This window comes from Diabrotica virgifera, chromosome 6 (assembly GCF_917563875.1).
Source record: "Diabrotica virgifera virgifera chromosome 6, PGI_DIABVI_V3a".
Lineage (NCBI taxonomy): Eukaryota > Metazoa > Arthropoda > Insecta > Coleoptera > Chrysomelidae > Diabrotica > Diabrotica virgifera.
The window spans coordinates 45,294,143-45,366,231 of record NC_065448.1 but is presented as its reverse complement, the minus strand read 5'-3'; positions in this window follow the sequence as shown (position 1 = coordinate 45,366,231).

The following is a 72,089-nucleotide window of genomic DNA, read 5'->3' as shown; positions in this document are numbered from 1 at the left end:
TTGCTGATCCTAGGAGATATTTTGGGTTTTTTAATCTTTTTAAATTTAAGTAATACTTTAGCTGCTAGTAAGTTGTGGTTGGAGGGTACATCCGCTCCTGGATATGTTTTGGAGGACAAGATAGCATTTCTATATCTTTTTGATATACAGATATAATCAATTTGATTTCTTACTATTCTTCCGTAAGTGTCCATAGGAGATTTCCAGGTGTAAAGTCGTCGCTTAGGCAAGTCAAAAAAAGTGTTGGAAATTACTAATTGTTTTTCTACACAAAACACTACATATCGTTTAATAATTTATGAGCTTGCAAAATATACGTATCTCAATTATTGAATTGCCATTTTCTTTCTATAGTGCAGTCACTGAAGGTAAAAATCAACTGTGACCTTCGATTTCGGTAAATCTCCATTCATTTTCACGAATTAACAATAACAACTTGGGGTTTTAACCTGGGGTATATGTCACCCCTTCTCGGGAGTGAAAATTACTTTATTAAAAATAACCCCACAAATCGAGAGAGGGACAAATTGTAAGCAAAATTTGTTATATAATGTGATTAAAATAAATCAATACTTTTTGAGTTATTAAAGATCAAATATTTTAATTTTTGTGAAAGAAAATACATGCTTTAAAGCGATTTTTCATAAATACCTCAAAAACTGTAAGTTTTTACAAAAAAGTGTTCATCACTAAAATTGAAGCTAATAAAAAATATAATAAATTGATTACTTGAAAAACCCGTTAATGTTAATTTAAAGTAAGTTATTGGTAATTAAATGTATAATTTTTTCTGCGACTTTTCAAATCTAAGGATTCAAGCTTAAATAACGGGAATGATATGCATTTTATAACACTTAGGTACTAAATACTTGTCAAAGTACTTAGAAATACCTATCAAAAATGAGCAATTTCGTTCAATTTTTTTATTCAAATTTTCGTGAAAATGAATGCAGATTTACCGAAATCGAAGGTCATAGTTGATTTTTACCTTCAGTGACTGCACTATAGAAAAAAAAGGCAATTCAATAATTGAGATGCGTATATTTTGCGAGCTCATAAATTATTAAACGATATCTAGTCGACAAATAATTAATTTAAATTATTTTAAGTACAACTCTCTCTTAAGCCGGGAATATGGTATGGTTTTCTTGCGAAGGGGTTGTAACTCAATAATCGAAAGGCGCGTGATTTAAGAGTTTATTCTTAGAATATAAGCTATACGAATAAAACTACTAATAACTTTTTTGTAAAAACTTACAGTTTTTCAGTGATTTACGAAAAACCGCTTCAAAACATGCATTTTTTTCACGAATAATTAAAATTTTTGATCTTTAATAACTTAATAAGTATTGACTTATTTTAATAACTTTATATAATAAATTTTGCTTATAATTTGTTCTTTTATAGATTTGTGCAGTTATTTTTTATAAAATAGTTTTTCACCCCCAGGGTATCCACCCCCAGTATCCACCCTCAAGGTAAAGGCGCAAGGTGGTACCATGTCACCTTTGTTTCTTGAGGTATCCTCTAACCACTGACCAATTTTCGTAAAAATCGATGAAGGTTCACCGAAATTGAAGATAATCGTTGATTTTTACTTTCAGTGACTGCACTATATAAAATAAATTGCAATTTACTGATTTAAATGCGCGTAATTTGAAAGCTTATAAATTATTAAATGAATGTAGTCGCCAAATAATTAATTTAATGCATTTTAAGTACAACTTTCTCTTAAGCCGGGAAGATAGGGTGGTTTTCTTGCGAAGGGGTTGTAGCTCAATAATCGAAATGCACGTGATTTAATAGTTTATTCTTAGAGTATATACGCTATAGGAATTAAATCCGTAATACGATATATTTTAAGTTTTCTCAGCATTTTTCTCTTAAGTTAAATCAATTAAAGGGTTATTTGGGGGTGAACGGGATGAGCTCAAAAATCGAAACTATATAATTTCAAGAGCTCATAAATAGCTCGTAATTCTATCGCAAAAACCGATTCAATATTCCTATTTTTAAGTAGTGGGGGGGGGGCTAACTCAGCCCCCCCACTAAAGTATTAAATTCCTGCTCAGTGGAACGAGCTCAAAATTTTTAGTTTGCGGAATATGAGAGCTCATCATTAGCTCATAAATCAGGACTATTAGTTTTTTAATTTTTGCAAGTGGGGGGGGGGGCAGCTCAACACGGGTAAAGAGAGACATTCGTAAAGAACCGTGGGTTTAAAATGACGGAACTACTCGTAGCCAGATGGATCATTGATGGAAGGCACTCTAGTAATATCATCAGAGCACATGGCACGAAAGAAGAATAAAGTGACTCGGATCATTTATTAATAAGAACAAATATGAAAATTAAACTAAGCACGAAATGGAAAAGTAGAACTCACAAGGCAATGACTGGATTATACAAAATCTCGAATTACATGGTAAATAACAAGAATGCCAATGGTGAATACAAAATAGGTTTCATACGCTGAAAGAAGAGATACCAAATGCAGAGCTGAAATTAAACCAGACATGGCAAAATATAAGAGACATCATAGGAAAGGCAGCAACAGAAATAAGGTAACAAAAAAAAAAACAAGGAAAAAAGTGGTGCGATCTGTTGGAATTCAACTTTATTATTTTTGTTAAGTGTTAGAAGAAACATGTGGAGTCCTTTCTTAATGGGTGGCCGATTCTACGAAACTATTTAGGTCGTATACACTCTTACGTAAAATTGCATAAAGTATCGTGTTACAAGACATATGGATGTGAGAACGATGTTAGTAGTTTTGTGTTTGATATTTTTATTTTAGTCTAGAAGTGTATTTTGTACAAGACACATCTTAATTTCTTTCGTTGTATATTATTATAATACGACTCGGTTATAAAATAAATGGTTTGTTTACGTTTATTTGTACCTTTTATTATCTGCCATTTCTAATAGGTTCTGGGCTCAGTTACGTTTTTAGCTCACCTGTATTAAGATAATAATTAAAAGTGTACAGTCGCGAAGTTTTCGTGTTACATAACCGATATACATAATATGGCGGAAAGTGCGAAATATAACGTCGAAAAGTTGAACGGCAAGAACTATCAGTCGTGGAGTTATTTAGTGAAAATGTTACTCATCAATGCTGATCTATGGGAATTAGTTTCGAACGAGTTACCATTAGAAGCAGACCGAAGCAGTTCTTGGAAAAAACAAAATGATAAGGCTTTGTCAACGATAGCCTTACTTGTTGACGTTAATCAATTAGTGCATTACCGGAACAAGGAATTCGCGCGCGATGCGTGGGTAGCGCTAAGGGAGTATCATCAGAAATCAAGCTTGTCTAGTATGGTGTTTTTGTTAAAGGAAATCTGTAGGCTATCGCTAGAGGAGAATGGTGATATGGAAGCACACATTAGTTTATTCCTAGAATCGTTGGATAAACTGGCCGCCTTAGGGGAGGAAATTAAGGACAGGTTCTCAGCAGGAATTTTGCTGGGAAGTCTTCCAGACTCATACAGTTTTTGGATTACAGCGCTGGAAAGTAGGCCATCGAGTGAATTTACTCTAGAATTTGTTACTAGTAAATTAATAGATGAGTACAGGAGACGTCAGGGAGCTTTGGGAAGAAATCAGGAGGAGCCGGTGATGAAATCAGTATACGAGGGTAACAAAAATAATGGTACTGCAAGGGCAGAAGCAAGGCAGTGTTATTTTTGTAACCGTAAGGGCCATTTTAAACAAGATTGCTTTAAGTACAAAGCGTTTAAAAAGGAAAAGGCCAATAAAGTCACTGAAGGTACTGATGATGCATGTTTTATGGTCAATTATAATTATTATAGCTCAAGGGACGGAAAAAGGGATTCTGCTTCGTGGTATGTGGACTCAGGAGCTTCGAGTCACATGGTTAATTACAAAGGATTCTATACCCAATTTGACGGTAGCAGAAAGGGCGTTGTAAGTTTGGCAGAGAAAGGGCAATACTCCGAGGTTCAGGGTACAGGGACAGGACTTATTGAGTGCGTGACTGGATCGGGAGTGGAAAATTTAAAAATCGACAATGTGTTGTATGTGCCGGGATTAGACTCAAATCTGCTTTCGGTGAAAAAGCTAACAAGTGCGGGGCATAATGTGTAGTTCGATAAAAACTAGTGTAAAATCGTTTTACACGGAAAAGTCGTCGCGAGTTCAGTGCCTTCACCGGACTTATATGGATTGAGTGCTTTGGAGCACTCCAGCAACTGTCAACATACATAGCATAGACGGTTAGGACACAGGGACATGGATGAAGTCAAACACTTAATGGAAAAGAAAATGGCAGTAGGGATTGATATGACAGACTGTAGGATTAGGGAAACTTGTGAATGCTGTATGAAAGGTAAAATTTTATGTAAGAGTTTTCCAAAATTTTCTCATAGCAATACATTTAATATTCTTGACTTATTACATTCGGATATTTGCGGGCCCATGAAGACTGTTACTCCAGGGGGTAAACGTTATATTTTAACTTTAATTGATGTTTTTTCTAGATATACAACTATATATTTATTAAATCATAAAAATGAAACGGTAAAATGTATAAAAGAGTTTATAGAATTTACGAGTAATCAGTTAGGTAGGGTTCCAAAAGTAATTAGGTCAGATAGGGGTGGCGAGTACGTAAATAATAATTTATGGGAATTTTTAAAGGGTAAAGGTATAAAAATTCAATATACAGCAGGGTACTCACCAGAACAGAACGGGGTTGCAGAGAGAAAGAATCGATATCTAGTTGAAATGGCTAGGTGCATGCTAATCGATGCGGGTTTAGCAAAGAAATTTTGGGGGGAAGCGATAGTGACAGCCAACTATTTGTAAAATCGATTACCTACTAAGTCGAAAGAAAAAACGCCCTATGAATTGTGGCATAAAGTAACACCGAATGTGTCGAATTTGCAAATATTTGGGTCTATGGTTTATAGTCACATTCCAAAAGAAAAAATGAAGGATAAATTTGATCCAAGAGGTGAGTCACTGGTATTTGTAGGTTATTCTGATGAATCAAAAGCATATAGATTGTTAAATGTAGATACAGAATGTATTACAATTAGTCGTAGTGTGGTTTTTTCCAAGAGAAATATATTCGTCGAGAAAAAGGAGGCAAAAAGTGAGGAAATATCCATTGGGTCCATGATGGAACGGAAGAAAATAGAGCCAAACGATGTAGAAGAGAGAGAGGTTGCAAATTTTGAAAACACGGAGGAAATAGAAAATTCTACGGATACATCTAACACGTATGAGAGTTTAAGTTGGGAAGAATCCCATGACGATGACGGTGATTCTAACTATCATAGATACAGATCTCGATACATAGAATCCAGCTGATCGTAGATCTAGCAGAGTAAATAAAGGTGTTCCACCTGAGCGCTACATAGCAAAGTTGACAGAACTCGAAGAAGTAGAACCAAGAAACTTTAAAGAAGCGCTTAAAAGAAGTGATAGTGAAAAATGGAAGCAAGCTATGGAAGAGGAAATCACGTCATTAAGGAAAAATAAAACTTGGGATTTAATACAAGCACCAAAGGGACAGAATATAGTCTCATGTAAATGGGTATTCAAGTTAAAAACAGGCGAAGATCAAAGCTCGAAGAAGTACAAAGCACGGCTGGTAGCAAGGGGTTTTAGCCAAAAATTCGGCGTAGACTACGATGGAGTGTTCGCTCTGGTTGCGCGGCAAGCTACTCTTCGAATTTTATTAACAGAGGCATGGAGTAAAAAACTCATAATAAGGCATACAGAGGCAAAAACAGCCTTTCTAAATGGAGAACTGTCAGAAGAAATTTTTATGAAACAGCCTGAGGGATTTGAAGAAAAGGATACAAGTTTTGTTTGCAAGTTAAATAAAAGTTTATATGGTTTGAAACAATCTGCCAGAACTTTGAACAAAAAGCTTGATGAAGTTTTATCTAAAGAAAATTTTTGTAAAAGCAATATTGATACATGTTTATATATCAAGGTAATAAATAATGAAAGGGTTTACGTACTTATATACGTGGATGACATTTTAATAGCAGCAAAGGATACACAGGTAATTGATACATTTGAAGAGAATCTAAAATGTAATTTTGAAATAACGAGTTTGGGATTATTACAAAATTATCTAGGTATGAAGATTGAAAGGTGCGATCAAGGGATATATAGTTTAAATCAACCCAGTTATATTGACAAATTGCTGAACAAGTTTAAGATGAAAGATGCAAAAGAGTCCAATATACCGCTGGATGTTGGATACTATAAGCTTAGCAGAGAGAAGCCGATGAAAAACAGTGAAATATACCAACAACTGATTGATGGTTTATTATAAACTGCGCGTCATAGAAAACGGGCACCCTAAAAAAGTGGGTAATTTTTGAAGTTGCGTATCTCCTAAACCTGTTGTCCGATTTAAGTGATTTTTTAAATATCTTATAGCCTTGTTCTTTATCAATATCTCTATAATAATATTTTTGCTAAACAGGTAAATTTTCATTGTATACCGGGTGTATGAATCAAACTGGGTTTTTTTCTCAAAGTTCGCAACACCCTGTGGAATATCCTAGCATTTATAAAATACTGAAATTAAAACCCAACTATAGCCTCAAGTTTTCTCAACATTCTGTTTTTTATTCATTCGCTTACGTTGGATAATACAAAAGTTAGGTACTTTAACAATTAGCTATGTTCTTTTTCAGGACAGGGTGTTTCTAAACAAGTGCGACAAACTTTAAGGGGTAATTCGGCATTAAAAAATAATGACAGTTTGCTTTATAATCGTATGTCCGCAAATGCTTCGTTTGCGACATACGGGATGTTGATTTTTTTTACAAACTGACGATTTATTTATTGCTTTAAAACCGGTTGAGATATGCAAATGAACTTTGGTGGGTTTTAAGACGTAATTATTGCACATTTTTTGGCATACAATTAAGAATTTTATATTCACCATTGGCGTGCATACGGGTAATATGATCGGTCATATTAGCCGTATGCACGCCAATAGTGAATATAAAATTCTTGATTGAAAGTCAAAAAATTCGCAATAACTATCTCTTAAAACCTACCAAATTTTATTTACATATCTCAACCAGTTTTAGGGAAATAAAATAAATCGTCAGTTTAAAAAAAAATTCAACATCCCGTATCTCGTAAACGAAGCATTTGCGGACGTAAGTTTATAAAACAAATGGTCATTATTTTTTCATGCAGTATTGCCCCTTAAAGTTTGTCGCACTTATTTACAAACAACCTATACTGATGAAGAACATGACTAGTTGTTAAAGTACATAACTTTTGTATTATCCAACATAAGAGAATGAACAGAATGTTCAGAAATCCTGAGGCTATAGTCGGGATTTAATTTCAGTATTTTATAAAGGCTAGAATATTCCACAGGGTGTTGCAAACTTAGAGGAAAAAGCACAGTTTGATTCGTACACCCGGTATACAATAAAAATTTACCTGTCTAGCAAAAATATTATTACAGGGATATTGACAAAGAATAAGGCTATAACATATTCAAATAATCACTTAAATCGAACAACAGGTTAAGGAGATACGCGACATCAAAAATGACCCATTTTTTAGGGTGCCCGTTTTCTATGACGCGCAGTGTATATTGCGGTAAATACTAGACCGGATATATTGGCAAGCGTCACCATACTCAGTCAACAGAATAAAAATCCAAAAGAAATAGATTGGAACGAAGCAAAGAGAGTGTTGAGATATTTAAAGAAAACTAAATATAAAAAGTTTATTTTAGGACAACAAGGAACAGAAAATCAAATAGCGGGTATATATTTTTATTACGGGGTTCGCCTATAAATTGGGGATGTAGAACACAGAATTGCGTGTCTCTATCATCAACTGAAGCAGAGTACATAGCATTGGCTGAAGGATGTCAGGAAGCTATTTGGTTAAAACAGGTTATAAAGGAATTTGTGGGTTTAGAGCCGGAATTAGTTATATACGAAGACAATCAAAGCTGTCTAAAACTTTTAGCAAATCACAAATTCAGTAATCGGACAAAACATATCGATACAAAGTACCATTTCGTAAAGGAATTGCATGAAAAAGGGGTTGTTAACTTTAAGTATTGTCCTACCGAGGATATGATAGCTGATATGTTGACTAAGCCGCTGAATAGGATTAATTTAGAGTACTTAAGTAGTAAAGGGGGTCTGTTTGACTAATTCAAAAATAATTTTAGTTGCGAGGGGATGTTGGAATTCAACTTTATTATTTTTGTTAAGTGTCAGAAGAAACATGTGAAGTCCTTTCTTAATGGGTGGCCGATTCTACGAAACTATTTAGGTCGTATACACTCTTACGTAAAATTGCATAAAAGTATCGTGTTACAAGACATATGAATGTGGGAACGATGTTACTAGTTTTGTGTTTGATATTTTTATTTTTAGTCTAGAAGTGTATTTTGTACAAGACATATCTTAATTTCTTTCGTTGTATATTATTATAATACGGCTCGGTTATAAAATAAATAGTTTGTTTACGTTTATTTGTACCTTTTATTATCTGCTATTTCTAATACGATCAGGAATGTGAATCAAGTTTAAAGCTAAAAACCAACAAAAGGATGGACCTATTAGTAAGACCAACAAATGAGAATAAAGAAGATTACCACATAATTAGAACAGAAACTAGAAATTGTTGAGAGGGAAGAAAGAACAATACCTAGAAAATTGGATAAAGCAACTTCAGAGCAATTATAGAACCGATCAGTACAGGCAGTTTAAAAGGAAATAAAAACACTAAAGGGCACTAACATAACTAGTCTGGGATTTATAAAAGATGATAGATGACAAATTCTTATGGAGAATACGGACATAAGCCGACAATGGAGAGAGTATTCCAAACAATTGATAAATACTGACGAGTTCACAACATACGAACAAATACAGCACAACTCATCAGCACCAGAAATAGCGTTACCAGCGCTTAAGGAACTAAAGGCGGTACTAAGAAATAACAAAGCTGAAATGTAGTCTCCGTGTAACTGATTAAAAAAGGGGCAGAACAACTTCATGTACAAATACATCACCTTTTAAATGAAATATAATATAACAAAGCGAAAAAGCCGCGGAATGGCTTGAAAGCCACATAGTTCCTGTTCACATAAAGGGAAATAAACCTGTACGTAAGAACTAAGGAGAAATATCATTAAATCATACAACCTACAAAGTTATGCCGATTAATCTTTCGAGAAAATTAATTCCATACGCAGAAGAAATAAAAGGTGACTACCAATGTGTCTTCCGGCCGGGGAGCTCAACATTTGGACACTTTTAAGCCAAATTTTAGAAAAGAGTTGTAAATAGAACAAAAATTGCACATTAATTTTTTGTAGATTTTAAGCGTATGACTGGGTAAACATGGATACACTGTGAAAGGTAAATGGCAGTACCCAAAAAGCTGGTAGTAAAGTTTTTAACCTTTTTAAAAGCGGTGTCAAGGAAATTGGCATTAAGGTAAACGAAGATAAGACTAAGTGCATGGTAGTTACCAAAAATCCAAGACTAATGTGTGTGTTTTGTGTTTTATTTACACTGGTTTTCACAACCAACTGGCCAGTCAATTTCATAATGATTTGTTAGACTATATAACTTATTACTAACTCAGGGGAGTAATGTGTAGTGTGTGTGTTGAGTAAGTGTCTTGTTACTTTGGAAAGTGGACGTCATTGTCTTTGCAAAGAGACGCTAATTGTATCCGAACGTCTGTGGTCCCTCCGGTAAGTACCGATCCCACAAGGACAGAAACTATCTTCATTTATTAATTTATAATAAACGAAACATTTCTGACCCTGCCTGGTGAGATTCGAACTCACGACCATTGGATCTTTCTATCCAAAGGTAGGCGCTCTTACCACTGATCTACGAGGAGTTTTTTAATCCAAGACTAAGAATTAGATAAAACAATTCGATAAATTAATGTGTACCTACAATTTCGAAGTTGTCCAAGAATTTGTCAAAGAGCCTTTTATAGACGATATAACAGTAGAGTGGAGACAAAGTCGCAACCAGGAACTCGAAGCACTCTATAAAGACATAGAACGATACATCACAGGCAAATCGTATAACATGGACATGACATGCATTGAGAGTGAATGAAGAAAGACTACTAAATTCAACCTTCTGGGAAATGGCGACCAAATGGCCTTCTGCGATGGCAGAAGGTCAAATGATCGTCCAAAAAAACGATGGGGGCAACATGGAAATATGCAGTAACGAGTGATTTACGCAAGATGGTGGTGCAACAATGGAAGATGGCTGCACAAGATCGACAAGAGTGGAGGAAAATAGCAAACGCGGCCAAGGCTCACAGTTGTGGACCCTAAAAAGAATTTATAATATATAATAGTAGGATAATAAAAGATCAAAAATGAAAGGAGAACTACTAGTACATTCTTTCACGGTTTTTGCTCTAAATTTTAAAGAACCGCTTGAATTGACATGAAATTTGGCATACGCATAGCTTACATTTTAAATGTTAAAGAAAAAAAGTGATATTGTGCCGATGTGTGCTTTTGTCTTGGGGGTGACTTTCACCCTCTCTTGGGGGTGAAAAAATATATGTCCAAAATAAGTCGGAAATTGATAAACTGACTAATTTTAAGTAACTTTTGTTCTATAGAGCTTTTTCGCCAAGTCAACACTTTTTGAGTTATTTTCGAGTTATTTTCGACTGAATATGTTCATTTTCAACAAAATAACCACCTTTTTAGACGGTTTTTTGCAAATAACTCCAAAAGTAATTATTTTGCCGAAAAAATGTTCTTAGCAAAAATATAACCTATAAAAATTTTTAAAAAAATGAAGTACGCGTGAGGTCTCTGGACCTCTTAGAACCAGAGTTATAGCCAATGAAAAATAGGTTCATATTCGCCAAATTTCAAATAAAATATTTCGACGTGAAATATCCAAAAAATTAAGCACTTTTTGTGGAAAACCCATTTTAGCTTTTTTAAAGTGTTTAAACAAAGCTTTATTTCTGTTTTTATAAAAAGTTTCTAGCATCAAATTTAAATAAGTTAGGCTCAAAATAAAGTTGGTCCCTTTTGTTTTGGCAAAAAAAAATCGGGAAGACCACCCCCTAATTAGCAACTTAAATGAAATTAGTGGTTACCGCTCCACAAATTATTTAACTTACGTTGTGTTTATATGATCTGTAAGTTTCATCGATACAAAGTGCTTATTTTTGAAAAAATTCGGTTTCAAAGTAAAACTTTCAAAAATAAAAATTTTGAAAAATATGCTTTTTTTTCAAAATAACTTAAAAATTGTTAGAGATACCAAAAATCTCAAAAAACAAAAAAGTCAACATTGCTTTTTTGAATATCCTGTATTCTTTTTTTTTTTCTGTAAGACAAAAATTGATTAAGATTTGGTGTTTCCAAATTTGCATACATTCGTGATCAGTGACTCGTTCAACCCCTTTTAACTACAGCCCTTTCAAAAATACGGACTTTGAAACGATGAAACTTACAGATCATATAAACAATACATACACGAGTCAAAAAACTTGTGAAGTCGTAACGATTAAATTCATTTGAGATACTAATTAGAAGGTGATTTTCCCGATTTTTTTACCAAAAAAAAGACTAACTTTATTTTGAGCGTAACTTGTTTACTTTTGATGCTAAAATTTTTTTTTATAAAACAAAAATGAAGCTTTTCTTAAACATTTTAAATAAGTTGTAATGAGTTTTCCCCGAACTGTGCTTAATTTTTGGTTATTTCACGTTAAAGTATTCCATTTGGAATTTGACGAATATGAACCTATTTTTCATTAGCTATAACTCTGCTTCTACTAGGTATAGAGACGTGATATATACACTATTTTTTAAATTTTTTACAGGCTATATTGTTGCTATTTTACAAAATACTTACTTCTTGAGTTATTTGCGAAAAACTGTCTAAAAGCGTGGTTATTTTGTTGAAAAAATGAACATATTCACTGGCAAATAACTCGAAAAATATTGACTTAATGAAAAAACTCTATGGAACAAAAGTTACTTACAATTGGTCAGTTTATCCATTTCCGGACTTACTTTGGTCGTAGATATATTTTTTCACCCCCAAATTGGGGTGAAAACCACCCCAGGGCAAAAGCACACATCGGCACAATATCACTTTTTTTCTTTGACTTCTTAGCTATGTGTTTGCCAAATTTCATGTCAATTCAAGCGGTTCTTTAAAATTTAGAGGTTTTGCAATATTTTACCGTTAAAGAACGTACTATAGAAGAAAAGAGAAAGTAAAATACATCATCTAGATGTAATAAAAGTAGTAAAAGTTTATATTTTATAAAATGACCGGAAATGGCAAATAAACGGAAATAGATCGTCAACATTTAACACACAAGTAAGTAAGGATACAGTCTGCGAAGAACAATTTTACATCTTTTTTTGTCCAGGTCCAAGAATACATACATAAAAGATGGCTAAAATCTTCACTATAGTTTTGGGACTCTTGAACAGCGCCCTAACTGTTAATTAGAGACTCTAATTCTACCTCCTTAACATACAGTTAAATCAATTAATTAATTAGTTGAATTAAAACGCACATTCATGGCGTTAAACAAATATACATTGTGTCTATTAATTTTATTAACTTTGTGGTCGTTAGCTGATAAATAAATTGTGAGCCCGCAGCCAGTCATTGCCGCATAATGGACCATCGGAAAAGTCATTAATCATGATATCTCACTTTCCCAGAGTTAACAAGATTTGAAATCCCTGCCATCGCCGTCAAAAACACGACACAATAGGTCTTTGGGCTTTAATTGTGCGCAAAACTGCCTGTTTATTTTCAGCCATTCAGCCACCATTGTCGTTACCACGTATCCTCGCACTTGGCACGACGTGTGGAAGAATGCGGTGAGAAGAGATTAAGATCTTTCATCCTTTCTTTGTTCCTTTTTTTGTGGTATATTTTATTGTTAACATTTTACGGAAGGCTGCAGGTATTTAATAAAAATTTCACGGCAAATGCCTCTGTCATTCATAACGGGCAGTTGTAAAAAATGAATTTTCTTAAAAATATTTTATTATTTTATTCTAGACAACAGTGTTTTATATTCAATGTGTAGGCAGGATTTTTTAAAATATTGTGAAGCCCGACATAAGCATTTATTTGGTCTCTAACCCAGTGGCACTTTGTCAAAAATTGTCGTTTTTTGTAAAACAAGTAAATCAATGTAATGATTATGATTGCACCGATGGACCGATGATTCGGATTTGAAACTATTTCGAATATTTTTCACGTTCTCATTTGCAGTATTAGGGACATGTATAATTTGATTTCAAAAATGCTTTTGGTATACATAGTCGAGGAAATGAAACTGAAAAAATGGCAAAACCTCGCAATTTTTTCGTCCAGCATTAATTTGTACAAAAATTTGGGATTCGCCTCATTTCACCCTCTAGTTCATTTTCTATATTGGGCCGTTGTACGCTTTTGGTTTTTTAAGGGTGAAAACTACCCCTAAAAAATACTTGTAAAAAATTATAAAATAACATTTTAAACTTTAATATTGTCAACATTTGCTTCTTATTAGTTACATAATGATTGTTTTAGGCTTTAAGATATACTATCATAATATTTCAACCCTTAAAACCTCACTTGTTGGAGCTATATATAAAAAATTACTTATCCTAAAAGAATAATTTCAGCTGGCATCGATTTACATAAAAATTTGGGATTAGGATTATTGCACCCTGTACTTCATATTCTATAACATGCTCAAGAGCGTCGATTATTTTTAGGGGTGTAAAGTACCCCTTATTGTCAAAAATTATATAAAAATATTGTAAACTTTAATATGGGTAAAATTTGGTTTTGATTGGCTAAAAATAATGATTGTTTTATGCGTTAGGATATAATATCATAATATTTGAACCCTTAAAAACCACCCTTAAGAACATTAAAATTTTTATAAGTAGATAATTTAATAGATTTATACAGAAAAAAGTAGAATTAAAGAATTACAAAAACATTTATTTACACAAAAATACGAATTTACAAATATGTAGAAGTACAAATACAAATAGTTTTTAAGTCATCTTCCAGTATACGAACCAGTTCTGTGGTATTATACATGCATTGAAAATGTTTCATAAGCGGACTATTCGAATATTCCAAAAAAAATTGGTTTTATAAACATAGCTCCTGCATTTTTGGCGATAAAAAGTTTTTTCAAAAATGATTTTGTAGGATTTTTGAAGAGCTATAAAACTGTGTAAATTATATTCCGTTAGATTCCTTAGTTTTTAATTGGGGAAGGTTTAAAAGACTCGAATAAGGGGGTGTTTGCTCGTAAATAGAGGTTTAAACAGCTTTATCTCGCTAACTATTCACCGTAGTGAAAATCTATGCACAATGTAATTTTAACTATTAAAAAAGCTACAATTTAGTAGTCTACCATTTTTTCGTGTCTCCAGTATTTTCGGAGATATTTTGAAGTAAATTTTGAAAAATACGAAATTGCAAAAAATCAATTTTTCTTTAAACTCAAATTTTTCTAAAAACAGACCTTTTAAATAGGTCAAGCTTCTTGGGTGTCTTGACAATACACATGTACAAGGAATTACAGAAAAGTGAAGACCAATTTTTAATTAGGAGGGTAGTCAGGGGGTTATTTTCACTGATTTTTTCGTAGAGAAAAGCAGGTACCCACCTTTTTTTGATCATAAGTCGCTCTATTTTCATGCTAAAATTTTTTTATTATTATTCTTTAAAAGGTTTAATTGTATACTTGAAAAAAGATTATTTAAGCTTTCCTCGAAAAATGCAAAGTTTTCCCGTTATTTGGCTTTGAATATTTCAAATTATGTATTTGACGAGAAAAGCTAACTTTAACATGCCGTATCTCGGTTTGTATTGGTCTTAAAGATATTATAGAAAAAGAATTTAGTTTGTGTTACTAAAAGCTAAAATTTTGTTATCTACAGTTTTTTGATTAAATGCGTATTTTTCAAGGTATTCTCAAAAAACCCTCTAAAAAAGTCGATTTTTTCGACGAAAAACTGTTACCTTCAAGCGCGAATAACTCGAAAAATATTAGTTTTACGAAAAAAATGTAAAAAACATTTTTTTCTTACAATTACTTTTTACATCGATTACATGGTTAAAATGGAATAAAAAATTCCCACCCCCTAGATGGGGTGGCAACCACCCCCAAGATATAGAAAATGTACAATCTTAGCGTACAGCGGCATGATATAGAAAATGATCCTTGGACTATTCCCTACCTTCTGTGAAAATTTCAAGTAAATCCATGCTGGATGAAAAAATTGCGAGCCAAAATGCATTTCCTCGACTAACAAGGGCTTTATTCAGTATTATGTTGATTTTGATATGTTGTGATTTATTTGACGTTCGAATAAATCCATTCGAACATATAAAGATATTTAATAGCTATTTGTATAACAAGGGAGGAAAGTGCTACTTTTCCTCCCGAGAATGAAGTTTACTGCCCGACGCGTAGCGGAGGGCAGTAATCATTCAAGGGAGGAAAAGGCACTTTACTCCCATGTTATACATATGGTTTTTCCACCTTCCTCAAATAACAAGTCATTTTTTTATTTTTACTTAATTTATTTATGTAACTAACCAACAAAATTTATTAGAACTAAAACTAGCAAGTAGGTACAATATAACTGTCAACTGTCAAATATAAGTCAAATTATTAATGTAAACATTGTTAAATCAAAATAACAATTTACTGTTTTTTACCATTCTGCAAAATAATTCTGTTTTATAAATAAACGTTAAATGTATAGATACTTACGTAATAGAAAATAGATATTGTACAGGGCGTCAATAAGTTATATTTCATGAATGACGTCACTTTTACTTTTCCTCCCTAGGGAGGAAAAATATTTTCCTCCCTAGGGAGGAAAAGTACAACTTTGCTCCCTACAATCAGGTCCGGAAAAGTATACTTTCGGTAGAGGTAGGTGGAAAAAATATTTTTCTACAACCGTGTTAAAAATGCAATTTTTAGCACTCCATACGAGCATTAAAAATGCTACTTTAAGGCACTAGTGCTTTAAAATATTTTTAAGGCACTTCAGTTCGTATTGACCGTATAGACAATTTTGATGTAATGTCAAAAAAATATAAAAATGGAATGTCAGTCAAGTTCAAGTAAAAGTTTTTGTAGATATTGTCCTGTAATTACGTTTGTAGAAAAAATATTGTATGATATGCGTGTTAAAAAGTGCATTTTTAAGGCACTTATGTATCAAACTTTCACATGCGTGCCTTAAACGTGTACTTTTAACACTTATATCATAAATAACTATTTTAGTTTAGTAATTAACTCCACGTTTGATAATAATTTGCAAACATTACGAAATGTGTAATAGTAATTTATCGCCAACCGTCACTAAAGTCATTCATTATTGTACTCATTTGCCGCCATTTGCGGCAGTAAATTAACACTTTATTGTACTGGTCGAGATTTAATGTAAGTGGTCGATGGCAGTAATCGATTATTTATTTGAGTGACCTTAAAATTGATTTACTTTAATTATTAAAAATATTGTACAAAATTTACGTTATTATTAATTAAATTTATGTCAGAAAATGAAATTCTGTAGTATTTTGCAATTATATTTATAAAACATAAATCACAACTTTACAGATTTAGTAATTAGGTATTCAATATTGATACCTAACAACTATCGATTAAAAATCGAAATCGCCCATCATGCAAGCAAGAGGCTTCTGTCATTACTGTCATATGAAATTTTAATTTTGTGTAAAAGTAAAAGAATTCTTAAATCTTTTAAGTTTCGTATTAATGCGAATATATTATGAAATTGTGTTTTTGTTAATTCTATTATACATATATAGAACGGTGATAGATATGTAGGTACTGATAATTTGTTAGCAAATATATATTTATTTAGATTGTCTACTATTCATCACGGCAAATCAACTTCGCTGCGGCAGGCTACACTCCACTTCATAAACAATGACGTAACTATTAACGGTATTTTTAAATTTTGTTATTTTACTTTAAGTATTAAAATTAGTATATTATTTAAATATAAATACGATAAAATTGTTTCGTTGAAATCATGGTAATAGAAGTATAACTTATTTCGTGCGTACAAAGTACACACACTCTTTTTTCATTAGAAGGATGTAATTAAGTAAGTGTTAAGTAAGTGTTAATGTTTTTTATGATTGGCGATAAAATTTTGTATGCACCACGTCAGTAAAGACTCTTGATCGAACTCGTCTGTTATTCGCCTTGCTCGCTACGCTCGCTAGGCTCATAATATCAGACTCGTTCGATAAAGAGTCACTTTAATGACTTGGTACATAAATAACTATTACGTAACAAGTTCCGCAAGTGATATTTTACGAGACGAGTAGGAAGTTTCCAGGGAGAGCCGTAGGGGAGTCCTGGAATCCTGTGAGTCTCGTAAAATCCCTTTTGGATCGTGTTACGTACAATATTTTTTCTGCAGCCGTTTTGTATGTTCAAAAGAAGGATAAACTTTACTTACAAACTTTTATTAAACACTTTAAAGTTTATCTCGTGAATTCAACATTAGAAAAATCTACTTATGAATATTAATAACACAATTATAACAATTATTTACATTGATATTTAGTTTCCCTAATCTCATCTGGAATCATTTCGGTTTCACTTTCACTGCTGATTTCCATTTCTTGGAATTGAAAAACGAAAAACTGAGCGAAAACACACACGAATCTTAAATGACAAGCGTTGTCATAATAAAATACAAAGTTGATGTTATTGTCAAAACCATTACCTAGCTACCCAAAATAGCCCCGAAAGTAAAAAAAGCGTCCCGAAAGTGAAAAAATTAGTCCCGAAAGTTGTTACTTTCGGTACGAGTTGTGTAAAATGGTACTTTTGATTTAATAAATCATACCGAAAGCTTTTTTTTTTCGGGACGGCTGCAGAAAAATATAAATTACAACACTGTTTAGTATTTCGTGTGACGTATTACCTGTCCTATTGAACCGTTACCTGAAGGATTATAAGGTGACCGTTGAATAATTCTAATAGTCGAAGACACCTGTACTAAGTGGGTGGAGTTATTTGCCTTATTTCAAGCATCCGCACAAGAATGCGATATGAAGCTTATTGACGAGGTATTCTTACGATTTGGCCTACCGAGGAAGGATTATCAGATCAGTTGTAATGGATTGTCTGCCAATTCGTGTCTGACGTAATACAAGTTTGTTATGTGTTACAAATCAAAGAGACTTTGACTCCATTCTATCACCCTTCTGCTAATATGATAGAACACCAGAATAGAGATTTAAAGCCGAGACTTTTGAACGTGGGCTACGAACTGTAAACCAAGTTAATCGAGATATCCGCCAAGTTGTAGAAACTAAGAACTTTATACCTCAGATGTCTCCATACCTAAACCTCATGACAGAAACATAGCATGAAGCGAAGATGAAGCATGATAACGCCCAAGATAGGCAAAAGAAATATGCTGATCGACGTCCGAAGGAACCCAGTCCATTCAAAGAAGGGGGTTTAGTGTGGGCCAAAACAACCGCTTACAGGTCGAAAGGTCAGACAGCTAAATTCTAGGCGAAGAAAGATGGACCCCATAGGATCAAGAAAATGGTATCATCTGTGAGTCATGAGATTTGTGTAGTGGACGCCTCTGCTGTCCTTGGTGTGTTCCACGTATTCGAGCTTGCACAAGCTAACCTCAATGACGTTGAATTCCTGCAACTTCTGCTGGCCCCTCCTCTAACGAGTTCAATGCCAGTGGGGAGACTGTAATAGACCAACCCATTACGTGGTGCCTCTGAAGGGCGAACTGTGATATTATGATTGTCAACCACCAAGACATGGCATCTCAAGAGCCCGGTACATGGTCCAGTGCCCTAGTTTTGGTTGGTCCGTATGTTTTGTTTATATTTTAAGGTTTGCAGATGTGAATAGCGCATATGAAGGCTTTTGATAGAGTACGACGTCAGAAATTCGTAGAACTTTAAAAAGAACGGACGTGGACAGTCGAGATATACGGGTTATTGTCAATCTATACTGGAACTAAAAAGCAAAGGTTAAAATTGAAAATGTCGAAACGGAAACCATAGAAATTAAAAAGGTGTTAGACAGGGTTGAAATTAACGGAAAAATCTTGAACAACATAAGATTCACAGACGACACCGCTATTTTTGCAGACAGTCTAAAAGCACTGAAATGATTACTAAATAGATTCCATCTAGTCGGTATAAAATATGGACTACAAATAATGAACGTTAAGAAAACCAATTTCATGATTATTTCTAAGCAACACAGAGTAGGAAGGCTATATATCGAGGAAAAACAAGTACAGTATTTCTCATGATCATCTTTCAGTGCGTCACAGTTTTTCGATTTCTTTCTAACGCATTAAATTGTATGTGACAGAAAAAAAGGTACGTCGGTGATTACATTTCGTCGGTGACATTTTTATAACATTTCTTTTAGTTATTCTAGTTGTCGATAGATAGCGCCATAATAAAAAATATTTTTTTTTAATTAGATAATAATATTACAAATATAATCTGTATAATTTATAAGACTATACAAATCAAAGAAAATACCATTTTATAAATGCAAGAAACACATTTGATTTGTTTTTATTCCAAATTGAAAATAAAATGTGACAACTGTCAGATTTAACTAAAATGTCATGTTAGAATAATGTGTATTATCACGGACTTACCCTTTTTCCTATCATTTGTTACGCACTGAAAAATGATCATGAAAAGGACAATAGAAAGAGTAAATACCTACAAATATCTGGGAACCTGGGTAACAGAAAACAACGGCCAAGGTATAGAAATCAGAACACGTATCGAAATTGCAAGATAAGCATTCATAAAAATGAAAAAAATTATTGTTAATCGAGACCTTCCTCTGGAGCTGAGAATCCCTTAAGATGCTACGTGTTCTCGACTTTATTGTATGGAATGCAAAGGACACTAAAAGTAGACAACATAAAGAAGTTGGAAGAATTTGAGATGTGGTGCTATAGAAGGATTTTGAAAATACCATGGATCCAACGAGTTACGAATGCAGAAGTGCTAAGAAAGCTACGAAAGGATTGCGAGGTGACAAAGAACATCAAAACAAGAAAGCTGGAATATTTGAGCCACATTACTAGAGGTGCGAAATATGAGATATTAAGGCTCATAATGCAGGGCAAAATTAAGGGGAAAAGATCCATAAGTAGAAGATAGGTAGAAGAAGATAGGTAGAAGATCCATAGGCTGAGAAAAGAGAGTGGTATAGTTGCAGCTCAGTAGATCTTTTCAGAGCAGCCGCCAATAAGGTACGGATAGCTGTGATGATAGCCAACCTCGGATAGGAGAAGGAACTACAAGAAGATGTGAATAGAACACAATGAGCTTTTAGGTAGTTAACGTTCGAACTTTGTAAAAGAAACACGAAATACACAACGTTATCCAGTCATTGTATTTTCTTATAAAATAAACCCTTAAACCTGTCCCTGAGATTTACTTATTAGTTACGTGGTATTATATGTTTGGCTACCCAACGTATAGTATGTTATATTCCTTATTTTTTAAAATATTTGTTTTTGAAAACGATCTCCGGAGTGGAAATCGAAACGTAAAAAACAAAGCGTAAAATGTAACCAAGTTTTATTACAATAAATTGTGGTTTAATTCTGTATGACTATAGTATAGTATAGTTTAGTTTAATAAATTGTGGTTTAATTCTATATGACTATAGTATAGTTACATTCTATATGTCTATAGAATGTAACTGATGAGAACACCAAAGGAATCCAGAAGAAAATGGAAACAACATATAAACAGAATAAATGAAAACAATAGACGACCAATGTCTTATTCCCAAAATAAAGAAAAATAATTTCATTTAATAACAGCTAAACCTGTCATTATTTACCCCTTTTCGCTGTCCAAACACTTAAACCCTAATAGATACAACGTCCGCAACTAATATTTTAAAGGGAACAAATTTTCAGGGCACCACCAAACCCCTGTCACAGTATATATCCAACAAAACCAATTTGTATCACACAGTCCTATATTTTATAGAGGAACATGTAGCGGGAAACATAAAGCTTAACATTCCCACGCCACACCGCGCCACCCAAAAGTAAAACCACTTCCATCACACAAAATCCACCTACAATAAAATAATCGCGGCTTCTGTTTAAATTTTCTGTTCATACGATGGTGTCAAACGGTCTAGGCCAGAACTTGAACGTAGATGTATAAAAAGGACAAACATGGTACAAGGAAAAATGTCTAAACCTAGAGTGTATAGTGTATAGATCTGGATCCCGCGTATGAAAAAAAAGTTGATTAATAGCAAGCTGAAAATTTGTTAATAGCTTAAGGGTGTCTAGTCGGATAAACTTTGATATATGGGAACACTGGAACAGGGGCAGTTTTAATTGTGGAACAGGTTAAAAATTTGGAACGGTCAGACCACGAAAACGGCACATTTATTTTGTCCGACAGAACAGACTTAAACTCTCCGAACAGAGATTAAACTCTCATGCAAAAATCAGACTGCTATTTATCAACTGTCATAATTCCTGTTATTTGACATATTCTATATGTTCCACTCATTAAAACGCCCATTTGGTGATAAATAGCAGTCTGATTTTTGCATGAGAGTTTAATCTCCGTTCGAAGAGTTTAAGTCTGTTCTGTCGGACAAAATACATGTGCTGTTTTCGTGGTCTGACCGTTCCAAATTTTTAACCTGTTCCACAATTAAAACTTCCCCTGTTCCAGTGTTCCAATATATCAAAGTTTGTCCGACTAGACACCCTTAAGCTATTAACAAATTTACAGCTTGCTATTAATCAACTTTTTTTTCATACGCGGGATCCACACCTAGTAGTATCTAAGATTGTAGTAGTGCAGTCAATGGGAGTATTTGGCTACAAATTCAGTGCTTGGTTCAATTCAAGGTACTTGATATTTTCACAACAAGTAGGGAATAGCTCAAAAATCAAAGTCTAGGTATAGCCAAAAACGCTTTTATTTTGGTGATGGTTCTCACCCCTTCTCGAAAGTAGAACATTTTTTGGTTAAAATAACTACAGAATTAAGTTGCTGATATTTAAAAGTAAGGTTATCGGGATAATATTTGGCCCTCAAAGAGATGAATTGGCAGGAGAGTGGAGAAGGTTCCACAATGCTGTATTGGTGACTCTGTATGGTACTGAAAACATCGTCAGATATACAAAAGCTAACCGGATAAGATGGACAGGTCATGTGGTAAGATAAGGTGGTAAGACAGAGTGTTAAAAGACAGTGTTTTTTGAGAGACTAGACGGTAGAAGATCAGTAGATGGAAGGATGATGCTGAAACCGATTTATCATCTAAGATTGGGGTACAACAATGGGAAACAATGGAAGCGCCAGATCGTAGAAGATGAAGGGCTATAAGTAGGGGATGCAGTTCACCCTGAGTTGTAAAACCAGTCAAGAAGAAGAAGTTTCGTAACCTTTTAATAAAAAAGGAATTTTTACATTTTTAAAGTGCGAGAAACCGAAAAATATCTGAGAAATACCAATACTAAAAAGCACCGGTCTATTTTAGAAATAAATTCATGTCACATTCCTTCCCTTTCGAAATATTCTCCGTTAAGCGGAATACGTTTCTCAAAATTTGGAAACTAAAAGACATTCATTTCAGCTGCAAAACACTGAGCGTTACATGAAGGTGTGATTATAAATCATACATATGAATGCAATGTAATCATTCCGTTTCGTCTCTCATTCTGTGGTTGTATCTATTTGCAAACGTGGAAGTGATTCTGGATTCTACGGTTTAATTATTAGTTTTAGTAGGGAATAACAGTTAATCACTGTTTGTTACGTTTGTTACAGTTGTAAATGTGAGAATTATCTACACGGTGAATAAGGGTTTGTATCTGTTCAATAATTGTCAATTTGAACGTTTTCGATTTAAACTTTTTCTTCTTTTTGTAGTGCCTATCCGTTTCAGATGTTGGTGACCATCATGGCAATCAGTACTTTGCACACTACTGCTCTGAAAAGATTTGTGGTTGTTGTATTGATTTCTCGTTTTCTTTTTAGTTTTCCCTAATTTGCGAATGCAACAGTCCATGGCCCTGATTTTAATTCAAATTTCGACTAAAAACAAGCAATCAATATGGCGACGTTGAAATGCGACTGTGCGAGCCTTGTGGATTTTAGTTGAACTAACGAAATTATGTCATTAAATAGCGACTTATCGAAATTAATTGCGACTCCAAAAAAGTAGTTGATATTATAATTTCGAGTCGAAATTATTGTGATAAGGACATGAATGCATGGCCGAAAGAGAGGTTAGGTTTAGTTTAGGAGATGTGTTTTGTTTGTTTCTTGCAAGGAAAATTAAAGCAAAAGGTATTAATGTGGCTGGGTTTTATGGAAATTTGCTGGTTTTGGAGGAATTAGATAGAATAGTCTTAAATTAGAAATATAATAATTGAGAATTTCCACAACGTGAATCAACACAATGAAAGATGTAAGGTAATAATCTGGGAAAATTAGTATAAAACAAGGAAAATTATGTACCAGCTATTTTATTGCTGGACATGCTGGAATCAAATCTTAAGATTTCATATATTAGTAATATAGCTATGCAAAGTCCTCAGAAAGTGTGCTATTTGGTTTATAAACAAATTAGCGCTCCGAAATATTTTTTTCAATTATTGCTTTGTAACTCAGAAGACTTTAACGTTAAACCAAAAACACTTACATAAAAAGTCACTGTAATTTAATTCTGCACATAGATATTTTCCAATTTCCTTCGGCGGAAATTTTCTTCGAAAAATTCGGGTTTTCCAAACAAAATCTTTTATTTTCAACTAAAATTTTAGGGAAGTAATTATTTATCAATAATTAAATAACTTGGTGACATAAATCTTTTTTGTTATGAGTGTCTTGAAGATATAAAAATTTGTATGTACAAAGAGGACCGGAATAAAAAGGTTATGGTTTAAAAATTGACATCCTGTTGTTTATAACTCTGTCGCAAATGCCGGTCAATTTTGACCGGCTATACTTGGAACCACTCCTCGCAATTCAATTTTTTTTCTTCGAAAAGGGCACAGAAGTCGTTCCCTTTTCAACAGCGTTAACTTAATTTAATTTAATCTAATATTTTCTTAGGGGTTCTATTTGTTTATAAGCCAAAAAATTGTTTCTTTATAACATTCCTGAGACCGCTCAAATAGTCCGATTTCAATTCTGTAAAGTACGTTGAATAGGTATAGTGCTTTTTTATACGAAAATCATAGTTATTCTGGTGTCATAATCTTTGTGGTTATTATTTCGACCGAAATTTTTTAATTAACATTTTAATTATTGGTAAACTATTGGTTACATTGTCGTCGGCCTCCTGATATATAATGTTGTATTTTGACAACGGCACCCGATTTGGGCGTCGAAACGTTAATAAAATTATTTTTTTCATTTTAATTGTGGCTTATTTCCCATATAAATAACTGATATATAATCTACTATAAAAAATTGTTCATGTCATCAATTTATTTAATTATTGATAAGTAATTACTTTTCTAAAATTTTAATTGAGAATTTCAGATTTTTTGGGAAAACTCGGATTCTCCGAGTAAAATTTTTGTTGAAGGAAATCGGAAAAAAAATAACTTTGTGCAGAACTAAATTACAGTGAATTTTTATTTGAGTGTTTTTGGTTTAAAGGAAAAATCTTAGGAGTTACAAAGCACTAATTAAAAAAAAGAAGATTTAGGAGTGCTAATTTGTTTATAAATAAAATAACACACTTTCTGCGGACTTGTCATACCTTTTTCTTCTTTAAGTACCGTGCCCAAATTTTTAGGCGTGGGTAGCTTCCGTAACAATTTACCGATATCGTTCTCGATCTTGTGCGGCATGTAACAATATGTTATACGTCTCGTCTTGTGCGGCATGCCATACCCCATAATATGTTATTACTAATATATTATGCAATCTTAAGATTCGATTTTAGCAATAAAATAGCTGGCACTTTTCCCAAAAATGGCATTTTTTCGATAATTTTCCCAGACTATCAACAAATGTTGCGGTGGTTGCGTAGCCAATAAATCCAATAAACCGGAGCGCCAACCCAAATTTTGAGCAGTGTCAAAATTATAACGTTAATATCCCCAGTTGTAACTAATATCGAAATGAATAAGAATCGCAATAAATTGCGACCATCATGGCGGAGTCGAAATTAAATTGCGACCTCGAAATGAATTAGCATCATTCTGAAGCTATTTTCTTGTGGCATTTTTACAATTTTAACTATTTATAATGGGAAATAAGCCATATATACAGGGTGAGGCAGATAACTGGCCTATTAAAAATATCTCGAGAACTAAAAGCAACAGAATCATGAAAATCTCTTTGCAACTTCCAGTTATACCGGAAGTTGCTTATAACTTCGTTTTTTAAATGGGACACCCTGTATATTTTTACATTTTTGGATTCTTTTCGATGTCTTCTTTCTTAAAATATGAGGATTAGTAATGTTATACAGGGTATTTTAAAAGATAATTACGTTTGTTTATTAATTTCGTAGCAATATTCACACCCTGTAGAATTGTAGTAGTTTGACAACTAAAACTCTACTTACGTTCAAATGATTTTTAATATAGTCTACTATTGTTAAGAATCATTAGTATAGCTAAATTTTTAATTTTAGTATACAGGGTTGGTCGAAACTAGGAATGAGTATTTTCTGAGTTGTCTTAAATGGAACACCCTGTAGTTTAATATTGTAATGAAATGATATTTTATGGTACTTTTTTATTTCTTAAGCATTCCCTATACCTAACTGCTTCAATTTGTGCTTAATTGTTAGTCGCACCAACAATCTTAACTACGTAGCTATTTTGATAGCTAAACCATTATTGGTAATTTTAAGGATCATTCTGGATTAATATGTATTTATTTCTGAAAAATTGTTTGTGATTGAATATTTTCATGGCCAACCTAATAAAATTTTACGTATTTTTTGTTGCAATTATTGTTTAGCTTGAATCACCAATAACTCACAAATTAAAGCAGTTAGGTATAGGAAATACTTATAAAACAAAAAAGTACTATGAAATATCATTTCATTACAATACTAAAATACAGGGTGTTCTATTTAAGAAAACTCAGAAAATATTCATTCCGAGTTTCGAGTTTCGACCAACCCTGTATACTAATATTTCAAAATTAACTATACTAATGATTCTTAACAATAATAGACTATATTAAAAATCACTTGAACGTAAGCAGAGTTTTAATGTCAAACTATTACAATTCTACAGGATGTGAATATTGCTACGAAATTAATAAAAAAACGTAAATATCTTTTAAAATACCCTGTATAATATTACAAAATTTCATATTTTAAGAAAGAAGATATTGAGGAGAATCCAAAAATGTAAAAATATACAGGGTGTCCCATTTAAAAAAACCAAGTTATAAGCAACTTCCGGTATAACCGGAAGTTGCAAAGAGATGAAAATAATTTCATTTAATAGATCATCCCACAAAACCCCTTTATTCCAATTTTCATAATTCTGTTGCCTTTAGTTCTCGAGATATTTCTAATAGGCCAGTTATCTGCCTCACCCTATATAAGATACCCATACTGAAAGAGGAAGTCAATAGAAAGAAAATACCACAATTAGTAAGTCAATAGTCGAGTTAGTACATATTTTATATTTTAGTATTACTTATATATCCATGTATTATTGATATTATTTATAATTTAAACAAAATTATAGTAAAGTCAGAATTTGGTATTAATTTTGAGAGTAAATTAAATTTAAGACCAAATACTTAGGATGTCGGGATAGTATCACGAGGTTTTTCCTGGTTTTCCCTCGTGATTTACTATGAGATCTCTAACGCGAGAATTTTAATGTCACCGTTGCATGTGGTTGTCTTTTTAAAGACAGATCACATGCTATGATTTTTTTGTGACGGATATTTTTGAGTTGGGGTTGATTTCATGTAATCGAATGAACTATCTTTCAGTAAAGTCGTCCCAGGAACGCAACTCATAAATATTGGCAATATCATTTTAATTAAATAAATTATTAGAAGAATTTTTTACTAAGCAACAAAATTTTTGTTTATGTTAGTAGTATTTTGTATTTTGACAACGGCACCCGATTTGGGCGTCGAAACGTTAATAAAAATCATGTTTTAATAATATTGTGGCTTATTTCCCATTATAAATAGTTAGAATTAGCATCAGGACCCATATCTCTCGTTGTTCCTCATGATATGACCCAAGTATTCGATTTTGGCTGTTTTTATTGTAGTTAACATCTCTTTTTTCTTTTGTATTCTTAATAAAATACCCTGATTAATAACGTGGTTGGTATAAGATATCTTCAGGATTCGATGATAAAGCCACATTTCGAAAGCCGCAATTTTCTTGCAGGTGGTGTCTACGAGAGTCCACGACTCAACTCCGTATAGGAAAGATAGTAACCTGATTTTTATGGGTATTGAAAAATCATGACATTTTAATAGCTTAGCCATTTTTTGAAATGCAGATCTTGTTTTCTCTATCCTACATTTGATTTCTAGAGAATCGTCCCAATATTCATTGACTTTCGTACGAATTTAATTATGTGTTTTTACTCTTTCTATTTTTGTTGACCGTTCACACTGATTCGTCCAAATTGCTGTTCCTTCTTAGAAATTATCATACATTTTATTTTGTGTTTAGTGAACGTCCTGATCTCTGACTTGCTTCTGTGATTACATTCATTAACTTTTAATGTCACCGTTGCATGTGGTTGTCTTTTTAAAGACAGATCACATGCTATGATTTTTTTGTGACGGATATTTTTGATAGGAGGACTTCGAAACTGTCAGCGATATGTCGGAACTTCAGTGATCTGTCTGTGTATGGTATGTTATTGATACATTCTCCGGCTTCAACATCATCAACTGCATCCATCCACTGAACTTCTAAGAAGTCAATATTTATTTTTGATATCCTATTTTTTCACACTCCAGTCTAGGCAGGTGATAAGCTTAGAGAGTGTCAACGGTAAGATCAATTATTAATCTTCCTTTAACTTTCTATGAATTGCTAATTGTTTATTTCTTCTTCTGAGCGCTTATTTAGGGATATAGTTTTTTGTAGAGTATGTTGCTTCATTTCTCTTAATTTGTGAATGTTCGTAGTGTAGGTATGTACTGATTCGTTGTATATTTCTGTAAGTGTAAGAGAAAAAAGAAATTTATTGGTACGGTTTATTAAACGAATTCTCTTGACCACTTGAGACAGATAAGTACCGATTCTTTCAGGACTATAGTTGAATCTTTCCAATGTACTCTATTTTTAATATATGATTTATAATTAACTATTTAGATGGGAAAGAAGCCACGGTTAAATTGAAAAAAAAATAAAAATAAAATAAAAATTCCATTTTTATTCAGTTGCAATGCAAAGGCAAAACTGTCTTATTTTTTACTTAGAACAGGAAGCGCAGTCCAGCACTCTGAATCGACGATTTTCGTCTCTAGTTGGAGTCATCACCAGAGAGGCGTAGGCCTGTTGCTCTCTGCCCCAAGTGACGAAACTCCGAGAGCTTATCCCCGCATTGCAACTGACGTTTATGGAGTAGGTGACTAGCGTCATCTGGCAACTGAAAGGCAAAGTTTTCAACCTAATAGAAACATTAATAATAATGAAAAATATTACTAAAAGATTTTTAATTGAAAACTTATTGGTCCATTTCCCTGGTAACATCTCTATGGCTTCTAAAAATTGCAAGCCAGATGGATGCTGAAGCGAAGAAGACAAGAGGGAATTCAAAAACTTACAATTCACGACCCCGTCTGTTCAGCTGATAAATTCCAACGGAAAATGGACCTAGTTACTCAAAGGAGTAAAGACCAATATAAAAATAAAACAAAAATTCCATTTTTATTCAGTTGCAATGCGAAGGCAAAACCGTCTTATTTTTCACTTAGAACAGAGAGCGCAAACCAGCACTCTAAATCGACGATTTTCGACTCTGTCTGGAGTCATCATCAGAGATGCGTTGGTTTGCTGCTCTCTGTACGAAGTGACAAATAAGTTTTCAATTAAAAATCTTTTAGTAATATTTTTAATATTTTTCAATATTATTAATGTTTCTATTAGGTTGAAAACTTTGCCTTTTTGTCTGAAAAAAATAATTTTATTAACGTTTCGCCGCCTAAATCGGGTGTCGTTGTCAAAATACAAAATACTACTGAGTATTTTGTATTTTACAAAATCAGTATTGTTGGATTTTTGCAACACCAAGGAAATAATTTTACACTGGTTTTACACTTCTGAAGCTAGGAATGACTAAAGACACTTTTCACAACTAATATTTTATTACAATAACACAAACTTTTGGTATTAAAGTAATTTTTGTGTGGGATCGGACACACGCCCTACTTTCCCGTTTTTTATTATCTTATTATTCTATATAACAACACCGTGGCAACGAACTTTTTTTTTGAATATTGCGCCTTTGTGTACACTTTGAATTATAGAACATAAAAACATAGAAACATCTTTGTGAAGTGTACACAAGGCGCAAACCACTAAATAAAATATTGAAACAAAATATAGTTTTACTAAATATTAATGTTGGGAATTTATTTCTCCAACATGCTGGGGGGCCTTGGTTTTGATACCAAAACAATATATTCCACCCCTTTTTTTTACACATTTTTTAAAGAATTTATTGCTTATATAAGTATAAAACTTTTACAAAGTTTTAAATTTAAATAGAAATAGTTATAAAGTTAAATTTTATTTATTATTATAAATTGAAAAAAAAAATAATTTAAATTTGTTCATCGTTAATTGGAAGAACAGCAATTTTTGTGACAGAACGTAAGTATGTTCCCTTTTTAGTTTTTACTTCCACCACTCTTACCTTTCCGTCTTTACCAGGAATAACTTTATTAATCCTTGCTATAGGCCACCCAAAAGAAGAAACATTGTCCTCCTTTACAAGCACAAGCATGCCTTCTTGTAAATTTGGCAACGATTTTCTCCATTTAGGTCTGTTTTGAAGTTGTGTTAGATAATCTTGGTACCACCTTTGCCAAAAATGCTGCTGCATTTGAACACACAACCTCCAAAATTTTAATCTATTTTCAGGAATCTCAGTTAAATTAGTTTCAGGGAAAGTTGTCAAAGGAGCACCTATTAGAAAATGACCTGGGGTCAAATATTCTAAGTCAGAGGAATCATTATTAATTGCCATAAGAGGCCTTGAATTTAATATTCCTTCAACTTGAGTAATCAAAGTATTAAACTCCTCATATGTTAAAATATTATTTCCCATCACCCTCTTTATATGATATTTAGCACTCTTCACCCCGGCCTCCCATAGACCCCCAAATACTGGAGAATAACTTGGGATGAAGCAAAATTCAATTTTATCATCAAGGCAAAAGTTGTTTAACTTAATGTTGTCGTTTAGAAGTTTTTGAAGTTGATTATTTGCTCCCTTGAATGTGGCACCATTGTCACAAAAGATCTTGGATGGTTTACCCCTTCTAGAAATGAATCTTTTTAATGAAGCTAAAAAAGTATCTGTTGTTAGATCAGAGAGTAACTCCATATGAATTGCCTTCACAGAAAAGCAAACAAACAATGCTATATATGCCTTTGTCGTTATAGACTTTCTAATCCGTGACTGTTTAATTTGGAAGGGACCACAGAAGTCTATACCAACATTCTGAAAGACCCTCGATGAACGTACCCTTTGTTCAGGAAGAGATCCCATTAACTGTTCACTGCACTTGGCCTTACATTTAAAACAGGTTACGCATTTGTGCAAAATCCTTTTAATTTCTTTAGTGGCACTAATAATCCAAAAATTTTGATTTAATGAACTTAAAACTTGTTTCGGACCTGCATGTAAAAGTCTTAAGTGCTCTCTGTGAATCAAAAGATCAGTGATATGATTGTTTTTGGGAACGATCAAAGGATGTTTTTTATTAAAAGAAATATCTGAGTTCTCCAGTCTACCACCAACTCTTAACAGTCCCTGAGAGTCCAAGAAAGGATATAAAGAATTTAAATTAGACTTAATTGCTGTGTTGTTGGTTAGACATTTTATTTCCTCAGAAAAATGAAAACTTTGTTCATACTTAATAATGGTTTTAAGGCTATTTTCTAGTTCTACAACTGTTAAACTTCCAGTAATCTTTTTATTTTTATTTTTTATATTATTTACAAATCGTAGGCAATAAGCCACTATTTTTTGAAGTTTTGTTAAGCTAGAGAATTTTATGAAGAAAGATTCTGGTTTGACCTTAGCTAAAGTGACAACTTTATATTCAGGCAAATGGTCTGGAGTAGAAAATGGAATTTCAAAGTGCAAGAATTCAATATTTGAAGGAATTTCAGGACCATTAAACCAAAGATTGTTTGAATTAATTTCATGAGGTTCAAGTCCACGAGAAAGACAATCTGCTGGATTTTCCTTAGTGTTTATATACAACCATTTAAATTCGGATGTCATTTCTTGAATTTTAATAATTCTATTGGCAACATAGGGATTCAATTTCAAAGGTTCGGATTTTATCCAAGCTAAGACAATGTTTGAATCTGAATATAAAAATACCTTACTGACTTTATCTTTTAACAGTTCAAAAACCTTGTGAGATAGTTTTGAAAGCAACAAAGCACTGTTCAGTTCAAGTCTTGGCATAGTTAGTTTTTTGTTTATAGGAACAATCCTAGATTTGGAACAAATCAAATTTACATGTACTTTATTTTCAAAAATAGTCCTCGCATAAATAACAGCTCCATATGCAATCAAGGAGGAGTCACAAAAGCCAACTATTTCAATATGAAGAGCACCAGTAAAGTTTAAATTTCTTTGGACAGTCACTGTGGGCATGCTCATTAAGCTTTCAACAAAATTTTTCCAAGTGTCAAGTAACTCACTGGAAATTATAGCATCCCATTTGACCTTACTTAACCAAAGTTTTTGCATAATTACCTTAGCAGCTACTAAAACTGGGCCCACTAATCCCAAAGGATCATAAAATTTGGAAACAAAACTGAGAATCTGTCTTTTAGTTACACATTCATTTATATCAACTTTTGGACAACTAAATTTAAAATTATCTGTTTTTGTATCATAAGTCAATCCCAGAGTCTTTACCGTTAAATCGTTTTTGCTGATGTTAATTTCATCAAAATTTTGTTTATTTTTAGGAATATCATTTAAAATTTGTAAATTATTTGAGCACCATTTGTGCAACTCGAAGGACCTTAATTTGAGCAGCGAGATAAGTTCATTTTTTAGTTTTATCGTTTCTTCGATTGTGTCACACCCACACAAAATATCATCAACGTAGGTGTTATTAAGAAGAGCTTTAGAAGCCAAAGGATAGCGTTTACCTTCAGTTCGGGCTAATTCTACCAAACATCTGGTAGCTAAAAAGGAAGAACTTCTTAAACCATATGTTACAGTTTGAAGTTGAATACATTGTAAACTGCCATTTTTCTCTCGCCACAAAATATTTTGTAACTGGCAATGGTCTGGATGTACCAAAACCATTCTATACATTTGTTTAATATCTGTCAAAAGGACGTAATTATATTTTCTAAAAAGAACAAGAATATCGAAGAGCTCATTTTGAACTACAGCACCATTATAGAGATAATCATTGATGCATTTTTTCTTTTTTGATTTCATGCTGCCATCAAAGACTACTCTTAATTTTGTTGTTTTTTTGTCTTCACGTATCACTGGATGGTGAGCCATGAAGTATAAAGAACCACTATTTAAGTCATATGTACTAAGACTTACTATTTTTGCATGCTTTAGAGCTAAATATTCATCAATAAAACTTTTGTATTGAGAGTACAGCTCAGGATTGACTTTAAATCTTTTTTCTAGATTTTCAAAGCGTTTTAATGCTACAGAAAATGAATCTCCTAAATCCAAATCAGGTAGATTTTGTTTTAATGGTAATTTAACTTGGTATTTATTATTTATTACTTGCAAAGAATTTTCAAAATTAATCTCACAAGCTTCCTGCTCTGTCGAATATTCCGGAAAAATTTCTGGAACCTTCTCGGTTTCCCAAAATTGAGAAACAATATTTTCTAAATTATTTTTCATGCTTAAATGAAAAGCAGAAAAATTACAAATTTGTAGTGATGGAGCAGAACCACTAACTATGAACCCAAATAGAGTATTTTGTAATATAATCTGGTCTACTTGTATTTTATCGGAGAGCAAAATATGAAATGAAATATTTGCCCCAAACAATATATCAATTGTGCCAGATTTATTGAAGTCATCATCAGACAATTTAATATTTTTAGGAATATTTAAATTTAAAACATTGAAATTTGTTTGTGGTATATCACTAGTAATTTTATCAACCACAGAACATTTTATATTTGTGCTATAATCAAACACACATGACTCAATTTTTAAATTTACAGCCTTTTGCACATTGGTAATATTCTCAGAAATACCTAAGATATTGACATTATTATTAAATGTTTTTAAGTTTAATTTACTTACCAATCTACTTGTTACTAATGATATTTGAGATCCTGTATCCAGGAGACCTCTGGCAGTGATATAATCACCCCTTTTTGTTCTAATTTTTACCTTCACTGTTGGTAACAGAACATTATTAATGTTTTCATTTATTGAACCAAATGTAGTCACCCTATCGTCTGCATTACCACTGTTACCCTGTCCAGTGCTGTCTAATGGAGTTTGTCTGTCCACATGCAGAAGAGAATTATGTTCTTTTCGACAAACTGAACACCTGAAACTCATTTTACACCTACCAGGATGATTATTCAAACAAATTCGACAAGCCTTATGACTGTCTATAAAAGACACTCTATCATTTACTGAAACAGATTTGAAACTGGAACAATTATAAATTTTATGGCCTGAGGATGAACAAAAGCTACACCTGGTTTCTAATTTGACTTTACTTGTAGCCAAGTGAGTTTTTTGATACCTTTCTTTGTTAGTGCTACATTTTTTATCTGGAGTGGTTACAGTTTCTAAAGCTGTAGCCCTATTTTCAATATAAGATAAGAAATCTTTTAAATTTGGCAATTTTGAGTTGTCCCTATCAATTTGAAATGATCTATTAGTATAGTGATCTAGTTTTTTAGTTAAAATGCAAATAAGGATCATATCCCAACTTTCTACGGGTTGCTTTAAGTTTTTTAGTGCACCTAACTGCTGTCTCACTTTACTAATGAACTCACGTAAGGCGGTGGAAGTTCCTTTTTGAATGGAGGGAATGTCAAGTAGTGAATAAATGTGAGAATTTATTAATATTGTTTCATTGTTATAACGGTTATCTAACATTCTCAATGCATCATTATAAGAGTCATTTGTTAGAGGTAGATCATTTATTAGGCTTCTTGCCTCTCCTTCCAAATGATTCTTTAAATGAAAAAGTTTTTCAACATTTTGCAGTGACTTATTTCTATCAAAAACAGCTAGAAATAAATCTATAAAAGGTCTATAACTTGTTAAATCTTTGCCGTCATAACAAGGAATTTCTATTCGTGGAATATTTGAAGAATAAAAAGAATTATTTACATCTTGTGGATTAGTACTTACGCTCTGTATTACTGTTTTTGAGAGTTGACTATTAATTTTAGCTAATGTGTCAAAGTATTCCTCTCTAATATTATCAATGGAATCTGCATACCCCTGTTCACAACATAAAATTTCACAATGAAGATCTTGAAGTTTATTAAAATTTTCTATTAGTAAGTCTTTCCTAGTTTGTAATTGATTAATTATTAATTCAGAAATTTCTTTGTCCAAATGTTTTTCAACAAAGCTTGTAATAGTTTTAATAGACTGAATTTCTTGAGATTTTTTAGTTTTTAGCATTTCAATATCCTTTTTAGCGGGCATTTTTTTTTATATGAATCTACCTAAAACTTAAAAGGTAAAAAAAACTATTTTAAATATCAAAATAACAAAAATGTTGACGATTATTTACAAACCAAAACACAAACAGTCAATTTATTTAATTTTGTATTCACTGTCAATGTCAGTTTTCTGTCACTTCATATATGATCGATTTCATAAAACATCGATTATTTCTCTCGATCGCTTGATAACCATTCGACGTCGGTCGTTCGCCCTCTTTTACATAGATGGCGCTATTGTATGAGCTTGACGTTTTACAAAATTAATTTTTTAATGATTTTTCTTTTTTGTAATTTCTTTTCTAATAATTTCTTTTTTGTTCAATAATTTCTTCTCTTTTTTTTTTATTAGGTGTGTTTCTTACCTTCTGGAAATTGAGTAATTCCTAGCTTCTTTTTATATCCGGCTCGAAGGACCAAACTTGATGTTGGATTTTTGCAACACCAAGGAAATAATTTTACACTGGTTTTACACTTCTGAAGCTAGGAATGACTAAAGACACTTTTCACAACTAATATTTTATTACAATAACACAAACTTTTGGTATTAAAGTAATTTTTGTGTGGGATCGGACACACGCCCTACTTTCCCGTTTTTTATTATCTTATTATTCTATATAACAACACAGTGGCAACGAACTTTTTTTTTGAATATTGCGCCTTTGTGTACACTTTGAATTATAGAACATAAAAACATAGAAACATCTTTGTGAAGTGTACACAAGGCGCAAACCACTAAATAAAATATTGAAACAAAATATAGTTTTACTAAATATTAATGTTGGGAATTTATTTCTCCAACAAGTATTATTTTGTATTTTGACAACGACACCCGATTTGGTTGTCGAAACGTTAATAAAATTATTTTTTTCAATTTAATTGTGGCTTATACACAAGATTTATGTTCACTTGTTCTAACATTTAATGCTCTCGATGTTTGACCTAAATATCATTAATTTGATAATAATAAAAAAATAGTAAATTGCATTAAGATGTCACAAGAAAATATCTTCTCAGCAATATCAAATCTAAAGAACTAAATTTTATATCTACCTTTCAAATGTAATTGGGGGGAGATTCCTTACCTGAAAAAAATTTAAACTAAAATTAGCAGTTACTCATGAAAAACTATTTATAAAATTATATATGTTTGTATGTATTATATCTGTTTATATGGATATATGTATGTGCTATCACAAAGCTGAGCATAGGAAGAGGCCTATGTCCAGCAGTGAACGAACACAGGTTGAAGAAAAGGTACAAATTTCCAGGTACTCTTGAGCATAAAAATCTATTGCTGATAAGTCCGCTTGAAGTATTTAGGACTGGATCTGGCGTACCAAAAAAGAGTTTAAGATCCCGCGTATGAAAAAAAAGTTGATTAATAGCAAGCTGAAAATTTGTTAAAAGCTTAACGGTGTCTAGTCGGACAAACTTTAATGTATGGGAACACTCGAACAGGGGAAGTTTTAATTGTGGAACGTGATTTTAATTATTGTGGAACTTGTCATCCTGACAAGTTTATAATTGTGAAAACTAGCAGGTTGTTTTTAAATTTATTCAATAGCAAATTTTATAAATATTATGTGAAAAAATGTTTGTCCGAAAAATATGTTGGGCATAAGTCTGACACTAAACATGCCAAATGACAGGAATTATGTTGGTGAAAAATAGCAATCTGATTTTTACATGAGAGTTTAATGAAAGTGTAACAAATCAATTGGAAGTTCTGTCCGACAAAATACATGGGACATTTTCGTAGTCTGACGTTCGAAACCTGTAACCTGTTCCACAATTAAAACTTTCCCTGTTTCAGTGTTCCCGTACAGTACAGAGTTTGTCCGACTAGACACCGATAAGGTATTAACAAATTTTCAGCTTGCTATTAACAAACTTTTTTTTGGTACATGGGAGATCCAGGCCTCCCGCCTGGTTATGATAGAAGTCCAATAAATATAAACGGTTGCATTTAGATTTAATAAGAGTGTCTCACCATTCTCCTACACGTGTTTCAACGTCTACATTTCATCAAAGAAGACTTTGAGTGAGGGCTGAACAGAGCAGTACCATTTAGAAAACAATTATTAGTAACATAATGCACTAATAAATAAGCGACCTCTAACGAGGTAAAATGAAGTCATTATCGATAGTGATTAAAGTATACGGTAGTTTCAAGCTAATAAAGCTTATAGGTCGACGTTATAGTATGGTATAACTAGACCCAAACCCAGACATACTAAGTGAAAGTTATCCTCCAACACCAAATTGTTCTATATGGTACACATAATGTTCAGAAAAAAGTCACACCATTTTGAGCATCGGGTTTTTTTTTGGGGGGGAGGGGGAGAGGGGGAGGGGAGAGGGGGAGGGGAGAGGGGGAGAAATCGGTAAATTCAATATTTCTAAAATCCTCTATACAAACATGTTCTACATTAAATTTGAAATAAAAAAGGTCCTATGCATAATCCTTCTAAAATGACCGGTTCCAAAGTTACGGAGGTAGTATTGTATAATTGGTCCAAAAAAAGGCCTAACCCAAACATCCAAAGTGAAAGTTTTCCTCCAACACCAAATTGTTCTATATGGTCCACATATTGTTCAGTAAAAAGTTACACCATTTTGAGCGTCCGGTTTGTGGTGGAGATCGGGGAAAAGTCGGTAAATTAGTATTTTTTTTACGTTTTTCGTCAATATTTCTAAAACTATGCTTTAGCGTAAACAATGTTCTATGCAAAAATGTTCTACATAAAATTTAAAACAAAAAAGGTCCTATACATAATTGTTATAAAATCAACGGTTTCAGAGTTACGGAGGGTGAAAAGTGGAGGTTTTCGATATTTTTTATATTTTTTGAGCAATTTATAATAGATATTATTACTGATGAAAGAAATTTTCTTTAACAGGATTGTGTTTTGTTAATCAAATTTGCTATTTAAGTGGACGATGGTATGTTAGTGATAAGCCCTTGAAGAAACGTCAACCTCACCAACCAAAATCATCATCAATTGCCAAAATAATATAAAAAGTATCGAAAACCTCCACTTTTCCCCCTCCGTAACTCTGGAACCGTTGATTTTATAACAATTATGTATAGTCCTGTCGCCAGGGGTGGTACAACTGCCTCCTTTATTCAGATGGACTTACCCAAGTTTTTTTTATGTATTTTGACCCGTACAACACGAATTTTTTGGGTAACAGTTGATCCGGATGTCGATAAGATTGTTATAAACAAAGAACTTGAGGAATTACATAACAGCGATTTCTCGCAAAACAAAACATTTTTTTGTATTTCTTGGGTCATTCTAAGCAAAAAATGTTTCTACAAGTTTTTTCGTAGGATTCATAGTTTTCGAGATAACGGCTGGTAAAATTTCAAAAAATCGAAAAATTGCAATTTTTGAACCCGTATAACTTTTGATTTAAATATAAAATAGCAATTCTGCTTACCGTATTTGAAAGTTCAAGTTTATTTATTTAAAAAAAGTTAATTTATTTTTTTATGGCCAAACAAAGCTACAAACACATAGTGTTTCCCGTACCCAATACATGCGTTTTAATACATCCTACGTAGATATTGCCTCGCTTGCACTAGTACCTACTCTACCTACTTGTTCGATTTTAAATGAGAAATCATTGAAAACATCACTCATGCACTAGGTATTTATTACTGTTTATGGCTTTGTTTAAGAATAAAAAAATTTATTTTTAGCAATGCAAATAATCAAAACCGATAGAATTTGACTTGAACTTTCAAATGCAGTAAGCAGAATTGCTATTTTATTTTTTAATCAAAAGTTATTCTGGTTCAAAAATTGCAATTTTTCGATTTTTTGGAAGTTCAACCGCGCTTATCTCGAAAACTGTGCATCCTACGAAAAAACTTGTCAGAACATTTTTTGCTCAGAATGACCCAAAAAATACAAAACAAGAATGTGTGTGTACTTTGTACGCACGTAAGAAGTTATACTTCTATTATATGATTATAAACCAAATTAATATACTTTTTATTTATATTTTATTTAAATATTAAACTAATTTATACTTACTACTTCTCAAACATTTTTATTAAAACAGTGCCAAAAAGTAAAATAATAAAAGAATAAAACACACACAAACACATTAAAAATGCGACAAATGATTTCTGAACATTAATTGTCGGAAAAATTTTTAACTAAATACGTATTTTCTGAAAATAAAATTATATAATAAATATACTTAAATCATAAAATGTATAAAAAAAATAAAAAAATAAAAGTTTCTATTGGGATTCGAACCAACTTACCACGCGGCTGGTATTTGCGTTGTATTGGGGTTCACTCGCATTAAAAGCTTCGCCACAGAGACAGTTTGTCATTATGTGCGAAGATCGACTAACTAAACGGATTAAACTTTTGACATTTTTTACTTATGTAAATCAAATTATTTTGATTTTGAATTGAAATGATTTAGAATTGAAAAAATACAACAAAACACAGAGTACGAAAACAATATATTAGGTGAATATTGATAGAAATTTTGATGGTAATCAAATTATGTAAATAAAAGTATTACATACTACTTATGTATTTTGGTAGGTTCAAATAGGTAGGTATCGGAGCCCGTATAACGACTAATAAATTTCGCAATCAGTTGCATCGTGCAAAGTGGCTATGTTCAAATATCATAACAAAATTTGATCAACTATTTATAAAACACTTATCAGTGTAAGATTCTTTACCTTTGAATAAGCGAGATCTGCAGCACTCATACTAGTCACAGTTTGATGGGCTTTCACATTGGCATGCAACAATAATCTCTTCTATGTAAATAAGTCCAAAAATATAATATGAAAACTATTTAAAAAGTACCATTAACTAACTTTTTGTTTGTTGTTTCTCTTCCTACAAATTTTAAAACGCAATAACCATACATTATAACCAAACCACAGTCCCACAGCTGTGCCACAGCTGCCATATTGGATAATTTTTGTCATGTCATTTGAACATCCAATCAGAACAAAGTTATAATGCGCATGCGCCCGGTCGCTAGGTTTTACCATATAAAAATTCACCGTCATTACGCCCGTAAAGAAGTATAACTTCAAAAATATTTTGTTTTGCGAGAAATCGCTTTTATGTAATTCCTCAAGTTCTTTGTCTATAACAATCTTATCGACATCCGGATCAACTGTTACCCAAAAAATTCGTATTCTACGGGTCAAAATACATGAAAAAAACTTGGGTAAGTCCATCTGAATTAAGGAGGCCGTTGTACCCCCCCTGGCGACAGGACTAGTATCGGACCTTTTTGTTTGTTTGCGCTAAAGTATAGTTTTAAAAATATTGACGAAAAACGTAAAAAAAATACTAACTTACCGATTTCTCCCCCATCTCCCCCCAAACCGGACGCTTAAAATGGTGTAACTTTTTACTGAACAATATGTGGACCATATAGAACAATTTGGTGTTGGAGGAAAACTTTTACTTTGGATGTCTGGGTTAGGCCTTTTTTTGAACCAATTATACTACACTACCTTCGTAACTTTGGAACCGTTCATTTTAGAAGGATTATGCATAGGGCCTTTTTTATTTCAAATTTAATGTAGAACATTTTTGTATAGAAAGTTGTTCATGCTAAACCGCATAGTTTTAGAAATATTGACGAAAAACGTAAAAAACTACGAATTTACCGATTTCTCCCCCCTCTCCCCCCCAAACCCGACGCTCAAAATGGTGTGACTTTTTTCTGAACATTATGTAGACCATATAGAACAATTTGGTGTTGGAGGATAACTTTCACTTTGGATGTCTGGGTTATGTCATTATTTGGGCCAATTGTATCATACTATTAAGAATATTTATATTCTACTAGTACATCAACAATTTACCATAAAATCACCATCATTATTGTATTCTTTTCGTTCAGTAAGAACGAAAAACAAAATAAATATAAAGTAAAAAAATAAAAAAATAAAAAAAAAGAATGTGTGTGTACTTTGTACGCACGTAAGAAGTTATTCTTCTATTATATAATTTTAACGAAGTAAATATACTTAACAGGTTATTTGTATTCTATTTAAATATTTAACTAACTTTCTTATCTACCACTTTCAAAAAATTTTTATTAAAACAACCAAAAATAAAAAAAATTAATCGTCCAGGATTGGAACCCGGGACCTTTCAATCTCTGATCGAACGCTCAACAACTAGACCACCGAGTCTCCTGTAATTGAGGCGTAAGTTTCGGATATAATTACACAACACGGTGACAAATAGATTGAGTGGTATCGTGATAAAAATGTTATACCTACATATTTTATTATCTTACTACAGAAGAAGAGAAATTCAAAGACACAAAAATTATAATAAATAATACATTTACTAAAAACACTAATATATTCTTTTAATGACTTATTTGCGCTGATACAGATACTATCTTGAAAGATTAGAAACGAACTACATACTGTCTGTGTGCGCATGCGCGCAGATTTATGAAAAATTTTACTCTCAATCGCGCCTAAAGAAGAATAACTTCGAAAACAACTTAAAAAGCTCAGAGGATAAATAATTTCGAATTTTATTTCCTGTCTTATTAGACCTTTAAAATAAATACAGATTATTACATTTCGATTTAATTCGAGTCTCTTACCACTCTCCTGTTATAGAAATATTTTCGAAGCCCATTAATACTCTAATGTTACAAACAGTAACCTTTACTTCTACTCCTGCATATGTCTTTGACTCATTAAATTAAGTGGGGGTATATCTTTTGAATTACCAAACCTACTTAGTATTTTTGTATCACTTGCATTTTGTAATTTTCTATCTATCTGTTTTATAATTTATTCTTTAATGTTGTCTTTATCTTCTCATTTATATTTATAAGAGCATTCTTGTTTTATTATGGTTATTCTCGGTTATTCTAATTAATTCTGATAGACCTGTGCTGTCTACGTCTCAATAACAAGAAAGTTTCCCAACTTTTATATGTCCTAATGGATTTAAACTCTTCTGAAATTATTAATCAAAAGTCGGAAAGGCTTAACCGCATTTTAAGAGTCTTAAACATAATGAGACGTTTTCTAGTACGAACCACGGCAACTAAATAATCCTTCATAATACGCTTAAAGGGGGACGACTTGACAATCAACTTCCGAAAAAATTACGTAATTAGACTCTGAATTAGGTTAGAACAAAATGTTCTCTAGTTGTTTTAAACTTCAGTAAGTTCTAATAAACGCTTTTATAAAGTTTATGAAAAGACGTAAAAGCTACCTTCTTTAACGAAGGCTTTTTCGTATTTGTTTGACTTAGAATTTGGATTAGATTAGAGTATTTTACACCAATCTATCTAGAGTTTTTACATTAATCTAGATCTAGAGTATATAAGCGGAAAAATGGAGCGGAAATAATATCGACTATCAAAAGACAAATCTTGAGCACTTATGATATGTGATGAGAGGGCAAAAATATTCATTATTACATCTTATTATGCAAGGCATAATCCGAGGGATGCGATATATGGAAAGAGGAAGAATATTCTGGCTTAAGAACTTAAGGGAATGGCTTGAATGGAGTAGTGCAGTGCTATTTAGAGCGGCAGTCAATAGGGTCCGCATATCCATGATCATTTCCAACCTTCGATAGAAGATGGAAAGAAGAAGAAGAATATATAACAATCGCTAATGCTATTTTTTATATTTAGTATGTATAACAACCAGTCTGTTAAAGCTGTCGCAATTTCTCGCATTCTACCAACGCTTAAAATTCTTTCAGTCATCTGCTTGTACCTCTATTTCTATTGAACTGTTTACTTTTTGTCTCCAGGATCTTCTTGGTCTGCTTATTTTCCTGAGGTTGGTGGGAATCTACTGTAATGTTGACTTTATTTGTTATCGTATCTCATTTATTCTTTTGACACTGGCCATACCAAGTTTGCTCTGGCCACTTTAATTCGGGATCGGATTTCTAAGTCAGAATTTAGATATTCACTAATCCAGCTGCCCAGATATTTTAACTTAAAGGCTTAACTTATTAAATGCACAGTATACATTTATATGCACTGGTTGATTCGGATTCCGGTATACCACTAATATCTTCTTTTTGCGGTGTTGATTTTTAGGCTCAATAGATATCCTTCAACTGATATCTTGTCAAGCAGGCGCTGTAAGCCTTTATTGTGAAGAACATTAACGACGTTATCTACCTAATAAGCAACATATTCGTAGGGGGAAGCCGATGATAGTACACCATAATCGGTTGACGTCATTCGAAGGAAACCACAACGTAGACGAAGAAGTGAAAGTACCTTACCTCACGTTTGAGGCATTGATGGGGGCCCATGAAGGTACCTATAAATCAAGACATGGTGTTACCATTGAAGAAAAGCAATATTTGGCACTTCCAGATGACTACTTACTGACCTATATCATCCCGACCAGTATTAAAGACGCACAAGGGTTAGCATCCACATTTTGAAGGAAGTTTGGTCGAGTTGCAGAACTTCAATGCCAACTGACCGCTCCCGTAAAAGCTTTGAAACTCCAAGATGCATTACGTTACCTTTTCTATTCAATTCAATTTAGAGAGTATGTGTTGCGAGTCCAACGTACAAAAGTTATCCATGCCAAAGCTAAAGTGCCGCCAATTAGATTGGAGGGTTTTACGAATTATGGTGGAAGAAAACTTTAAAGATACCAAAGTGCAGGTACCTCTTGACACTTTTATACAACTGAAAGTTGTAAAAGATGGCCCAGTTACCGACACCAGCATCCAGTTCCGGTTCCCACCAAGATCCAGAAGGGACCATCTCTTAAGGAGGGGGCAATGTTACGAAAATGCATGTCAATGGCACTGAATTTAGATCGACCCTGGAGCAGGTAATAAATAATACCTGTTTCTTCGAAGTGTTTAAGCCGTTCCGTATTTACTCGACATTCGCAGACAGGATGTCTCGAAAATTCTACCTGTCTGAAATAATAGTACACGAGTAGTTGTTGTTAAAATATTTTTAAATGAACATTATACGAAAAGTCTATGTGCTGTATTTATTCCCAAAAAGAAAAAAAACTCTTTTTTTTGCATACCAGTGAAATTAATTATGACTAAAAACAAAGTTTTAATTACACCTGTAGTACCTAGAAGTTTGTGTACGGCTATTAATTTTAATAATGTCGGACGATCAACAGATAAACGAATTCGCTAAGAAAACCAACTAGTTCGAATTCATGTACTTCCACGCCTATGAAACCAAATACACACCGTTGTAACTAAGAAGGTTCTTAATTATTTGTTAATTATGTATTCATTAGACCGCAACACGGCCTTAATCCCGCTGCAGTTGCACAATAAAAATGGTTAAAACAAGTAATTAGAGTTACAGCATGAACTAGAAATATCTTTACAAAAGTGTTAAGCTCATCTACTACTTAAAATAACTGTACACTCAGAGATTCCAACCCAGATTTTCGATATACGTCTTATCGTGTTTTCAGAAAAATGTTTGTGGCGTTAATTAACCTTCAGTATTTATATAAAAGCATTTTCCGGGAGAAAGTTAAATAATTAACTATATCAACTCATTTCATTTAATTTTTCTCAATTTCTCATGTAATTTCATTAATGATCATTTGTTTCCTATGGCACAACTCCATTACATTATCTAGAATCTAAATCAATTTGAATTTTCTCTCAATCTGAGACATACTTGACAATTCTCTAAATTTTTAGATTCTCAAATTATAAGAACTGTAAGATGGCTAATTGAAATTTAAAGTCATTGACAAGTATGAAAAAGGTAAGACCATAAGTGACTACCTTGTGGTACCTACTCCTGATTTTACTAGAATTTCATGATATTGAAAATTTATAATCATGACATTTACTGTTTGTAAGACAGCTGTACAATTAAGTAAAAATATTGCCTATACAGGGTGTCCCGAAAAGATTGGTCATAAATTATACCACAAATTCTAGGGTCAAAAATAGGTTGGTGCAACCTCACTTACCTATATACAATAGTGCACACAAAAAAAGTTACAGCCCTTTGAAGTTACAAAATGAAAATAGATTTTTTTTCATACATCGAGAACTCTTTAGAGATTTTTTATTGAAAATGGACATGTGGCATTCTTATAGCACCAGCATCTTAAAAAAAAATTAAAGTGAAATTTGATCACCCCATAAAAATTTTATGAGGGTTTTGTTCCCCTAAACCCCCCCAAACTTTTGTGTACGCTCCAATTAAATTATTATTGTGACACATTAGTTAAACACAATGTTTCTAAAACTTTTTTGCCCCTCAGTACTTTTTCGATAAGCCAGTGTTTATCGAGATATTTTGAATATTTGTCGAATCCACCACATATTTTATATGGTGAAGTACGATTATAGAGACCTGTTGATAATAATCTATAAATTTATTTATCATTTACATTTTTAGGTATATTTTGAAAAAGAAGCCACATCTCGATAAAAGCTGACTTACCAAAAAAACCTAAGCCGCAAAAAAGTTTTAAAAACACTGTGTTTAACTAATGGTACCACAACAATAGTTTAATTGGAACGTACACAAACATTTCTGGGGTTTAAAGGAGCAAAAACCCCATACAATTTTTATGTAAATATATTAAAAAAGAAGCCGAATCTCGATAACAACTCGCTTATCGAAAAAATACTAAGAGGCAAAAAAGTTTACAAAATATTGTGTTTCACTAATGGTACCACAATAATGAATTAAGTGGAACGTAGACAAAAGTTTGGGGGGGTATAAGGGAACAAAACCCCCATAAAATTTTTATGGTATGGACAAATCTCACTATAATTTTATTTTAAGATGTTCTTGCCATAAGAATGATACATGCCCATTTTCAATAAAAAATCTCTAATAGTTCCATAAATTGATATATTGATTGATTGATATATTGATGATTGATATATTGAAAAAAATAGATTTTCATTTTGTAACTTTTTTTTTCTTTGGAATTGTATGACTACGGGCCCTTCAAGGCTCATTCGCCGATTCAACAATTTTGCTCATTTATTTTACAATATATTTTCCTATAGGTACCTATCTACTTAACATTTTCTATCCTACTTATTCTACATACTTTATAAGGAATGACCACTGGTCAGTGGGAATACCACATCAGGCAAAAACACAGGTTTACTTATATTATATATTATAAAAGATTTTAATTTTGGTCTTTACGTTAGTTAGTTTATAATTTAATTTTTATATTTTTTATATGTTCTATAAATAATTGCATTAATTCTGTATTATTAATTTGTGATAATATATATGTTAAATTTATTGGGTGTGTTATATTTTTACAACTGTATAATTTACTTATAAACATATTTATATTTATTTGTATTAGAGGGCAATTTATAATCATATGTTCTTAAACGGCATATTTGTCTCCCTGCGTATTTTGGAAGAGTTGTCATTGCAAACCATGGTCTTGATGGTATTGTACATTGAATTTCTTTATAGTACATACCTTTTTTAATTTCCTCAAATTCTTTGCTCCAGATTATTTTATATATATTAGTGCTAATATTTTTAATTTCTTCAGGTGTACATTTGTAGTCAATATATGTCTCTTCTTTTAGAGCCTGCTTAGCTAAGGAATCCACGATATTGAAAAAATCGATTTTCATTTTGTAACTGCAAAGGGCTGTAACTTTTTTTATGAGCACATTTGTACTAAGGTAAGTTAGGTTCAATCGAACTCTTTTTGACTCCAGAACGTGTGGTATAATTTATGACCAATCTTTTCGGGACACCCTGTAAATCAGATAGCTTTTAGCTTTTTACACAACTTATGATTCACACTGTCAAATGCTTTGGAAAAGTCTGTGTAAACGGCATCTACTTGGAGTTCTATCCAAAACATCCTAAAATTTATGTTGTAAAAAGTAAAATATTTTTCGATGTAGATTTACCAGAAAGAAAACCATGTTGTTTTTCAATTGAACCATTACGTTTTTATGTATACTGAACAACAAATTATTCAGAATCCTGTCTTAAAGGTTTAGGTGCCGTTGTTTTTAACTGACTTGTTTGGGTCTTTTAAGATAGCGGGTAAGTACTCTAAACGATCCCAGTATGAGATAGACCTACTTCAGGGAAGCTACCCTCCCCATGTGAGCCTTGATTATTCCCTCATACTCACCTATAGGGAAAACCATGTCCAAAACGAAATAGGGAAGCATGAATTACGGAAAGGTGTAAAGAAATAGAGGAAATTGAACCAAAAACATAATATATTTAACATTCCCAAAAAAAGTTAAGAGAATTAAAGGAAACCGTAAATCTCCAACAGATAAAAAGTTAATAAATAATAATAACAAGACACAAAATCAATCCTTCACCACTGAAGAGCTTCACAACTGGAAAGCTCCTGGACCGGACGGAGTTCAAAACTTCTGGACAAAGAAGTTCTGGAGTGTTCATGAGTGTTTGTCAATATTTATTAATCACATTAATTCTAATCAGCAGGAAATGCCATCATTTCTTACTCAGAGAACCCCTTATCTAATACCAAAGGATCAGAATAACACCCAAGATCCAGCAAAATACCGCCCAATTACTTGTCTTACAACTTTGTACAAATTAGTCACATCCTGTGCAGTCGGCGTATCTACCAACACTCTGCTCTAAACAATATCATAGAGCCTCAACAAAAAGGGTGCGCTAAGGGTTCCATGGGTTGCAAAGAACAACTTATCATCGACTCAGTAATTTCTAACCAAGCATAGATAAACAAATTGAAGGGCTTAATGTGAAACAATGACAAGCCTCAAAAAGGTAAAAGTGAGATATTTGACTTTGAATGTTAAAAATAATATTAAAAAGTCAAGTAACAACTTTTATTGTTTTAGTTTAGATATTTCGATGCATCATGCCCTATGAGATCATAGTTGATAACAATATTAATAAAATTACTTGAATCTCGAGAAAAAACAGCATTTATTTAAAATAAAAAAAAAAATGAAAAATTTTGTTTAAGAAACGCTTTTCTTTAGTTACGGGTGACTAAAATTAAAAATATTATAAAAAAATCAACCAAAAAGCAAAAAATAAAAAAAATTGAAAAAATCTAACACATCCGTCAAAGAAAAGCGTGGCGCGTGTTCATCGAATAAACGGTTTTCGCCCCACGCTTTTCTTTAACGAATGTGTTAGATTTTTTCAATTTTTTTTATTTTTTGCTTTTTAGTTGATTTTTTTATAATATCTTTAATTTTAGTCACTCGTAACTAAAGAAAAGCGTTTCTTAAAAATTTTTTTTTTCATATTTTTTTATTTTTTACTTTTTAGTCTAACACTTTTCAAACATTAAAATATATCGTCATGTTTATTAAAATATGTATAAAACATATGATGTACTAACATGAAAAGTAGTCGGAATCGGCAAAAAATTTGAAACTTTATTGTTTATTAATGAAGCATAACGTAAAGAATTAACGTAAAAAGTGAAATTATGTATTGTTCATATCATTCGCTATACAATCCGTAAAAGTTTCAAGTTTTTAAATTGTAAAAAACAAGAGAATTAAGGCGTCTTCCATTAAAATCGTTTTTTTTTATTTCAACAATTAATAAACATGAAAAAAAAATTTTTATTGACTATTCGTGTATTGTTCCCGCGAATGCATATGTCTGCAAATTTTCATTCATTTGCATTGAAGAAAAGGCAGTCAAATTAACGTCTAAAGATTTGACGCAAACTATTGAACTAAATAAAAGCGTTTAAATGAGTTTTGTTTAAAGTTTATTTTTAATAAAAGCGTTTAAAAAATGTGACATGTTACATTATTCCATTAATAATAAATACCCAAATTTTAGATATATTATGTAGATTCAGAAGTTTCTACTACTGACTGAGTTCGGGGTGGTTTCAACCCTATACGTGTTAAACAGTATTTATTTCTTTGTCTCCATCAACTTGTTGGAATTTTTGAAGGGTGTGTTTGGTGTTTGGGGAATTGTCCTTTTTATTGACGGACCTTGTTCATTATCCTACAACCAAATGCAATAATATAACAAGCCACGTCACAAGCCCCTACAATAATCTTGAATGGTAACAATGTGACAAGCCACCTTTAGGAAAAAATTACATATCGCTGTATTTTCATTACTTGAGTCACTTCTAGATTGTACATAGTCAGGGTTACGGTCACTGTCATCGAATGTCAAGTCAACTTTACTATTTTTCTTACTAGAATCATCAGAACTCAATAATTATCCGAATCGCTTTCGCCCATGTTCGTCATTTTTATGTGGCTTGTTATTACGTCGAGTAGATACTAGAGACAAACTAGGCCTATGCAATAGTGTGACTATAGATTTATCGGGCCATCTATTAACGAAGGGCTGAGATAATTTTTTAGTGGCTTGTTATACTATTACTTTAACCAATAATAACACTAACTTGTTTTGAAATCATGTGTGGCTTGTCATTGTTTCACATTAAGCCCTTCAATTGTACAAGTTATATACATGATACTTTTGAAGTTTTGTTACAAATAATCAGATCTCGTGGGCGCTAATGGGCTAAGAATTTTTACATTTGAAATATATCGCGATGATTCTTTGAATCCATTAAATAGTTTTGACTTCTCTCGTCTCGTCTCGAAACTCAAAAGAATTTCAACTTATCTTAAAACCTCACTTATACCCGTCTCACGTGGTGATATATTCCTGCTGGTATCAACCACTAAAACCGAAAGTATTTCAAAACTTTTATGATATATAACCACCAATGAATTCAAAAAATGTACTACTCTTAAGCTACCGGTAAGGTATTGCATCTATAAATCATGTTAACGATCAAAATCGTGCATCAAATTTGAACGCGTCGTGTTTAAGATCGCTTTTCTAAACGTAAGACTCACGCTTTTGCTAAATATGAGATGAAAAGAATATTCTCATGTAGGAAAATCGAACAGTAAAGAATATTTCGCGATAGTCAATATTATATTTTATTTACTAAAAAGACGACATTATTTTGGAGACTGAGGAGGGAGTTTACCGTTAACAGTTTTTGCTACTTTAGATTTATGGCAAAACTCGTTTTGGAAATAAAATAGTAAAAACAGTCTTGTTCTTTAAGTTTTCAGTTTATATGTATGGTATTCAAATTTTACGATGAAAATTGCATATTGTTTTTGTTGAACTGTATCTATATGAGCCATCAAATAGAGCGAAAATATATTACGTTTATTTTACAAAGTTGTTGCACTAAGTAGAAATACAGTGTCGACCATCCTAAGATTAAAAGTAGATCATGGATGTTTCCCGAAGCATCTACATAAAATCGGAGTTCTCCCAACAGACAGATATGACTGTGGAACTAGCATAGCTAATCTAAATTATATATTTTTTAACTGTCCCTTAAATCTCAATGCAAGTATGTGGCTGCTACAAGAATTGCTGAAAGCAGGTTTAAGTACTCCCCTAGACTTAAATGTGCTATTAAGTGTGGATAACATTAAAATTTTGAAACTAATTATGACATTTCTTCAAAAAATTAAATTAAAAGTGTGAATGTAAAACTAATCGTTTGAATGAATAGGTATTTCTTTTGTATTATGTAATGTATGAATGAGATATTTACTGTAATTAATTATATTATTTTGTAACCTATGTATGTTTTTAGTTCTTACCGTAGTGAAAAAGAAAAAAAAATTAATATAGTTGTATTTATTAACATAGCACGTAGGCATTGTTATTTGTAAGCTTTATTTTTTTATTTTTTATTTTTAAGTGTATACTGGACAATTTTATACTTATGAACGAATAATAATTTTATATGTAGTTACGTGGCTAAAGGTTCTGAACCAAGGCCAGAATTAAAAAAAAATATATTACGTTTGGAAAAGCAACGTTTTATTAAACGTATGGAACTCAAGTAAAAGTGAGCGTATCAAATGAATAATTTAAAAGCTATAATATAGGTGTAGTAAAACTACTGCTTTTTTAGGTTTATTTTGTATTTTTAATTATACATTTAAAGTAGGTACACATTAATACATTATAAGTAAATGAATATATATCAGCTCCATAAGTTGCGATGCTTTCGACAGTCGGAGTTGCTATTTATCACCTGTCATAATTCCTGTCATTTGACCTATTCTACGTGTTCCATTCATTATAATTCCCATTTGGTCATAAATAGCAGCCTGATGTTTGCATAAGAGTTTAATGAAAGGGTAACAAATCAATTGGAAGTTCTGTCGGACAAAATACTTGTGACGTTTTCGTGGTCTGGCCGTTACAAATTTTTAACCTGTTCCACAATTAAAACTTCCCTTGTTCCAGTGTTCCTATATATCAAAGTTTGTCCGACTAGACACCCTTAAGCTATTAACAAATTTTCAGCTTGCTATTAATCAACTTTTTTTTCATACGCGGGATCCAGACCTATTATTGTAAGTATTAAATAAACATGTTTAAGTAATTTTATTTGCAGTTTATATACGACTAATATATTAAAAGTGGCTTGCACCACTTAAACCTAACTTCAGCCCGTGAGTAATGTGAGTAATGACTCATGAGTAATGAAATATTACTCACGGGTAAAGTAATGAGTGTCATTATCTATTCAAAAATAGTAAATAATGAGCCTGTTATTAAAAGGTCGTAGAAAAAATATGTTATTGTTAGTAAAACATGTGTTAGGGATAATAATATTTCTCCATTAAGGGCGTAGGCAGAAAATTTCAGCTCCAATGCTTTTTAAATGCATTGATTTTTTTCGAATCCTGAGAAAACTAATAAATATTTTTGAAAAATTTAAACGCCGAATGAAAGATTACCTTATTACCGAGGGCCGAAAGTTACTTAGAATAAAAAAAACCGTTTCTTTTGAATGAGATATTTGAAATTAAAAATCACAGTAAATTTTCTCTTTTTTTTTTCACATCTGTAACTTATGGAAATAAACATATATAAGTTTTCAGGGACTTTCGGCCCTCGGTAATGGTAGGGGAGCCCAAGCGGAGATTTTTGCAGTTACTCGAGCGCGTCAGATTATTTCATGGGGGTACCTTGTACCCTGAAAATGCACCTCTACCATATTATATTGGCTCTTAATGCAGGGGAGTTCGTTAAGGGGGGCCGAAAAAAAATATATCCTTAGAAAAACTCGAAATCGTCAGATTAAGATATGGTAAGTCAAGTACCTGCAAAACAGTGTATATTTAAAAAATCTGACGATTTGAGTGGGGCATAAGGAAATGGGTGAGTTCCAAAGTTTCACAAGAAAAAAGCGAATATTTCGCGAAATAAATGACAGATCGAAAAACTAAAAATTACGTACTCAATATTTTTCAAAAATCTATCGAATGATACCAAACACGACTTCCCACGGAGAGGGGTGCGGGGTAAATTTAATATTTTAAATATGTATCCCGCGATATTTCCTCAGCGAAATGATCAGATCAAAAAGCTGAAAAATACACTTATTCAATATTTTTGAAAAATCTATCGAATGGCACCAAACACGACCCCCCCACGGAAGTGGGGTGGGGGTTTACTTTAAAATCTTAAATGGGAGCCTCCATTTTTTTATTGCAGATTTGGATTCCTTACGTAAAAATAACTAACTTTTAATCGAGACATTTTTTCGAATTATGGATAGATGATGCTATAGTCTAAAAAACGATTGTTGGAAATGGAAAATTAAATTAAAAATGGACAAGTCCCCACTAAAATGGAAAACTTTACTTAACTTTTTTTTTGGTTTTAGGACCTACTCTTCACAACCCAATAGGTCCCCAAAGCGCTCGAGTGACTGCACATTTAGCATACTTTGCTCCCCTGCCATAATAACGTAATCGTTTATTCTGCGTTTAAATTTTTAAAATATACTTAGGTACTATTAGTTTTCTCAGAATTTGAAGAAAAATGAATGCATTTAAAAAGCATTGAGACCGAAATATGAGGACAATTTATATTGGAACGATACAAATACAAAATTATGAAGAAATGCTATTATGAAAGCCAATCCTGCACGGACATAAAAGCAAAGAGAATTATGAGAATACGCCAATCATTTAATTACTAAATATCACGAATTTAACCACAATTTTCAAATTTTATGAGAAGCGAAAAGGTAAAATATGAAATTCGCTTGAAACTTTGGAAATAAACAAACAAAAACTCAGAACTGTTGATTCAAACTCGAACCTAGCCTGAGCCAACTTTACAGTTTCTTTGAAATAACTTTGCTAGTTTACAAGCTGTATTTAACGAAACACGTTAAGCTGATAGGTTGAAAGTAGTTTTTGTTTTATGTTCATTTACTTTGTTAATTACTGTTCTGTCCTAAGTTCCTTTCAGTTAGGAAATTTTGCGAATTCAGGGTGTAAGTTTTTAGTAAGTTCACATAAGTTCATTTTTTATACTACTTCTTAAGCTATGTAGGTTCTTTTTAAACAAAGCATTTCAAAATAACCCAACGAACTATTAAAAGTGTAATGCCGATAAAGTAGAAACAATTGGATATTAGTACAATTCGACACCTGATATGAAAAACATTGTATCTCCACTTACAATGTTTTTCAACTATGGCTTAAATAGCATCTATAAACGATAACCTTCAATTTGGTCTAAGAACTTTTATCCTATCTTATGTAATTATAAAGTTATTTAACAAAATAACCTCATTGTAAGTGCAAATTTTTGATCACTAGGTGGAAAAAACATTGTAACCAATGTTACAATATTAAATTTTTTTATTATTGATGAAAATTTTTTAATAAAACATTGTAACATGGGATACAATGTTTTTCTCGAAACATTTATTGAGTAAGTTTTTATAACTGCATTGTAAGTTGTGATACAAGAAAGCAAGGTAGTGGAATATTACGATGAACAACATTGTAAGTCAATATAGTCAGGAGGTAAATTCTATATTATTAACTGCTGAGCATAGTAAGCATGCCTCAAATCGTAAAAACTCACATAAAAATACTAGTTTAGAATTTCAAACAAAAATAATAACACCTATATCATTCACTGCTGAACTAACTTCTACTGATGAAACTCAGATAATCAATGGTCAGAGTGGATTGCACGCTCAAGATACATCGACAGTGGAAAATTCTACATGCACCGAAGATACAAGTTCACCATTAGATACGTCTGCTAAGAAAAAACAGTACCTCAAGGAGAAAAATCTTGGAAGGAAGAGACAAAGGGATCCTAGTGTTTGGAAAATGAATGTCTTGATGAAAATGAGGAACTCTGGCCAAGAATATGGCAAAAAATATAAACTGGCAAAACTGGAAAATTATCGAAAATTAGAGAACTGGGACCTGGATGTAACGATAAATGTATCAGAAAATGTAAATCGAAATTATCTGAAAATGATAGACTCAATTTATTTAATAATTTTTGGGCAGTGGCTGATCATGACCAACAAAGCGAGTATTTATGTAGATATGTTCTCAGACAAGAGAGGAAAGTTGCAAAGCTAAAAGAGTCCAGAAGACATGAACATATGAATATAATTTGCAGTTGGCATAACACCGACTTCAAGTTTGTAAGAAAACATTTTTGGACACTTTTAACATAACAGATATGTGGTTAACTACACTATTCAAAAAAATTGATAGTCATGAAGGCGGAGGCCGTATACCTGGAGATATGCGTGGTCGCCATAAGAACAGGGCAAATGCTGTAGACGAAAGTATTAAAAATTCGATTCGTGCGCATATTAACTCTGTTCCAGCAAAAAAATTCCATTGCGTAAGGCAAAGAACAAGTAAGATGTATTTTGATGAGTCTTTAACTTTTCCCAAATTGTATTCACTATATAATGAATGGATGTTATAGAATCACCCATGCGATAAACCAACCACCAAAAGTCAGTACAGAAACATATTCAATACTGAGTTTAATATCGGTTTTTTGCACCGAAAAAATATATTTGTCTTACTTGCAATCTACATAACACTAAAGCAGAGAAAGACCAAATAGGAAAAGAATATGCTTTACATATTGCAAAAAAATATGTTGCACGTGAAGCCAAAAATCGCGATAAAGAGGTCTCTAAGAAAACAGAAACGGTTGTAACTGCCTGCTTTAATTTGCAAAAAATATTAACTACGCTCCAATCAGAGGTATCATTGTTTTATTATAAAAGGAAGTTTAAAGTGTATAACTTTACTATCTTTGATCTTGGATCTGCGGAAGGCTATTGTTATGCATGGGATGAAACCACAGGTAAAAAGGGGCCTAATGAAATAAGTAGTGCGCTATTTGATTTTATTACGAGAAAAGTTGCTGGTGGAGCATTAGAGTTTAGAGTTAATTCAGATTGTTGTGGAGGACAAAATCGAAATCGAATAATATTTTTAATGTATATTTATGCAGCTAAGATCATGAATATTAATATTACACACACGATTTTTGAGGTGGGCCACTCTCAATCTGAGGGTAATTCAATGCACGCCCTTATTAAGCGAAGGAAAAAGAACCAAGTTGTTTATGTACAACAACAGTGGTATACACTGATAAGGTGTGCTAAAGTCACAGGAAAACCATACGATTTGAAAGAACTAAGTCAAAATGACATCTTGGACTTTAAATCAATGTTAAAGAAAATGCCGAATTGGGATTTAGATATAGATAAACGCCAAGTTTTCTGGTCAAAAATACAATACGTAAAAATATATAAAGAACAACCACATAGTATTAGTTTTCAGTACGATCTTATTTCTGATCAATTATCGTTTATGGTAGGGGAGCCCAAGCGGGGATTTTTGCAGTTACTCGAGCGCGTCAGATTATTATATGGGGAGAAACCTGGTACCCTGCATATGTACCTCTACCATATATTGGCTCTTAACACAGGGGAGTTCGTTAAGGGGGGCCCGAAAAAAAAAATCTATTCTTAAAAAAACTCAAAATTGTCAGATTAAGATAAGGTAAGTTAAGTACATGCAAAAGAGTGTATATTTCAAAAATCTGACGATTTGAGCCGGGCATATGGAAATGGGCGAGCCCCAAAGTTTCACAAGAAAAAAGCGAATATTTCGCGAAATGAATGACAGATTGAAAAACTAAAAAATATATGCTAAATATTTTTTAAAAATCTATCGAAAGATATCAAACACGACTTCCCACGGAGAGGGGTGGGGGGTAAATTTAATATTTTAAATACGAATCCCGCGATATTTCGCGAAATGAACATTAGATCGAAAAACTGTAAAATACACTTATTTAATATTTTTAAAAAATCTATCGAATGGCACCAAACACGACCCCCCACGGAGGTGGGGTGGGGGGTTACTTTAAAATCTTAAATAGGAGCCCCATTTTTTATTGCAGATTTGGATTCCTTACGAAAAAATAAGTAACTTTTATTCGAAACATTTTTTCGAATTATGCATAGATGGCGTTATAGTCGGAAAAAACGATTGGCGGAAATGGAAAATTAAATTAAAAAATGGCAAGCGCCCGCTAAAATGGAAAACTTTACTTAACTTTTTTTGATTTTAAGACCTACTCTTCACATCCCAATAGGTCCCCAAAGCGCTCGAGTGACTGCACATTTAGCATACTTTGCTCCCCTACCATTATAAACTTAGAATGCAAACCAAAATCGAGCAAAAGGGCTACCAAATCCAGGAATAAAAATATACACGATTTATGGGAAGTACAAGTTCCTTTAGCTTATAATGGGTTACTTCCCATAACCACTTCAAAATAAAAAGATCTTGTTGCTTTGTGCTCTGGTAAAGCTATACCAGAGCAATATTGCAGTTTTTATTTAAATCTTCCCCACTCTCAACAAACGGAATATTCGGATGATGACTCTGAATAAAAGTTTGCAAGGGGTTAATTTTGTTTATTTTTTAATGGAATATAAACTGTTTTATAATTTGTAAATGTTCATTTTGTAATAAATAAATCTAAAAGATATTTTATTTACCTACTTCTTGTTAGTATGTATGACGTAAATTCTTAAATACTACTTGTCTGAGCAAAAAAATCACGTTTAAAGTAAAACCAATAAAATAAATTAATTATAATCTCTTTATTTGGATATTTACTGATTAGTTACAATTTATATCCACCTAGCCAAAGAAGCATACTGTGTTGAAATATCATTGTATGAACCACTTACAATGATTTTCACCTAAAATTCTGAAAAAATTTGCTATTGTAACTCGACCTAAATCAGGACCAGTAATGTTGACAACAATGTGGTATGTAAAAGTGAAAAGCTGAGAAAAAGTTATAAAATATGGATTAAGAACATCAAAAAAAATATAAAAGCTGACCCAGTAAAAAAATTAAATGTTTTGGAAATTTCTTTAAATCGCTCTCCTGTAAACTAAGCAAAAGTGAGTTACAATGTTTTTCATATCAGGTGTCGAATTAAAATAATTAGACGATAAATATTACGCAAGATAAATTAAACGTTTTTCAACTTTTAAGGAGAAAAAAGCAAGTTCATTAGCGGAATCGAATTGAAAATTATGTTGCACCTTATCATATTTGAAACCTTATTTGGTTAAAATGTCTCATTTTTGTTGGTAAAAAAAATATATTAATTGGTTTGGACTAAATTACGGTTTTGTTGATATCCGAGAAGACTTGATATTCACACAATGTTGCCAAACTGAATTTTGTTATATTTGGTTTAAATTTTCTAGCAGATTTCCGACCATACTTTCCGGTACTATAATAAATTAAAAATACGAGTCAGAAAAGTAATTCGATGAGGCCTACATCAAGGAGTCGATGAAAATTAGCTGAGAAGATGAAAGATGAAAAACCTATTTTTGTAGAAATAAAATTTTGTATTTAGCACCCCTAAGAAACAGCTGTTTAACAGTTAATGATGATAATTCTCATAGTAAAAAAAGTTGCCGTAAAAAATTTTGGGTAGTTTCAAATCAAATTTAGAATTAACCAACCCGAGTAAATGTTTTTTAATATAAAAAGGAATGAATCCCTCTTATTGGCTGTGTACCATAATAAAAATTACAAGAAGTAAAAATCTGTTTCTAAAAAAGATCTAAATTGGACTCAATGTAGGTGTATCACAAACAAACGTTTTCGGACTAATCAGTCGATCATCAGGTTAGACTCCAGATCCAAAGCAGTTGAAACTAGCTACTGAGTTAGGTCGAATGAACTTACAAATGTATCATTTTGGCCATCTAGGCTAAATTGAAAACGACAATAAGTCGATGTTAATAGAATTAATTATTTTAAAACCAACATGGTGTCTTCATCTTAGCTTCAAGCTTTATGGTTGGGTTAAAGACAGTAGGAAACAGACTGAGTCTGTTTCCTACTGTCTTCAACCCAACCATGAAGCTAAGATGAAGACACCATGTTGGTTTTAAAATAATTAATTCTATTAACATCGACTTACTGTCGTTTTCAATGTAGCCTAGATGGCCAAAATGTTACATTTGTAAGGTCATTCGACCTAACTCAGTAGCTAGTTTCAGCTGCTTGGGATCTAGAGTCTAAGCTGATGATGGACTGATTAGTCCGAAAACGTTTGTTTGTGATAAACTTTGTGATGTACCTACATTGAGTCCACTTTGGATATTTTTTAGAAACAATTTTTAAATAAATTATATCTTAAAAGTAAAAGATAATTTTTCTTGTTTTTGATTCAGAGGGATGCACAATTGCTGGACAGCTGTTTCCACCATTTCAGGCTTTTTCAACAGCGCTAGCTTGCACTCCTCTAAATCCAAAAACAGCTCAACCATCAATTTAAGGGGAATTTGAAAGATCATTCAAATTCCCATTGGGACACGATCCAGCGACATCTCTTAACAAATTGAAAAGTCTCAGATGCAGAATTCACCATTAAAATGGTAAATAGTTATTTAAATCTGAGACTTTTCGTGTTAAAAGTTCTTTCTGGTACATCCTTAATCTGGGACTTTTACAATTTATAAGACCGCAGACGACGAATATAGAAAACAAAAAGGATTCCTTGCAATCACATTCCGTTTTCATTCGTCTAGGAAAAGGACAGAAGAGGAACTTTCTAGTACTGAAATCTGAGTAAAGATAGAAAAGTAAAAGATGGTTTTGCTTGTTTTTGATTCAGAGGGATGCACAATCGCTGGACAGCTGTTTCCACCATTTCAGGCTTTTTCGTCGTCTGCGGTCTTATAAATTGTAAAAGTCGCAGATTAAGGATGTACCAGAAAGAACACACAATTCGGCTTCAGGGATGCATTGGGTACTCGAGAGGCACTTTTTGCAATACAAGTTCTCTTTCAAAGATGTAGAGACGTGAATTGTGATATATATGTGTGTTTTGTTGATTACCAGAAAGCGTTCGATAGAATAAAACATGACGAACTGATGAAAATATTAAATTCAATTGGTCTAGACAGCAGAGATCGCCGTATAATAAACAATATCTATTACGAACAAACTGCAGCTGTTAGAGTAGGGGATCAGTTAACAGACGAGATAAAGATAAAAAGAGGTGTGCGATAGGGATGTATATTGTCCCCATTATTGTTCAATACATATTCAGAGCACATTATGAACCTAGCGCTAACGGACATAGATGAGGGAATACTTATAAACGGAGAACGATTGAACAACATAAGATACGCTGATGATACTGTCATTTTTGCAGACAGTCTTGAAGGTCTGCAGACACTTGTCTCCAGGGTGGCAGAAGTAAGTAGCAGGTTTGGGCTTGATTTTAACATCAAAAAAACCAAATACATGGTTATAAGCAAAAATAGGATACCACCTGGTCAATTACTAGTTAACCAACAACCCATAACACAAATCACCAACTTTTGTTATTTGGGTGCAAACTTAAATGAACAGTGGGACCAATCGACGGAAATTAAGATAAGGATCGAGAAGGCAAGATCAGCTTTCGTCAAAATGAAAAAAATCTTTAACAGCCACGATATAAAATTGGAAATAAAAGTTCGTTTACTAAAATGCTACGTATTCTCCGTTCTTTTATATGGCGTGGAGTCATGGACCTTAACTGAAGCATCACTGAAGAGACTCGAAGCATTTGAGATGTGGTGTTATAGACGCATGTTGAGGATTTCCTGGATAGACAGAGTTACCAACGAAGAAGTTCTACATAGAATGGGTAAAAAGCGCGAACTAGTCGTAACCATAAAACGTCGCAAACTGGAATACCTGGGCCATATAATGCGCAATGAACAACGATATGACCCACTTCGGACCATACTTCAAGGTAAAGTGCATGGGAAAAGAGGTCCAGCACGAAGAAGAATATCCTGGCTGCATAACCTGCGAAAATGGTTTAACTTACCACTACCGGACTTTTCAGGGCAGCAGTCAACAAAGTCAGAATAGCCATGTTAGTGTCCAACATCCGTAACGGATAGGCACCATAAGAAGAAAGAAAGAACTTTCAACACGAGAAGTCTCAGATTTAAATAACTATTTACCATTTTAATGGTGAATTCTGCATCTGAGACTCTTCAAATTATATCTTCTTCTTAACGTGACCTATCAAGTCCCCTTGACGTTGGCGATTAACATGGCGAAACTGTCTCTGTCTCGAGCTATTCCAAATAGTTGTTCTGCTTTCTTTATTCCTGTCCACTTCTGGATATTCTTCAAGCAAGAGGCCTGCTTTCTACCAATTCCTCTGCCTCTCATCATCATTCATCATCCAGCCTCAAAAGTCCACTGCTGAACATAGGCCTCCTCCCCTCGTTTCCAACCCCATCTATCCTGCGCCGCCCTCATCCAGTTTTTATTTACCTTTCTCAAGTCGTCAGTCCATCTTGTAGGCGGTCGACCGACGCTTCTCTTGTCTTCTCTTGGCCTCCATTCCAATAACCTCTTCGTCCATCGCCCATCTGTCATTCTGGCTACGTGTCCTGCCCATCTCCACTTCAACCTGGCTATCCTCTCGATGACGTCAGTCACCTTTGTTCTTCTCCTGATTTCTTCGTTTCTGATTTTGTCTCGCAGAGTTATTCCTAACATTGACCGCTCCATTCTTCTCTGCGTGACTCTTAGTTTGGTAGCCGAGGCTTTAGTTAAGGTAAGTGTTTCTGATCCGTACGTCAAGACTGGGAGGACACACTGATCGAATACCTTTCTCTTTAGACATGTGGGTAACTCACTTTTAAAAGTTTCTCTCAGTTTTCCAAATGCTGCCCACCCAAGACCGATTCTTCTCTTCAGCTCATGAGTCTGGTTATCCCTGCCAATCGTAATTTCATGTCCCAGGTATTTATATCTATCTACGAGTTCTATTTCCTTCCCACCAATACTGCCTCTACCCATGATAATAAATTGAAGAATATTATACCGGTCTCCCCTTCCTACGTGTCCAAAATAGGCCATCTTTCTATATTTGATGTTATCACAAATGGTATATAAATAAATTATATGTATACCATTTACAAAGGAAGATTTTTACTTCTCAAGTAATAAATGTTTTTTAGAGAGAGAGAGAGAGAGACATACTTTATTGATACAATGTACCAAAAGGCCATCGACCGAAGTCTTTCAGCCAATCGTTTTTTATTTATAAGAAATAATAAAGACCTATTTCTAATAATTATTTAAATGGTAAGCATTTTTAATTTTTTAGTGTTTTCCTAGTCTTCTTCTTTTTCTTTTTGTATAGACATGACTGTCTGTTTTTTTCAATGTGTCTCCAGTAATTTGTCATTTAACCGTTTTCGTGGTCTTCCCTTTGATCGTTTTTTAATTAGGGAACTGTCTCTCGCCGTCCTTACTACTCTATTTGTTGTCATTCGGTTTATGTGGCATTCCATTCTACTTATCTGTTTGTTACTCAGTTATTAATATTCTCCACCTTGCATCTCCGTTGTATATCTCTACTTCTAGCTCTGTCCCATAGTGTCTTACCATCGATTTTTCGAAGCGTTTTCATCTTCGCTGTTTCGAGCAATGTTTTTGTCCTCTCTGTGTCAGGTCGTGTTTCTGCCGCATATGTCACTATTGGTCTAATGACTGTTTTGTAAATTCTGTCTTTAATTTCCTTTCGATATTTTTATTTCTCCATATTGTGTCATGCAATCAACCTGCAGCTCTGTTGCTCTATTCACTTGATCTTCCACTTCTGTTTCGAGCTTTCCGTAGCTGGATAATGTGATGCCTAGATATTTAAACTCCATTACTTGTTCTATTATCTGAGCCTCCCGCGCTAATTTAGATCTTTTTGGATTTGCTGTTATAACCCATGAATTTTATCCTTTTTGGGGAAATTGACATGTTAAATTTTCTAGCGGTTATATTAAATTGGTACAGCATACGTTGTAAATAATAATCTTCACTTTGAGAGGTTAGTATTGTATCGTCTGCATAACATACAAGAATAAAAACCGCTAAACGCCGTAAAAATGAGTGGCGCATACAATATTCCAGCTACAAAAGATCTGATATGAATATTACGTGACGCGAAAATGTATTTTCATGTTAATGCAAAACAAAATTCTAGTTTTATTTAAAAAGATTTTTCCATAATATTTGCTTTTGAAGTAAACGCCCCACAATAGAGTTTCAAAATTCAATCTGTACCAAAGTTACTCTTTTGTGTTGTTCTGAAGCTATTTCCTTGTGGCATTTTTATAATTACGTATTTTTTATGGGAAATAAGCCACAATTTTACTAAAAAATGAATTTATTAACGTTTCGAAGCCAAAATCGGGTTTCGTTGTCAAAACACAAAATACTCTTTTGTGGCGCGTTTACTTCAAATTTAGCAAATATTATGGAAAAATATTTTAAAATAAAACTAGAATTTTGTTTTGCATCAACATGAAAATACATTTTCGCGCCACGTAATATTCATATCAGATCTTTTGTAGCTGGAATATTGTATGCGCCACTAATTTTTACGGCATTTAGCGGTTTTTATTCTTGTATTAGGAGTTTTTCAAAATTATTTATAAATTAAATGCATGAAGTTAAAGAATGCAATGTTTCTTGATTTCACGTTAAGCTTTATAAATGGTCGCCTTTGTCGAATTATCTCCCAAATGATCTAGTGTCAATCGAATGTACACTATTTTTTTTTTTTTTCGAAATATATTGAAAAAAAATATTGGAATGGCCGGTAAATGAACTCGGATTGCCCGTTGCCAGATCAATAATCGTTAATTCTATTATACTTTTGCACCTTAATAACTTCTAAACGGCTTAACCGATTTTGATCACTAAACATGAGTTTGAAACGTATTGACAACTAGTATCTGATGCATCTAAGGTCAAGTATGATAACTGAAGCTATTATAGGAATTATTGAGCTTGAAAAACCGTTTTTCCCATAGGAAATAGATTCGATCATACTTATGATGCCTATAACTTAAAAATTCGAATTTTCCCGGATATGGGGTATACACCGTTAGATTCGTCTAAAGTCGTACAAACGCTCAGTTATTGGGGCAATTCGTAGGTTGAAATTTTGAGGAATTGTCAAAAAACCAAAATTTTCAAAGTTTAGTTTTTCAGTTTTTTGGCTATACTGAGCCGTGTGTACATATATCTGATCCTGACGGCGTAGACACTATTTGAAAGCTTAACTCAACACTATTGATTTGTTGTATCTGCGGGTGTTCTGTCTCTTCTTGAACCGAAGATATATACCCCCAAAAAATATGCCGTTTTATACCTACCAAGTCCTATAGCTGGCTAATGGGTGGTCAAAAGTCACAAACTACACCGGTTCTCTGAATCGGCCCTGACCCCCTCTTCAAACAAAGAAAAAAAATTCAGATCGGTTTAACTTTTCCACACACATACATACATACATACATTATCCACAAACATTTTCCCTTTTTTCAATAGAAATTGAGTCGTATTTCTGAGCTCGGTAACTTAATGGTACAAACGATTTTCAAAATTAGACATGCGTTGGAAAGGTAATTAAGAGCTCTAAAATTTTATATTAATTTTAGAGATTGAGTGCAATTTGTTGCGATTATTTCATGAATAAAACTGTTCAAAACCAAAATTTTATTGTAATTTATTTATGTAAGTACAAATTAGTACAATTAAACACACAGTTGTTATAAATATTTGACGGTTGAAAGCAATCACTTTTATAATTTTTAAAATATTAATTGTCATTAATGTCACTGAATGTATTTTTTCGTAGCAACGAAGGGCATCTGACGTAATATACTTGACGACGGGAAATTATCACTAGTAATACCACTAGAGGTCAAATTATTTCCGGAAATTTTTTTGAGATCATGAATATTTTAGAAAATTTCCCGAGTCGCAGACGAGGGAAATTTTCTAAAAATATTCATGATCAAAAAAAAATTTCCGGATATTAATTTGACTTCGCGTGGTATTCGGTAAGAAAACTCCACACCAAATTTGCATTTGAAAATCCAAAGCTGCATGAACAGATTAATAGCGCGCCATAGCTTTGTCAGCAATTATTTAGGCTTTCAAATTCGTAATTTCTACTCATTGTAGTTGCATGGGAATACCATTTCGAGTCGTTCGAGTGAGCGTGTACGAGCAACACGTTCGCAGAGCAGCCGATACTGAAATCGGCGCGTCGGGGTCTCGACCACGTGGTGAAGAATTTGTTGGAAAATTGTGAAATAATTGGCTTGCTGATCTTTTTAGATCAACTGTGAGTAAGACACAGTCAAGCAGGCCAATATTTCTCGGTTGGAAAACGAAATAGAAGAAAAATCTGTATCCTGGATGTGACTAGCCCTGGAAACTTGCATTTATTGAGTTTTCAAGGAGGTTACACTCCTAGATACAGGTAGAGACGAAGAAAGCGGGCCTAGTGCCCTCGGGATATAACTGTGCCTCCGCAGGAATGACACTGTAAGGAGTGGAATTATAGAAACCACTTCGTGCAGAAACGGACACCTGGGTCAGTTATTGAGAACAGCAAGAGGAACCCTACTTATCGCAAATTAAGTAGTGAGACAACCGTGAAGGTCCCTGGGACGGCACCCAGAACTTGGTTGGACAGCGGTCCAACCAAAGGAAAAAAACAGATTCGTCTAAATAGTTAATCCTGATAAGTCGATGGACAATCTTTCGTCCACTGAGCTCCATACTTACGATTTAATTGACATCACCCATTCACAACCCTCACCCATCCCAAGGACAGAGTCAGTGACTGACATAGCCACTACTCCAGTCCAAAATCCCACACACAGCCCGAATCTCTCGATCATAAACGAAGACTCCGAAATGGAGGATATAAACTCAGATTCTTCTATCAAAGAAAATATCGAAGAAAATATCAGAAACCCAGAAGGCTATCAGCTAGACGACCCTGATGATTTCACAGACGAAAGTAACCCTGCATCCCCTCAGGATAGACAAAATGGTTTGGAAATACCCCCTCAGGGAACAAGTAATGAAACAGAACCACTTCTAGACGCTGGATACGACAGCAGAAGATGTGACGGGAAGAAACCCAATAAAAGGCCTTGTAGCAGTCCAGATTCAGATAGAGGACAACCAGACCTGGCCAACACGGTCCAGCAACTAATGGTACAGCTGGATAGAAGGGACAAAGAGGCAAAAGCAGAACAACGTGAGTTCAAGGAAATACTCGAAAAAAGAGAAGCAGAAAATAAGCGCGAACAACAATCGCTCAGAGAACTGATAACTGAATTAAGAGCCATTATAGGTACAAAAGACAACGAAGCCAGACAAATGATGAGTCAGATTATGGAACTGACTAAAACAATCCAAGAATTGACGAATAAACAGACAGTAACCATAACAAGTATAGAAAACGAAATGACTTGGGAACCAACAGAAAATGGTTCAACACACGAAGTAGGACACGCCTCCAACGCTAAAGACACGCCCTACAAAAATAAAGCTTATGAAAACGCAGTCCTGGTAAAAAGGAAAAAACAGGAAGTTACTGAAAGAATAATGCCTAACAAAAAGGCAAGACAAGAAGTAGATGAAAAACCAATCGAAAAGACAACAAAAGACACAGACAATAAAAAAGCAGAAAAGCATAAGGCAGACGAAAATACCGAAGATGATGGCTTCACAATAGTGAAAACAACAAACAAAAGGAAAAATAAGAACAAAGCTGATAAAGAAAACCCAGCTAAACAGCAAAAAGCCACGACAGAACAAGATAACGACAAAAAGAACGAAAAAACAAATGAAAAAAAGAGTCCAGAAAATCAAACGGCCGAAGCCTCAACTCAAGGGGAAACTACACAACAAAAAAGTACCCGAAAACCGCCAGCAATAATATTAAAAACAGTAGCGGCTGGCCAAGATATACTAAACGAGGGTGCAAAACGAGGCATCATTACAGAGAACAAGTTTGCAAAGTCCGGTAGAAGCATTGTAATACAGACCAAAAATAGAGAGGACTACCACGGTATGCTGAAAATTCTAGAAAACATGGGAAATCAGATAGAGTATATAGCATATCCTCTGGACGAAGACATCGACAGGACAAAAAGAGTCGTTATAAGAGGTCTGACAATCTGGACAAACATAGACAACCTAGGAGACGAAATAATCAACCTAGGAATTAAAATAGCGAGGCTGAACAGAATGACGTCGAAAAAAGACGGCAGAGAGCTCCCTCTGTACATGCTCACGTACTATGAGAGTGATATAGAAAAATTAAGGAAAATCACCAACCTATGTCACATGAAAGTTGTTCTAGAAGACGAACACAAAAATAAAAGCGAAGTTTTGCAGTGTTACAACTGCCAGAACTTCTTCCACGGCTCCAGGGCATGCAAATGTTATTCACGTTGTGTAAAATGTGGTGAAAACCATGCCACAAGAAACTGTACCAAAGAAAGCGACACACCAGCAAAATGCGCAAACTGTGGTGAGGCACATACAGCTAGCTACAGAGGCTGCAAAAATGCACCTAAGAAAAAGGGTAGCACAAAACAACAAATACCCAGAGACATAGCCACACATAATGTACAAACAAAAACAAACATTAGCTATGCCGCGGCTACACAAGGAAAGAAAGATACGACACTTACAGAAAACAACGTACTAGCAGCGGTACAGGAACAAATGAAAATGTTCACAAGCATGTGTGAACAAATGACACAGATGTTTCATGCACTGGGGCTAGCTAAAAACGTTTAATGTCGGAACAGTTGGTGGATTTACGAGTTGGGTCATGGAATTCTGGCGGCTTACGTCGAAAGCTAAACATACTTGACGAGTTTATCAACAGACTCGATATAGATGTCATGGCGCTGCAGGAAACTAAACTTACAGAAAAAGTAAAAACTAAGTTCCCGGGCTATGACATCTATAGAAAAGACCATAGATCTCTCTCGGGGGGCACGGCCATTATGGTTAAAAAAGGAATAAAACACCAACACATTCCGACTCCAGATGGTCTGGTCACCCTAGAAGCATCAATAGTTCGGATCATTGCGGCTGACGAAGCGCTGAAAATAGCCTCAGTGTACGTCAGACCGCAGGATCCGATCTTCGCAGAAGATCTAAACCTAATACTAGACTCAGACGAGCCAACAGTCATCATAGGCGACCTAAACGCGAGATCTCCCAACTGGTTTGACAGAAAAACAAATCGAAATGGTAAACAACTTTGTGGCTATCTAGAAAGAAAAGAAAACACCTTTGCAATCGGACCAGTTAAACCAACACACTTCCAAGGATTAACAGCAACTTACTTGGACATTGCAATCATACATAATATAAGACAACAATACGAGATAGAAACAGTAGATGAGGGAGACAGTAGTCACAACCCAATCATCCTGACCCTTGGTGCATTAGAACTTAATCACACACAACCATACAAGAAGAAAAAGACAAACTGGTCTAATTTCAAAAGAGTCACTAGCGAAAACATAGGAGACATTCCAAACATCAAGAACAAAAGGGAACTAGAAGACAGCGTGATTAAGTTAGAACAAACAATACAGAATGCCATAACAGTCAGCACCAAAGAAGAAACAACAACAATCAAAAGAGGTAGGTTCAAAGACATATCAGATGAACTAAAGGAACTAATACAAGAGAAGAATAGAAAAAGAAGAAGAGCCTACAGAACAAGGGATCAGGAAGACAAAAGAATTGCAAATGAACTGGACCGAGAAGTTAAAAAACAGCTGGAAAACCATAGAAACGAATGCTGGAACAAATATATCCAAGAACTAGATCCAAATAAATCCGGGTTCTGGAAGGTATCAAAAATATTAAGAAATGAAAGGAAACCAATACCTGCCCTACACGGACAGCAGGGCTTAGTATACACAGAAGAAGAAAAGGCAGAAGTAATGAAAGACACCCTAGAAGTGGGTAATGAGCAAAACTTCCACGAAAACGAAGATATTGACTTTACAATAGAAGTAGAAAATAATGCAAAAAGAATAAGTAGAAGAATGGGAAGAATAAACCTAGAACACACGTCTCCTGAAGAAATTAAAGAATTAATAAAAAAGACAAATGCAAAAAAAGCGCCAGGGCCTGACAACATAACAAACAGAGCGCTAAAAAACCTGCCAACAAAAACAATAGTCTATATTACGAACATTGTAAACAGTATACTAAGATTAAGATACTTCCCGGATAGATGGAAAGAAGCAAATGTTATTATGATAGGAAAACCGGGGAAAAATGGGACCTTTCCACAAAACTATAGACCAATAAGCTTACTACCAGCGATAAGCAAAATAGTGGAAAGAGTAATCCTGAAAAGACTAAAAGAAGAATCAGAAGCATTAGGAACTATCCCAGAATCGCAGTTTGGATTTAGATCAAGGCATTCATGCGAATTACAAGTATTAAGATTAACTGAATATATAACAAAAGGATTCAACGAAAAAATGTATACAGCGGCAGCTTTCCTTGACGTAAGTAAGGCCTTTGACAAAGTTTGGCATGAAGGACTACTGCACAAAATGCATGAAAATGGTTACAGTGAGGCGATGACATGCCTCCTTGCGTCATACCTTGCGAACCGTAGGTTCAGAGTTCGGATAGGGTCCACCCTGTCCGGGGTCGGAACCATGGAGGCAGGTGTGCCCCAGGGGGCGGTGCTGTCACCTTATCTGTACACCATATACACAGCAGACACACCAACAGTCCCACGAACCCTACTAAGCCTATATGCAGACGACACAGCAATAGCAGCTAGTAGTAGCGACCCAAACCTAGCCAGGAATCACCTACAAAGAGCCCTAAACCAACTGCAAAAATGGTGCATAAAATGGAAAATAGCACTAAACCCCGATAAAACACAGGCAGTAGTATTTCAATATAGAAAAGGCAGACCAGAAAGACAACTAACAATGAACAATACCCTGATAGAATGGAACAACCAAGTGAAATATCTAGGGGTCACACTAGACAAAAAACTTACATATACGGAACACGTAAAACAAACGGTCTATAAAGCTAAAGCCTTAAGAAGTCAACTCAGCCACCTGATAGGGAGTAGGAGTAAATTAAAATTTAAAACGAAGATCAGGATGGCTAATAGTATAATAATACCAACATTAACATATGCATCTGCAGCATGGGGATACACATGCAAATCAAACAGAAAGAAAATTCAAACAATACAAAACCAGATAATAAGAGACGCCCTAAATGTACCTAAATATGTACCGATAAAATATCTTTATAACAAAGACACAAAGCAGAAAAAGATCCTTAGAACGATGGATGAAAAAGCATATGCAATATTCAACGAAATAAGAGACCATCCAAATAGAATACTAAGAGAGTTGACAGAATACGATGAAAATATACGTACTACACACAGAAGGCCTAAACATCAAATAACAGGATATAGGGATGTCCCAGAATAAGAATAAATAACGAACTCATGAAAAAATAGAAAGTCACAAAGTCGTAGGATCATGCAAAATAGAAGTGGGGAAAAGAAAAAAAAAAAAAAAAAAAAAAAAAAACACGAACGGCTTGGCTGTTCCTGGAACAGCAAAGTAGCTCACCAAAAAAAAAAAAAAAAAAAAAATAGCATACGAAACTTCTATCTAGCCTTCAGCTCTATAAAATATTAGTACTGGCAAAATCAAGGAGACAACAACATAAAATGAAATAATGGACCCATCAGGCCCATTATTCAAGCCACTTAGGCTATAGGCCCATCAGGCAGGTCAATGAGAGACCTAGCGCGATCCTGATCATTGAGACCGTGTCCGGCAAGCACGAGCTTGGTGATCAGACCTGCGGCTGCCCAGCTGGCGAGGAGAACAATACGAAAGTATTGTCAAATTGGCAGCTGTGTGGCCGACACACACAGAGGCTCCGAGCGGAGAGACGCCAATCTAGGTTGGTGTCTCCCCGCTGGGAGCACACACTTAGGGACTCCAGTCCAAAATCATGTTAACAATAGTAAATTCAGTAAAGTAAATAGGGAGAAAAGCTAATTAGCTACCCCTTGAGACAGGTGGCTTAACCACAACCAAGAATAGACGGAGGGTGTTATCATTACCCAATCACCCGAAGTAAAAGTTCAGCCTCCCCCTCGTATTCACGTATGGGGGAGGGGTGGAGGAAAAAAGCCTGGGGGTCAGGCGGGTACCGATCCAAATGATTCGCTCTTTGGGGCGTGACCTGTCTGATTTTCGGACATGCAGGTTCCGTCGACTGGTCGGCGGTACACGCATGTTCCTAGAGGCAGGGTTGAACGCGTGTGTGTGTGTGTGTGTGGAATACCATTTCAAGATAGAAAATAGTATATTCTTCAATTTTACATAAGTTTTGAGTAACTACAAGTGATAGAAAATGAATCAAAACTAAATTATGTAAACAAATAAAAACCAGTCTGTCAAAAATGTTCTGTTATTGTTAATGTCAAAAAATTTCCACTATAATTCGCTGTTGGGTACCCCACGAGCAAAAAATTTCCGATAAAATACCTCCGTTGCCATGGTGATCTGTCAAAATAACGTATTTTGATTGGTTCAAAATTACAGGTGTGGAATTTTCAGTTTAATTTAGATTTCTGTAGCTTTCTATTGGTCAGAATCTCCTAGGAATGAAATAATCAGTACTATTAGAAGCCGCAAAGGTCGGTCTGAAATTTTTGAAGTTTTTGGGAGTTTTGGGGACGAGAACGAAAAACAGACCCTAAATAGGAAGGGCCGTAAAATCCATACCCTTGGACCAAAATTGATGGTTGACATATGAATGGGTGAGTCTTATCCTGAACTTTAAGACGGGAGTTGGCCCAATTTTCAATTCAGTCAGATTTAGAAAATCGAAAATTTCGTGTATATTATATAGTGTCGCGTGTAGGAGTGTGTTGGTGTGCGCCACTGGCGAGAACTGCCGTTCTCTGGTAATTATTTTAGGTTGTTAACTTTTTGAGATCCTTTTTTAGTTCTTATTTTTTTTATTACTTAATTCCACGTCAGGTTAAACAATAAGAGTCTCAGGGAATGCCGCTATCTTATTCCATTGCAAACTTCAATTGATCAGTTCGTCCATCTCCTACTTTTACTTTTATTGTGTTATTCTGGTAAATGTTTTCGATTGTTTTAATTATTTGTTGTTATCCTATAGTGGGAAGCCATATTAACAAGGATACTTACTATCTAATTTATAGACCAATATGACCAATAGTACAATTCAGATGATTTCTACTATGAAGTGTTTTTAATAGTGGTAGCATATTATGCAAAATGTATATCATAAAAATTTATTATGTTAATTTTTTCCGTCCACATTATTTCTTTAGATATTTTTTTATTTTATCTGCCTCTTCCTTTACAAAGCTTGTTTATGTCTGTATTCAACAATCAAACTTAAAATTACATGTATTTATATTAAACTAACAAGTAAGTAAACAAGACATGTTGTTTCAATGTTATGATTATGATTATTTCATTCATAGGAGATCCTGACCAATAGAAAGCTACAGAAATGCAAATTAAGGTGATAATTTTTGATAATCTCCCGTCGTTAAGCATATTACGTCAGATGCCCTTCGTTGCTACGAAAAAATACATTCAGTGACATTAATGACAATTAATGCTTTAAAAATTATAAAAGTGATGACTTTCAATCGTCATATTATATTTATAAAAACTGTGTGTTTAATGGTACTTTGTACTTACATAAAGAAATTACAATTAAATTTTGGTTTTGAACCGTTTTATTCATGAAATAATCGC